Here is a 72,089-nt window from a genome sequence, read left to right as displayed (position 1 = left end):
TACTAGCTAATTTAACATTAAGAGAATTATTCCCTAACAAGCTTCATTTATTAACACAAAATGAGTGAAAATTAGGATGATAATTCCAAGCCTCTTGAAAATGAAATAACTTTCGATAAGAAGGGCGACATGCATGGAATTGAAGAAGAATAGGATTGTGATCCGAACCTAAGGATGGAGTTTTCCGTAAGCAAGCAAAAGGTAAGCAAGAGATCCAAGCTAGGGAAGCAAAGGTGTAGACACCTCATTTTTTCATTTTCCACCCAGAGGCTTCCTGTGACGATGATGAGCACACTCCAAGGCCTAGAATTGATGCCTCAAACTCTACAATTAACATGGTAGAAGAAGCGGGGGACATGTTCGATCCATCAATCCTTATACAATCTGTGAACAAAAATCCGTAAAATTTAGAATGGACCGAACAACTTTTCAAAATCTGGTCCAACATCATTAGAACAGAGTTCCTCGTAGATATCTTAAAACCTTTAGGGACATCCAATGTTTATATGATATACATCAATGACGGATCAGATTTTGATGTGGATATAGATAAACTCATGTCAAAAGGCATTGGAGGAAACTAATTTACCACACAAATTTATTTGGTATGTGAATATTAATCCAAGACCTTTAAGATTAATATTTCATAAACTATAAAATCATATTTTTCTTTCAACCTTATCTAGTTTGGTACATACAAGATATTAGATTTTAATTGGTGGAAAAATAAATTACTTAATCGATAAGAGAATTTAATTTTTGTGCAAAGGTTTCCACAATGCCACCAAAGAGGGCGCAATACAAATTCATTTAGTAGGGGGTTCATATTTTGTATGAGGAGAGAGAGTGTCCATGTGAGCCATATAGCTCATTATGTGAGAAAGCATGGGAATTAAGGAATCCCCACTCCAACATCGTGGGGATCTTTTTCCTTTAATTTTAGAATCCCCACTCCAACGTCGTGGGGATCTTTTTCCTTTAATTTTTATAATTAAAGAAAAATTATAATGGTTGAATCCTAAAAGTTTAAAGCTTCCTAAATAATGGTTGAATAAGTAATGCAATCTGAATAAAAATCATTGCCTATCATTTCAATAAAGAGCTTAGCAACATTTTGAGTTCTATGCACTTTACAAAAACCTTGAATAAGTATTTGGGCTTGGTAAAACTGCTCTTTGACCAATGCTTTATGCTGCTACACAATTTGACCACACAGATAAGATGCAGGAGAAAAGTTAGCCTCAAAACCAATTACATAACGTTCCTGGAGAAATGACCACCCCACCCCTGTTTTTGCTATCGTTTAGCTGGGCTGGACACTCCAGCTCCCGCCACTACAGGATAGGAGCCAAATCCCATTAATACTGCCACCAACAATATTTTTCTAATAGCTTAATGCTGAACAAAATTGTAACCATCCCCTTCCCTAGAAACTTTACTAGACTGACATAAACTTTTTACGTATTTTTGCATCTCAGGACAATACCCTCAAGACTTGCAGGAAGGATATAGTTGATTCAATGGTATCCTATAGAATAGGTTCATGAGGATGAACAATCATTTGAATGACTCCCAACTCTACCAGCTTCAACAATCATGAGCACAATAACATTACCTATCAAGACCCAAGAAAGTCAAAAGAAAGTGCTTTAGCAAATAAAAAAATGCATCTTAGAGTTTCTGTTTACACCTACTCTATCCCTTCTTTGTAACACATTATATGATCATCACTTGAAAGAACAACAATGAAGAGATGGAACTCCCTCTTCATCAACAATATAAAGTACATTGCCCGAATTAAAGGCAAGAATCCATAGTGCCCCAAAAGAAGTCTTACGAACATTGAGCACATTAGGGTCAGACCTGTGTTACTTATTACTTGAAGGAGTTGGGATTTCAGTAACTTTTGGATGAACATGCAAAAGCTTGCATAAAATTCTCCCCTAGGGAATGAATTTCTCCAGTGCCTATCTGAGAACCCATTTGGTTTGTCTACTACATCTGATAGCCGCTGCAAAAATTGAAGGTGGAGGAGGTGGCACAATCTTAGTATATATAAGGCAGTAAAAAAACCAAAGCAAGATCAAATGCTAGAGATGTTTCAGTTTTGACATAAAATAAAAAGTAAGAGTCAACAGTTTTTTTCATTCAAAATGAACAGTTAACTCCTCCCCTCTTACCATATGAGTTTTTCATATCTGGTAGATAGGTAGATAACTAGGATAATTGATTGTAATTAATTTTTTCTTATCTAACAGCATAATCTTAGGAGATAAATTGACATTGATTTGGGGTGATTGACCCTTGTAATTATGTATATAATTACCTACTTTTCATCAATGGAAAGACACATATCTTCATCCAATCTAAAATCTTTATGATTTGCATATCATATGCTTAACATGGTATCAGCCTAAGGATGATTCTGGTGTTTTTTCTCTTCATTTCACCAGGCGATCCAACAGCCACACCACCTTCTTCCTCCATCATTCCTATACCAGCCCATTCTCCATATTTTCTTCATTCTTCTGATCAACCAGGTACTGCCCTTGTTACTCCATTGCTGGATGGGGACAATTTTCCACCTAGCATCGTGCCATGCTAATGGCACTTGAGGCCAAAAATAAACTGCAATTTCTTGATGGCTCCTTGCCTAAGTCGTAACCCACCTCTGTCGATCTTTCTCATTGGATTCATTGCAATAGCATGGTGCGATCATGGATCATTCACTCCATCATTCCCACCGTCGCTCATAGCATCCTTTGGATTGATTCTACTCGTGATGCTTGGCTCGACTTGCATGATCGATTCTCTCAGAAGAATGCCCCTCGGATATTTGCAATCCGTCGTTCCATCTCCACCTTGCTTCAGGGGATGACTCGATTTCGGCTTATTACACCAAACTGAAGAGTCTCTGTGATGAGCTCTCTTCTTATTGGGCCCTGTCGGTATGCACTTGTGGGACTACTGTTATACTCCAAGGCTATTTTGAATCAGATCCTCTAATGGATTTTTTACAAGGACTTCATGACTCCTTTTCTGCTGTTCGCAGCCAGCTTCTCTTAATGGACCCCCTTCCATCTACTCCAAGCACTGATAATGTTGCCTGGGCAGCCAACTCTTTCAAAGGTCCCAACCAGCGATCTAGCCCATGTACCATTGTGATTTCTGCACCAAAGATGGGCATTTTGAGGCTCGTTGCTTCAAGAAACACAGGTACCCGGATGGACGGAACCCACGTTCCAAGCTTCCAAACACAAACCGTGGTAGCACCACTTCCCGTGGCACCCAACTGCCATACTTTTCTACCACAGCTTCCTCGGAACCGGCCTCCACTGCAGCACCTACTTTGACTGTTGATCAAATACAACAACTCTTAGGTTTACTCCATGTTGGTAATGCTCATCCTCTTGCATCTCTTGCAGGTAAATTTTGTTTAGCCTCTTCCTTTGGTTTGCCACTTTGGATAATTGATTCTGGGACAACCGACCATATTTCGTCTGATTTAACTATTTTTTCCAATATTTCTACTCCATCTCATACATTTACGTATCAGTTTGCCAAATGGTACTCAAACCCCGGTTGTTCACGTTGGTGATGGTTTTTTTTATCTCCTTCTTTGGTACTTAAGAATGCTCTTTATGTTCCCATATTTCGTTTCAATTTACTCTCCATTCCCAAACTTACTTCAACTGCTTCTTGTGAGGTCATTTTTTCTCATACTTGCTATCTTTTTTAGGACCTTCGCTCGAAGAGGACTATTGCAATGGGTAAACGACATGGCGATCTTTATTTCTTGGATATTTCACGCCGCTCTGTAGCCGCTGCCGATCATTTTTCTTTTGACCTTTGGCATTGCCGTCTCGGTCACCCGGGTTCTTCCACTATTTCTTTTTTGAAACATTTGGACTCTAACATTTCATTTCATAAAGATTGTTCTTGTACTATTTGTCTGTTGGCAAAACAAATTCATATACCTTTCCTAATAGCTCTATTTCTACACTCTCTTGTTTTGATATGATTCATCTTGATGTTTGGGGTTATCGCATACCTTCTTTATCTAGTGCTCTATATTTTTTTACTATAGTTGATGAATTTTCAAGAAGCATGTGGTTGTACCTCATGCAAACAAAGGATGAAGTCCCAACTTTAATTCAATCCTTTTTTGCAATGATTAAAACCTAATGTGGGATGTTCATTAAGATCATTCAATCTGATCAAGGCACCGAATTTTTTAACCACCAAAATTTTGGTTTCTTACAAAAATTGAGGGTTATTCATCAATCCAGTTGTGTTTCCACCCCACAACAGAATGGCATGGTGGAACATAAACACCGGCACCTCTTGACCGTTGCCCGTTCATTACGTTTTCAGGCCAACCTTCCTTTAAATTATTTTTTTTGGGGGGGGGGGGAATTGTGTACTCATAGCCACACACCTTATAAATTGTTTACCCACATTTGTGCTTCATGGCAAAACTCCTTATGAATTATTATATGGGAAACAACCATCTTTTTCACATCTTTGGGTGTTTGGCTGCCTCTGTTTTGCTAGAAATGCTTTTGTTCAACATAAGTCGGACAAACGGGCTTCACCTAGTCTTTTTCTTGGTTATCCATATGCGCAAAAGGGGTATCGGGTCTATGACTTAACCACGGGTAAGATTTCGATGTCTTGGGATGTCATTTTTCATGAAATTTTTTTTCCATTTCAAACCATATCGGAGTCACCACCAATACTTGTGTGCCCTCTATTCCCTGTTGACATTGCATGTGAAGATGAGGATAATTCTGATCCAACTCTAACTGTTTCCCCACCTCTCTCTACGGTTCCACCACCAGTTGAGGCCGATCCGATTCCTCTTGCACCCCCTACCCGCCCTCAAAGAAATCGAGTTACCCCAAGTTATTTAAAGGATTACCATTGTTCGCTTCTCCATTCTCAATTGCCCTCTTCGGCAATGGTCCAAGTGTAGACACCTTATTTTGTCTTTCCCCCCGGAGGTTTCCCGTAATGATGATGAGCACCCTCCAAGGCCTAGAGCCAGCGTATCTGTGAATGTAGAGTCAGTGTGTACTGCCCAAATTCATCGATCGATCACCCACTGTCCTTACCGGAGCCCAAACTTGAGCCTCCAAGCCCTCCAAGTACCATTGGAAGGCTAGCCCTGACCCAGACCCCTTGGAATCAGCCTGGTCCAACCCAAAACTTGGCCCTAAACAATTAAAACCATGCCCATCGACACCTAAACCTACCTTGACACTCAAAGGCCCCGAGTCGACACCGAACCTACCTAGCCTCGACATCAAGCCATGCCCTCCCACTATCGAACAGTGCATTTCTATTGTCTATCTCACTTCGCCATTCAGCCTATGGCACTCGACACCAGATCCATTTCCCTAGATGTCGAGTCCTGTTCATCGACAGCCACTCAATGTCGAGTGTACCCCCCTTTAATGTCCACTCAGACACTTTCATTGTCAAATAACTACTGCTCCAAGAAGCCCAAACCTTCCATATTTTGCTCTGATTGCAATTCGTTTTGTATCCCAACTTATTTTTGGTACTTTGGATCTCAATCTTGGCTCTCTTAAGCCCCAGGAAACACCCCCAAAGGCAACAAAACACTTGCCATTCATCCATCGTTCTTTACCTTGACTTTACACCTACCGTTGATGTAAAAACACCTCCGTTGAATGATCCGGATTAACCTAGCCATACCTACACGAATTTGGGAGTGCACACACCCCTCTACATCTATAAATACACCCCCTCTCACATTGAAGAGGGTTACACAACCCTTGCATAAGCTAGAGATTGTCCATATACACCTTGCTTGCTCCCCTTCTCAAGTTTCTGGAGTCCCTTGCCTTAGCCTTGACTTAGCCTTAGTTTGTTGTCTCTCCAACACTTAAACACCAAATCCACCATTGAAACCCCCCAATACCAAGACTTGAAAACACCAAACCGAAAGTTTTGGTGCTTGGTCACCGAAGCATTAAAGTACAATAGACAAGAAAAGCCACAACAAGCGATGAAACTTGCTCCTACGTACAAATCTCCTGAGTTACACAAGGGAAACCTCCACATCTCCGTTTTGATCTCTTTCAACTAGGTAGGTTTCTCTTTCTTCTTAATCTTATTCGATGTACTTTGCCTTTGCTTTTTTTTGTTTTGCATCTTCGGAGGAAAGTGGTTCCACCTCTCTAGGTGGCGATCACCTTACTCCCTGCTGTTCTTTTGTTTTGTATCATGTTATATCTCATGCATATATTTTCACATGATCCTTATCCCTATTCATATGTTCTCCATGCATATTTATTAAATTACCGTCTTTGTTCACATGCATTCATCGCATCATGCTTAACTTAGAGTCGATCATATTTAGATTTCTTTACTTTTACATTCCAGTATACTAACCCTTGCCTTACACCCGAACCTCCGGGTATGTATTCCCTTCGTTCCCCCCCCCCTTGTATCTTACTTTTCCATAATTTTACTTGCATTGTGTACTCTACCAAAGCATGTTATGCCATTCCATAATGCCTAACAATAGAAGACCGGCAAGTCTAGGAGGACTGGGGTGCTTAATACCTTCCCCGGACCGTAACTTGACCCGTACCCAAACCAACAGACCATTTGTCCCCAAAAGAGAATTTTATGAGAGCCATTACATTACAATCATGGGTCCTAGACCCTCCTCTAGGTGGCGACTCCAACATTCAATTCACTTCTCTCTTCTCCACAAAAGAAGGATGAGGTGGAGGACATGTGGCGATCCCCCACCATGCGGTCATTGTCCTCACACCAAGGTACATCTCGCCCTCTTCATAAATATTTATAATATACTCATTTTTCTTCAAATCATATTGCTTTTCTAACCTCTTTGGCTAGCACTACTGAACCTGTAACTTTTGCTAAGGCAATGAAATTCCCACAATGGTGTGACGCTATGCAAGCTGAAGTTGTGGCCTTTTTTGAGAACAAAACTTGGTCATTGGTTCCTTTACCTCTCAACAAAAGACCTATTGGCTCTAAATGGGTGTTCAAGATTAAGCGACGTTCTGATGGCTCCATAGAACGTTACAAGGCTCGTCTTATTGCTAAGGGTTACAATCAAGTGGAAGGCATTGACTACCATGACACCTTCGCCCCATTGGCAAAACTTGTTACTATTCACACTCTTACTGCCCTTGACGTTGTTCAAGGCTGGTTCCTCCATCAAATGGATGTGCACAATGCATTCTTGCATGGTGATCTTGATGAAGATGTTTATATGGCGCCTCCTCCCAGATATCGTTGCAAGGGGGAGAATCTGGTTTGCAAGCTTCACAAGTCACTATATAGTTTGAAACAGGCTTCCCATCAATGGTTTTCCAAATCTTCCAGAAATCTGCTTGACTTCAGATTCCACCAATCCCAAGCTGATCATTCCTTATTTATGCTACGATGGACCACTACCTCTGTTTATATTGTGCTCTATGTGGTCATCCTTACTTGGTCTGACTCCTCCTTGATTAATGAAGTCAAAGAATTTCTATTTCACCACTTTCATATCAAAGACCTTGGTCCATTGAATTATTTTTTGGGGATTGAGGTTGCTCGATCGGCCAAGGGCATATGCCTTTCTCAGTGCAAATACTCCTTGGATATTCGAACTGATTCTGGACTCACTGGAACCAGACCAGCCGAGACCCCAATGGAGAAAAACTTACGGCTCACGGATACCATTGGTGATTTACTACCTGACCCATCAATCTATCGTCGCCTTGTCGAGTGCTTGATTTATCTTATAGTCACTCGCCCTGACATTACTCACACGTTCAATATTCTCAGTCAGTTTATGTACCAGCCCCGCCAACCACATATGGATGCTGCCCATCGCTTATGTCGGTACTTGAAGGCTACTCCAGGGCAGGGCATATTTTGTTCTACAACATCATCTCTTCAACTCCAAGGTTATTGTGATTCTGACTGGGCCACTTGTCCGATTACCCGGAGATCCATGACTGGCTATTGTATTCTTCTTAGTTCTAGTCCTATTTCTTGGAAGTCCTATTTCTTGGAAGACCAAGAAACAATCTAGAGTTTCCCGCTGCTCTGCCAAAGCAGAGTACAGGGCCATGGCCATTGTGACATGTGAAGTCATTTGGCTATCCTATCTCTTAAAGGATTTGGGAATTACTTTGTCGTCACCCACACCTCTTTTTTGTGACAATCAAGCTGTCATCCATATTGCCTCAAATCCGTTTTTCATGAGATAATTAAGCACATCGAAATTGATTGCCATGTCGTCCGTGAAAAACTTCAGCAAGGGCTTCTTCAACCGACTAAGATTCCTAGCTCTGATCAGCTTGTTGATTTATTCACCAAGTCTCTTGGTCGCAAACAGTTTCATCATCTCAGTTCCAAGTTGGGTGTTTGTGACCTTCACACTCCAACTTGAGGGGGAGTCTTACCATATGAGTTTTTCATATCTTGTAGATATGTAGATGACTAGGATAATTGATTGTAATTAATTCTTTCTTATCTAACAACATAATCTTAGGAGACAAATTAACATTGAAGCTTGTTGATTTATTCACCAAGTCTCTTGGTCGCGAACAGTTTCATCATCTCAGTTCCAAGTTGGGTGTTTGTGACCTTCACACTCCAACTTGAGGGGGAGTCTTACCATATGAGTTTTTCATATCTTGTAGATATCAAATTAACATTGAAGCTTGTTGATTTATTCACCAAGTCTCTTGGTCGCGAACAGTTTCATCATCTCAGTTCCAAGTTGGGTGTTTGTGACCTTCACACTCCAACTTGAGGGGGAGTCTTACCATATGAGTTTTTCATATCTTGTAGATATGTAGATGACTAGGATAATTGATTGTAATTAATTCTTTCTTATCTAACAACATAATCTTAGGAGACAAATTAACATTGATTTGGGGTGATTGACCCTTGTAATTATGTATATAATTACCTACCTTTCATCAATGAAAAGACACATATCTTCATCCAATCTAAAATCTTTATGATTTGCATACCATATGCTTAACTCTCCCCTCCCCTTCCCACTTATTTTTCATAATCTCAGTTACTAAATGCTCAAAATGGAAATGAAGAAGTGCTCTAGAAGCTGTAGTTTTCATAAATCAAACTGAAAACTATGATCTTTACAATAGTATTTTCATATTAGAAGAGAATAATCAAATCATATCTCCTTTGTAATAGCAATCCCATTTGCTCAAGTAATAGTCAAAACTCAATTAAAGTTGAAAATACTTCCCAAAACTTCCATCTACATGAATATGTATGATTAGGGAATACATTAAATAGGAAGTCTACGACGATAAATGTAACACACTTAAATAAACAAAATATTCAAGAATAACAATTAAAATATTATCAGTAAAGAATCAGAGAACTAATTTGATATGCTAACTCAATTAACAGTTCAATCAGTTAACCAAGAAAACTGGCCAAAACAAGTTTGGTGGCATGATTTGGCACCAAAGGAATTATGATTTTAAATGCTGAGTTCCTGACCAATTATAGAACTATTTCTAAGATTGTATAGAGATCATTATCTTTCTTTAGAATCACTTCATTCCTTGAATCAATCTATATAGAGTGGAAGCATTTCAAATCGAAAGTAACTTCTGACTCTAAAGCTATAAACAATAGAAAAAAAAAAAAAAACAAAGAGAAGCACCGCCATCTTCCTTAGATCCAAAAAGGTTCTAATTTGTCCAAGCTTCTATGATAGGCCACCAAATGTCTCAATAATAAACCAACACAAAAGAAAACAATCAAATTACCTATCTAGAGATATAGGATGGTAAGTTAAAAAGGTGGCCCTGTATTTCATAGAGTCCATAAACTACTACAACAACCATGGAACAACAAAACAAATAGAAGATTTGAAGGAGAGAGAACTTAAATAACAAAAAGATCCAAAAGAAATTTTGTATGTTCTAGTCCATTGCTAGCATGTGGATCAGCTATAATATCATCCCATATATTTATAATTGGTTGATTCTTTGAATAGACCTAGTTACACTGCATTCGAGTCTGAAGCAATGTTTTTCTAAAGTAAGGGGCCTGGTTTGGAGCTTTGGTGCAAAGAGTCCTCTATGATCGTAGTTGAATGATGTATTCACCATTGCCCATTTCCATTCACTTCTGTGTGTGTGTGTGTGTGTGTTTTTTACTGCTACCAAAAACTACTTCTAAATACTATTGGGCAGGTCAAGGATTTAAAAAGTTGGGTGCAATGGTTAGATTAACCTCCGCCAATCCGGATCAGATGCCAAATTGGTCACCTATCACAACCATTTGTGGGAAGACCATAATTGTGTCCACAGATCATAGCCGATAAGATAGTCCACAGATTGTTAAACTTTTTACATAGATTACATTATTGTGTGGTGAGTTTTAACTGGGAATCATTTTAAACCACCTTGGGTTATATTGTTTAGAGTGAGAGAGACTATTCTTTGTTTCTGAAATCTATCTTTTTTAAAAGGTTTATTGTTTCTTCTCACTTGAGAAAGTGTTGTAAATTCCTTATGAGGAGTTGTCCCACTAGTGTTGTCATATTGGTGATATTGTTGTTGGATTGTGTCCATCAAACTTGGATAATTTGGAATAAATAAATTTAATTTTATTATTATTGTATGAATTTATTTACGGACTTATAAGTTTGTTCCATGCATGGGTCTTCACCCAAAACGATTCTTGACTAGGGATAGGTCTAGACATCCTATTTATATGATCGTTAGATTGTATGTCACTAGAAAAGTTGTTTACATGGCATAAATGTAAGTACACATAATATGTGTGTGTATAAAAAATAATTTGATATAAATTCTCACATGTGTTATTGTCTATCGTATTAAGGAGAGATGTGTACTGGTCGATCACTAGTGACCCTTTGACCTGAGAGATCCTTATCGCTACGATGTTACATTGTCGGTTTTGATACACTAATGGTGGTGTGTTGAATTCGTGATTACGCATCGTGTATGAAAGCGATCGATGCTCAATATGGAATTCCCTATCCTTGATTGGGGAATATCAAGTAGAGAGAATGCATGTGATTAATTAGACAAAAATCTAGATCCAGTGGCATTTTATAAATTGTTTATAAAATTTATTTTCTATTTATTAAACATATTAGTATATTATTTCAAATAATGTTTAACCGCGTCTTTGGTCGTCCGATTATGATCACATGATCTCTGATTAAAGACATGTACGATAGATTGGGGTTTGACAATATTTAATTACATTTTCTATAGTCCATCATGAGATATTGTTTAGTGGAGGGTTCTATATGCAAATTAAAAAAAATTGATTATGCATAACATTTAATTGGGCAATTAAAAATAGGTTGGTGATATTTTATTTATGGTCATTAATTTTATTTGATAAATATTAATTATAATTAAAGGGAGAATGTTCTCTGTGCCGCAACGCAACCTGCGCCCAGGCACATGGGCAGCCTGTGCAGGGGGGCAAGGTGGTCATTGCGCCCACCTCATGTGCCTGGGCGCAGGCTGCACTGCTGCACAGAGAACAGTGCCCCATAATAAAAATATCACAAAAGTCTCTTTTAGATTCTAACTTTTCCCTCTTTAGAAGCAAGTTGGAGTGCAAGTCAAACTTCTCATCACCAACAGTTTTCTATTCACTTTATAAAGTGAATAAAGGAATCCAACATGATTATATATAGTAGCACCGAGGGGAGGGAGCGAGCAATCTTGGTTGAACTTATCTTTCTCCACTCTCTCTCTCATCAAGTGTGATTGTGGTGTGGTGCTTTGAGGTTTTGAATCTCAAGTTGTTGATGATTGTTTGCTCTGTTTTGGAGATTCAAGAGTTGATCTTCTTCAAATCCCTTCGTTGCTCAAGTACGAAAGAACTATTTATTTGGAAGAGGAACTAAACTTGCAGTTCTCAATTAACCTATATTTTCCCATATTAATTTTTGTTTTGGGAAGAGATTTCAAACTTGAATGTCAAGATAAAATACTCAATCCAAATTCCATTGCGCATTCGGGTAATCAGGTTGGTGGTTAAATTCCAACAATTGTCAAGTTTTTTGTGTGAACTAGAAAACATAAGGGTCTGTAGTGAACTGTTAAAACTACTGTAAGAGTTTGACCACAAATTGAAAAATCAATTGAGATAGTGGAAATTCAATAGCCCATGGAACCTTGGTAGTGGATGTAAGGTGTTGCCTAAACCACTCTACAATCTCTATGTATTCTCTTTTACTTTAGGCTTGTTTTTGTATTGATTTCTATTTAAATTTCATGGGATCATAGTTTGAAATTATGGTGTTTAGTATGATTTTTACTCCTTATTTATGAAAAATTGAAATCAATTTCATTTGAAATAATAAAATAGTAGAGGATTTGTTTCAATATTGAAATTGAAATGACGCCAAGCGGGTTGCTCAGTTGGAAGGACCAATACCTCACAAATAAGAGGTCATGATTTCAACTCTCTTTGGGGCCCAATTATAAAAAGGGTTTTCTTTTGTAGCACTATGAAGAGTGAATGAATCCATTTCACTATCATTTTATTTACCCTTATAAATATTTTTATTGAGTAAAGTAGAGGGACAATTATGTAAATTCACTTTTAAAGAAACATCTACGATAGCTTCCTCTACCCTCCCTCTCTCCCTCCGACTACCGCTTCCCCTCAGGACAAAGGAATTCAACAGAGTGATGTGATCAGGATTCAGGGAACAAATAATGAAATGAGGGGAAGGAGAGTGACAGAATTAGGGGAGTAGTAACGGTGTGTCGAAAGTTGGAGCGGTAACTATTATATCTAGGGTGTCAATTTAGGACCAAAACCAAAAATCAGAACTGATCTGGACCGACAAGAACCGGAATCAGACCATTCAATAGCTTATTGGGACGAATCTGGTCCTAGTGATATACTATTGGTCCGAGCCGGTTCTTGTCCGGGTCTCCCAATGGTTCTAGAACCGATAGCCCATTAAGGACCCGGTAGCACCGGAGCCTTTAGAACCGGATGATATGTAAACAAATTAAATGATAAATTATATCTCTAAAATCCTAAAAGGCTTTAAACCCTAACCTATTAATAGTATTACATTGCTTGGGGGTTTTAACTTGCGCTCTCTTAGTGCTCTTTAAGTCATAAGTATATGAGTTGAGTTTCAAATGGAAATTATGAACTCTTAACAAGACCAATTGACACCCCTACCTATATCCCTCTCCTATTTATTCTCTATCTCCTCTCTACATCGTGACGTGTAAATGATGTCGTCCTAACCAGAAGTTGCAATGGCCAAAGACTAAACTGATGATCTCAGAAGCAACTGAGCCAAGCTCGAGCTCTCCAGTGCTCTTTGACCTCAGAAAAGAAAGCATTTGGTCAAGGGTTGGATACTTGGAACCTACAATGATTAAGCTCAGAATGATGCGAACTAACAAATGATAGAACACAATATTGGTCTAATACACTCTTTATGTTATACCCACACCCGAAACATACCCTTACACCCCGGGGTAATTTAGACCTTTATCAAAGGGTAATGCCTAGGTGTCAATGGTCAACATTAATGGCCTTAAACCTAATATTTTATTATGAGTGTTTCCTCGAAGTCTTGGAAGTACGGGTCAAAGCCCCGCAACTTTCCTTGAAGTTTGGGCCCTGGCAGCAGCACCAGAGTCACGAACGGACTCACTTGAACTGAATCCGCTCGAGGATCCGCCTGTGCTGTTACCTGCCCTTTTGATTTATTTTTCTGTGGGACCCACACCTCCGTGTCTCGGACACCATACTTAGACCCTTGGACTAAATGGACCCTCACCCTTACCATTAAATTATTATTTGGGCCATGAAAGTGGGCCCACAAGACTTAACTTAAAGAATTAATGAGTTTTATATTTTAACTCAAAACCAAACAAAGCCTAAGGACTAATAGGTCTTATGAGACTTAAGGCTAAACTAAACATGTCCTAATTAACTAACTAGACCTAATGGGTAAAGACATGGGCCAAACAAGACTTAAAGCCCAACTAAAACCTATTTAAACCTAGAGGCCACCAAGTGTTTGAGGGCACCTAACCAAACAGGCCCTAAGGCCCATTTCATTTATAAAAAACGATGCTTAGCTCAAAATCCCATTTCATTCTCATCTAGCCAAACCGTGGAGAGAAAGGAAGGAGAAAAGAAGAAGAAGAAGGAGAAGAAGGAAGGAAAGGAAGAGAAGAAGGAAGAGGGAGAAGGGAAGAACAAAGAAGGCTCACATAGCCTTGTGCTTGCTGCCTCCATTGAAGATAAGCCATCTCTCCTCCTCCATTTCTCTATTTATTAGTTTAGGTTTTGGATTTTGAGATTGGGAGTAGCTTGGGTTTCACTTGGGACTCAATTCTCTAATGTTGGGGCTTGTTCCTAGTCCCTTTGGGTGCCATTGCACACCCTTAATCCTCTCAATGGTGTACTATACAACCCAAGCCATGAAAACCTAGGGATTTCACCCAAAAACCTAAGTTTGGGTTGAGAAATTGGATATAGACCATAGATACCTTAATGCTTTGTGCCATTAGGATATTTGGGACCCTAATGAACCTTGAAAGTCATCCCTATAAGCCCTTAAAGCCATTGGGGGCCTTGGGAACAAATTTGGATGAAGTTCAGAGTTGAAAAACTCATTCCTGCTGTGAACGGACTCAGCGGCGGACTCACAATCGTGCATCCGCCCGTGGATCCATCCCTCTCAAGTGTGTCTCAGGGTTCGAACGGATGCTCAGGCGGACTCACACAAGTGGATCCATTCGTGAATCTGCCCACAATTTATAGCATGACCACTGCTCAGTATTTTGGTCATAGCTTTGTTTATACATATCGTATCGACACGATTCAAATTGCGTTGTAAAGTAGACTCAAAGGGATACATTTTATATGAAAGAACTGTGGACCCAATCCAAATAAAAGACCCTCAAAAGTGGGCTCAAACTTAGCTGATGTGTTTTGACAATAACTTTAGAACATAACTCTAATCCGGTAACCTCGCCCACATTGTGGCTGCTTGTGTAAGACTTGATAAATCTTATTGGGGGATTAATTATCACCTAAATTATCCCTAAATATATTAATTAATTGACCTATCGGTGTGCCAAGATCAACCCTTGATACCTTCAAAATCCCCCTTGTTGTCCTAAGGGACTTGTGACCTCAACTTAGAAATGGAAAATCCTAAGGAGAGACCAATCCATGGGATCTCCCAAGACCAATGAATGATATGAGACATTATGCCCTTAGGAAGGTTTAGGACACCTTCCCCTAGCTCATGAGACTGTTGGATCTCAAGAAGAAGGCTGGGAATCAGACTGACTTAAGGATTTCATATGTAGAATTACTTGTCTATAACACTTGAGGAAAACCTTAGAGTTGGATCCAATCCCTTGAATCCTATAAGTCCTATAAAAGGCTAGATGTTTAGGACCTCCAACGAAGGATTGGACTCACCTCCCCAACCCTAGGACCTCTATGGTTCCATGGATGAAGGGCTGAAGGTGAAAATCCTCTCAGATTTCAAAGGAATGTCGACGGATCCACGATCGGACTCACCTGGCTGCCTTCGTTCCTGCATTCGCCCCTGCTGTCTTGACCCAAACTTCAATTAAACTGTTGGGATCCTTCATGGGACCCACCTATATACTTCTAACACTGTTCTCACGCATCCTCAAACCTTGAAATTTGTATGGGAGTACATGAGCTAAAATAAACCTTATCGAACACACCGAACGACAAGCAAACGAACTGTGAGTAGGTTTTGGGTGATGTTTGGGCTTGTTATATATATATATAATTATATAGATCATATAATTGTGTTTATGCTTGCATTCATTCTTAACATGTTGCATCCTTGTATATAAACTATGTTGGATACGAATTGATGAAATGTGAATATGTTTACTTTATTTCATTATATTGGGTTACGGTGTCGGGTATGCCGGTGTCGGAACCCCCGAAATACTTATGATATTCATTGTTTACCATCCTGGTCTGTATGCGCCGTGCCGTGCTAGTATCCGGGTACTAGATGGAATGGGACGTTGATGCACCCGGAATACCTCTCTGGACGATAGGATTTGCATGTAGTATATCTGTGGCTAGGATTTATACTCCCTTATGCTATGACCCTTGCCAACAGGGATTTATGTGTTGGATAGTCTGAGCTCCTGATTTCTGTGGAGACGGAAGAGGCCAGGTCAGGGGTAGTGATGGCTATCGGGGTCTGCCACTGAGTGGTCTGATGGCTTCTACTGGCGTAGGTTCCCTCGTGATAATTGAGGTTTCACTGGGGCGACAGGTTAAGTGATCCTCGGTGTCTCCCGAGTTATCACAGTAGCATATACCATGACTTAGATTGTTTGTTAGGTGAAAAATCTATTAACATTTACATGCATCATGGACTATGTGTGAATTGTATGTTTGTGCATTCCCCATCCCCTCACTGGCCTCAGTGGAGCTTACCCCCGTTGCGCAACCCTTTTTAACTGTATGCAGGTGATCTATGATGGTGATCCTTTTGAGGTGAACTGATTGGAGCCCGTGATTTTGGACCTTGATGATAGCGTACAGTCATGGTCTGTGCTATTGGGGCACAACTATATCTTTTTATTTTGTTTATCATGAGTATTGTACATATTTGGTAGTATTTCTACTGTTTCAGTTTCTAGTAAATCTTTTGGGTCAAAATGAAAAACATTAAACTGTCTATCACGTAGACTTTGAATCCTTTGTATCTGTAACGCTTCCTCCCAATTTTAATATTTTGGAATGAAATATTCCTTTACTTTTTACATTCTAATATTACTGTAATTTAATATTAGTGTAAGACTGTGTGTTAGCCACTGCGTTGAGATCCTGGTAGTGGTTAGGATGTTGGTAAGCATCCTATCATACCCCATTTATAGTATTTTATCCTTTATTGGGATGGGGGTGTGATACTTTACTTTTCAATTAGAAAAAATAAAGAGATACAAGGAGAAGAGCGGGTCAGATGCACAAAATAGGGGACGGTAACTACGGGGAGAAAGAAAGGGAGAGGGAGGTAGATGCGGCGTCACCGGAACGAGACTCAGGCGCAATGAGAGGAGGAGATGTTGGAGCAGAGAGGGAGAGGGGAAATACAGATTATTCCCTACAAGATTTCATTAAGGGTGAGTTTACAAATTCAACCCTCCACCTCAATTCATCTAGATTATTCAAGAGGGCAAACAAAAATATAGTGAAGTGAACTCCTTCACTCTCTATAGTGACAAATAGAAAGAGCCAAAAAATAAATATTGAAATTGAAATCAATTTGAAGTTTATTCTAAGTTCCCCTTTAATGATCATGTTTTAATAACAAGGGTAAATGTACCATTTGACTTGTTAGCCTTGATGTTTTGATAATGGTCTGTTCTTTCTTTACTAATGGGACCTTACCTCCTGGGCTCAACCATACACTCGTCTGTTTGATCCCCAAGAAGGATTCTACTGCTTCGGTTGAAGACTTTCGGCCGATTAGCCTTTGTAATGTCTCATACAAAATAATCTCTAAATTAATGGCTAATCGTCTGAAGGGCCACCTAAACTCAATTATTTCACCCTTCCAAGCGGCCTTTGTGCCTAGTAGACAAATTATTGACAATGTTGTTATGGCACAGGAAATCTTTCACTTTCTTAATCAAACTAAAGGGAAGAAGAAATTTGCTGCTATTAAAATTGACATGTCTAAGGCTTACGATCGTATTGAATAGAGCCTGATAACTTCCCTGTTTAAATTTATGGGTTTTGGTGAGAAATGGGTTTCCTTGATTAACTATCTGATTTCTTCTACCAGTTTTTCTATTAAGCTGAATGGAAGTCCTTTCGACAACTTCAGAGCCTCGAGAGGAATCCGCTAGGGCTGCCCTCTTAGTCCCTATTTATTCCTTATTGCTATGGAAGCCCTTTCTAGATTACTAACCACTTACTATGATCTGAATTTGTTTCAAGGAATTAAGATATCCAGGTCAGCGCCTGAAATATCACATTTATTTTTTACTGATGATATCTTCATCTTTTGTCGTGCTGAGTAGGAAGACCCCTTGACTATCAAAGCCATACTGGATCTTTTTTTCGGTCTTTTTGGTCAAGAAATTAACTTGAAGAAGAGTGCAATTCACTTCAGTAGAAATGTTCCTACCTTTGAGAGGCGCGCCCTCTGCTCTCTTCTTGGTATTTTGGAGATGACCAAAGACGCTACATATCTGGGCACTAACCTGTTTCATTGCAGATCTAAAGTGAAAGATGTTAATGGGATAGTCACCCGGATGCAATACAAATTGGCTAAATGGAAATCTAACTGTCTACCTTTTGCAGGACGTGCAATATTGATACAATCAGCGTTAGCTGCAACTCCATCTTACCTCATGAACTGTTTTTTATTTCCTCTGAAAGTGTGTCGTCAAATTGATTCAATTTGTCATAATTTCTGGCTAGGTAGTCCTGAGGGTAGGAAAAAGAGAGCTTGTTACATTTCCTGGGATAAAATGTGCCTTCCCAAAGCCCTTGGGGGTCTGGGTTTTAGAAAAGCCGAACACCATAATAGAGCCCTCATTTTGAAATTAGGATGGAGGTTACTTATGGATACCTCGTCTGTCTGGTCCAGAGTTCTCAGAGGAAAGTATTTCCCCAAAAAAAATTTCTTTGACCCATCTACTAGGAAAAGGAAGGGATCTTGGGTCTGGAATAGCATTACCAATATCATTCCGGATCTTGAAAAATCTGTTATTAGGAAAGTAGGTAATGGCAAAACCACCTTCTTCTGGACAGACAGATGGATTCCTTCTCTCCCTGGAAACCTTTCGGCGCATTCCTTGATCCCCTTAAACATGGACATTTTCTCTCATCCTATTGAAAAATATAGGATGATAGATACTTGGAATGTCGAATCATTGAATCACTTACTACCTCCTCATATCATCTCGCAATTATCCTTACTCAATTTTTCTCATGTTGATGATGGTTGGTGGTATACACCTTCCAAATTGGGCCTTTTCAATACTAAATTGGCTGCCATTGGGCTGAGTTTTTCCAATAAACACAATAATCTGCTTAAAAATGCTTGGTGGAAAGTTTTTGGAAACTTAAAATCCATCCGAAATTTGAAATTTTCTTCTGGCGTGTGTTTGAATGCAAGACTCCCCATCAAGGTTGCTCTCTCAAAATGGCTTCCGATCGACCCTTCCTGCCCTCTTTGTGGAAATTGTGCCAAATCATACTGGCACTTATTCATATCTTGTGATTGGGTTAAGCATCTTTGGGTGGCGGGACCTCTGGACCTGAGAACTGAATTTCTGGCCTCTCCAAATCTTCAAGAAGTATGCCTTTCTATGTTCCTCAATACCAATCTCGATAAACAATCTTTAATCTGGTTTTTTAATGTGTTTATTATTACTTGCTACTTAATTTGGATTTCCCGAAACAATGCAGTGTTTGGTTCAGAAAGACCTAATCAGACCTGGATTATAAAGTTAATTTTGCGTTACTTATCTGACATGAAGCTGTCCCCCCCCCCCCCCCCACCATATTTCATCCTCTAATGTAAATAATGATCATGATATATGCATGTCAATTTCACGACTCCATGGCTTACCGAAACTAGACTTTCATGTCTTAATTTGTGCAGGCTACTACATACCAGGATTGAGTACTGCGGGATGGTCTTACATTTTTTTGACAGGAGGAAGGTTTACCTTTTTTGTTGCAGGTTTCCAGTTTGCTTCTTCAGAACTGGAACTGGTTCTACATAGTATTCGGATTGGGCTGGATCACGCATCAGTTTTGGGGTTGAAGATTCAAGAAGTATGGTGCTCCTACTCTATGATCACCGATGTTCTTCCATCTCCAACCAATTCAGCCTGGCCTTGGCAGCATATTAAAGACCTGCTTTATATTTCAGACTTATACAGTAACGTTAAGTTTTCAGATCGGGGGGAACCTTTTTGTATAGCTTTAGCTTCTAACTTGGCTCGTCATGCACATGCCAAGAATACTGTATATACCTCCTTATATTAATACATATTTTCTTGTTTATCACCAAAAAAAGAAAAAGGAAAAAAAAGAAATGAAAGCAAAATCACTCTATTAGGTATTTTGGTCACCACCACCATCGTTGCTACCACTGTCAACACCACCACCACTTTCTCAGCCCTGCCCCTGCCATCACCACCACCATCCACTAAAGAAATATACAGAATCTATTCTTAGAAATTGAACTACCAAATGGATTTTGTATTCTTGAAATATTATCAAAATAATTTCAATTTCTTAACAAAAAATCTATTTGTTAACTATTTTTTATGAAACAATCCGAAATTGAAATCAAAATCATACCAATTCAATTCTTATTCTTTTCCCCTATACATTCTTGAGTGAGGGTGTTCAAAAGCCCATTTGCTTCCGAGTCTATTTCTGTGTGCATTTTTTTAATATGTAAATTTATTTTCTTTGATATATTTTTTAATCCCAATTCACCCCCTTCTGGGAGATCTCTCGAATCCAACAATTGAATATTGCAAAAATCTAATTGCAATCACATTTTGCAATTTCATATGTAACCATGGCCTAATTCAGTGACATATATAGAACAGTGATGTGACAAATTTGATCATTGGATATTTAGCGAATGATCTAGCTTAGTCATTTCTCAAATTCTAATCTTAAATTCAATCATCCACTCTTCCATTTAATGCTATGCTATCCCGTGTATATGTACGCACCTCTTGTAGTCCGCAATTCTATTTTTGCCACATGGAAAACTTTGATCAAGTTAAAGCTCGATACAGCTAGAAACTCCCTTAAATACAAGGTTCAAGTATACATACTCAAATATGTGATTGGCTTGTATGAATTCTAATTCGAATCAAGTTAGAATCGGCCTAGAATCAACCGAAACCTTAGAATTGGAATTGAGAAGAAGCAAAGATTTCTCAAAATTTTAAGGTATTTTAGAATAATTGATTTTAAAGAACTTGGCTATCTTGCTATAATAATTAATAGAAATTTTTAATTGATTTACTTCTATTTTATTGACTAAAAATTAAAAACAATGGCAATTTAAAAGAGAGTTGTTGATATTGAGATCTTATTTGACCGATTTTGATTTGAATTTAGTGATTCAATCGATTCTGATTCCGATTCTGATTCCGATTTTGATTCCGATCCTGAGATATTTACTTCAAAATGAAACATCATAGTACGTATTATATAGCTGTATCCACCTCGATTTGGGAATTTAAAATAGGTTTGGGATAAATATCATATGAGTTTTGACTTATTATGGACACATCCGTCATTAAAAAAGAAGAAGTGGGCAAGTAGAAGATTAAAAAAAAATAAAAATCCACGTGGCAATTGAAGATCAAGTGGTCCCCAGCGTTAGAGAGAGAGAGGAAGAGAATAATGTAGAATGAGAACAAACACAACACAAAGCACAACAGGTAAAAGGAAAGCAAAAAAAAATAGCGTTAAGGATGAAAAAGCAACATTTTTTTTCAGCCAATAGAATGAGAGCACACGGATTGATGACATGGCAAAAGGATTTTCAAATCCCGCCCAAACATGGATTTCATTTCAATTTGTGATTGAATTTTAATTTTGGTTTTGCTTGCTTTCTCAAGTCTCACCCCCCTTCTTATCCCCCCAACACTCTTTCACGCCTTTTCCACATACACAACACCACACCAAACCAACACAACAACAGCAAAGCATATCTCTTACTTCCCTTTTCTCTGCGAAACCCTAACCCTAAAAAGGTAAGAAATAAACTCATTTTTTCACCGATTCTAACCGAGTTTCATTGGTTTTCGACCGATTCTCATCTGTTTCTCATCGATCCGATCGTTATTTTGCAGGATTCACCATGAAAGGAGCAAAACCGAAGGCCGAGACTAGAAAAGCTGACAACAAGTAAGTTTCGATAGTCCAATGGTTTCAAATTTTTTCTTGGGTATTTTTGTGTTAGATTGATAGATTGATTGATTTTTTGTATGAGAATCGGTTCGGATTATTTGCTTGCAGATGTGATAAGATCTATAATTGGATTTCTTTTTGTTTTTTTGGTTAGGCTCTCTGTAAAGAGGAAACCTGCCGGAGGTGATAGAGCCGGCAAAAAGCCAGCGAAGAAAGAGAAGGCAGTAAAGGACCCTAACAAACCCAAAAGGCCTGCAAGTGCCTTTTTTGTTTTCATGTAAAAAGTCTCCTTTTTTCCTATTTTTGTTGTCTTATGGATCTAAAATCTTTGTCGCTGTTGATAATTTTCGTTGTTGCTAATTTCGCCTTTCTTCCTTTTTTTTTCTATCTGTTTGGAAATGAAGGGAAGAGTTCAGGAAGCAGTTTAAGGAGAAACACCCTAACAACAAATCCGTCTCCGTTGTAAGTTCTCATATATCTCTAGATCCACTAAATTTTTGTTATTTTTTTCAATTTCTACCACTGTAGCCGATCTCTGATTCGATTCTGTAAATTTTTTTTTTTATTAAAATTTTGTACCAAAAAATATAGGTGGGCAAAGCCGGTGGAGATAAGTGGAAATCGTTGTCAGATGCTGTAAGTATTTCTGCATTCATTGTTAAAAAAAAAAGTGAAGAACAAAATTCTGATTTTAACTGTTTTTTTTTTGGTCTTTTGCCAGGAAAAGGCTCCTTATGTTGCGAAAGCCGAGAAAAGGAAGACAGAATACAACAAGAACATGGATGCCTATAATAAGAAACAGGTTTCCTTTTATCTCTCTTGATCTTCTTCTTAATCTGGTTAAGGATACCAGTGTTATTTATTTGTGGGTTTTTTTTAATTGGGGATAACCAGGCTGAAGGAGCAGATGCAGCTGATGATGATGAGGAATCATTTGATAAATCTAAGTCTGAAGTGAGCGAAGAGGAAGAAGATGATAGTGGAGAGGTTAGTTGCAGAATAAAGAAATCCATTGGGGGGGGGGGGAGGGATGATTTATTTATTAAATTTTCCAATGATTTTGTTGAATTTGTTTGTAATTTGATGTTTGATAGTTAATGATCTGCATTTGGTTGAATTTGCAGGAAGAAGAAGATAGCAGGAGGAGATAGGAGACAAGAAGATAGAAAGATTGGAACTTTTTAGTTGTGTAGGGTCTTCCATTTCTTGTTACCCTTCTTCAGTGGAAAATAGTTATCCCTTTCGTTTTTTGGTTTTTTTTCTTACTTTTTTTCTTATCATGAAAGAAAAGAACAAGTTTCTGGAACTTTCTAGAAACTGACAATCGATCTTTTGTACTTAAATCTTCATGTTCTAATGATTCTGTTAGGCCCTCCTTTTTGGGTTTGTGTACTCTTTCCATGTTTCTTTTTTTCATCTATAATCGTCTATGTTCGATGGTTCATATTCTTCTTCCCCTTTTTACATGATGGAACGCCATTAAAATCGACTTTCTGAAAGATTGAATTGCTAAGTGCTTGCAGAAAATAGAAAGCAGAAGTACATTAAAATTATATGGAAAGTGGAGGAGTTAGTCAGGAAGGTTGTTTTAAATATTGGGTTTGGACCTGAGTGGAGGTTTGGCCTACAATGTGATTAGAATTGTTTGGAATTGACTGACCTTTGTCAAAACATTATGATTTCATGGTTGAAAAGATGATGTCCTTGATAACTGTAGATTTTGAAAATGATTCCAAAATGCCTCCTGAGAATTGATATTAATCAGAAATCGGATTGGTTGACACTATGTTCCAATTCGGTTCCATGTATAAATATAGCTATATGCGTCAAGGCTAGTGGTTTCTTATCATTTGGTTAGTATGCTTGCACTTGGTAGTGGAGGCTTATGCTATTAGACATACCTTTGGCTTTTCCTATTTAATTTGGTTTGTACTAGGGAAGAGGAGTGGTGATTGAAATAAGTATGTAGATATAATTAAAGATATGTATGATCTTGTGGTGATTTATTGTAAGAATTGTTGGGGTTAAGGTAGTGAATTTCTATTCATAGTTGGGTTATGTCAAGGATCAGTTTTAAGTTTTTATTTGTTTGTGTGTATAATGAATGAGTTAATTAGGGATATTCAAGATGGGGTTTCTTGGTATATGATTTTTGTTGATAATATTATTTTGGTGGATGAGACATAAGTTGGAATTAATACTACACTGAAATTATGAAGATTAACATTGGATTCAAAAGGATTTAGGACAAGGTAGAATTAAGACAGATTATATGGAAGATAGATTATATGGTGCATAACTTTAGTAACTTCAAAATAGATAATGAGGGGCTGAGTTGATAAGATGGAGATTTTGTGAAGTGATCATTTTATGTATCTAAGATCCTTCATTAGTAAGGAAGGTGATGTAGAAGATGTTGTTTTATAAAGAATTGAAGTAGGATAGATGAAGAGTGTTGGGTCATAAAGCAGGGTCATATAGATGCCAAGTGTTGGGAAGATGAGGAAGTTGAGACGGATGAATGGTAAAATCAGGAAAGATAAATTAAGGATGTCTAAATTCAAGATAAGTTTTGAGGTAGTTGTTTGAGGTGGTATGACCATGTTCAATGGAAGCATTTGAATGATGGGATTTTTGAATTCATCATTGAAAATAAATTGATATGTAATCGGTTGATCAGTTTTGTTGCTTTATCGATTTTTGGTTATTGGGTTCGTATGATTACGATTTGTTTTGGTCCTGGGTTAAACTTGATTGCAGACCTGTGGTCTTATCAGTCTTTTTCAAGATCGTACCTAGTGTTGGATCTTTATCTCTTGCAATCCCTTGTCTGGTCTAGTTCCACTAGTTCCTTTAACAGGGGGTGCAATGACCATTCCACCCCTACCCGAATACTGCCCAAATGGGTTCACCCCTCTTATTAGATGCACTAGGAAATTGGACCGAACAGGAAATTGCAAGAGATAATTTTCCACCTAGAGATGAAGGATTGAACTATTGAAGTCCACCACCTGGCACTGGGGCAGTAAAATTTAAGACCTGGAACATGCATCCCTTGCATACCTCCATGAAAGAGATTGGTAGCCTAGGAGAGGCCAAAGACGACCAGATCACAAAGTTTCTCTTTGTTGGGGTAAAAGAATCTTAAGGACCACATTGGCAGCCTTGGTCCAATGCTCGACCTCTGACCGCACCATTTTCTGAACCTCTTCGATGCTTAACTTTTGCAATCCTATATTGGAGAGTGGAGATGCTCACTTCTACTGTGGCCTACACTTTGTCCTGGTGGTAATGGCAACGGTGGCCAGGAGTGTAAATGAATAGTCAAAATCTGTTTTCGTATTTGTGTTTGTATTCGTTTAGTACTATTCGAATCTATTTGAAAGCTAAATAGATACGGATATAATCTTAAGTGGATGATCCAACTTAATAGAGCAAAATCGAGGATTTTTATCCCAAAGTAATAGGGGTTTATCATTGAAATTGGGTTTAAGTTTATCATAAATCCAATGTTTTTGGTCTATGATAGAAACGATGATAGGTTCTTGGGTGAAACCTTTATTACAAACATAAGAATGAGAAGAAAGAGGCTATAGCTATCCGAAAAATTATATTTACATGTAAACGGATAAAATATTCGATCCGTATCCGTGTCCGTATCCTTTTAGTACTATCCGAATCCGTTTGATAGCTAATAGGATGTGGATGCGGATATAGCACTATCCAAGCCGAATTCGATCCGTTTACAACCCTAACGGTGGCATTGTTGAAATTTTTTTCCTGTCTCATTACCTATTCGGTACAATGGTTCAGTTGCTTTTATAGGAGGCAGAAATGACGTTTTAACTTCCCTCGAGCAATGTGTTTGGGCAGGGGGTTAGGTTGTCATTTTCCACCCCTATGAGAGGAATTGGGTCACTGAATCGAACAGGAAACAGGAGACGATAATGATCCAACACTATTGTGGTCAAAGAAAAGAGAAGAGGGTGCATTGGTGGAGAGAAATTCAGAATGACCAAATATGTTTGATATTAGGGATGTAAATGGATAATCAAAAATCCAAATCCGATCTGCATCCGTATTTGTTTAGGAACATTCATATCCGTTTAGAGATATCCGGAAGAAAATTCAAATATTCCGATAAAACCCCTTACGGAAAAAATTCCAAATACTTAATACTAAAAGCTTAAATAAATAATGATCTTGAAGATTTTTGAAGATTCAACCAGTTCTCAAATATGAGAACAAGGGAATAATGATCTAAGAGATGAATTGAGAAGAAATTGTATCGGCTAGGGGGAGGAAGGTCCGGGTTACACAAGACAGAGATGTAAACAAATGGTCTAAAATCGTAATTCGATCCGCATCCGAATCCGTTTAGAGATTTATCCGTATTTGGCTAGGAAATATCCAAATCCAATCCGTTTACATCCCTAATTGAAATAGGGATAAAAATCGATTTTAATCAGTTCGGTTCTGTGGACACTTCAATCTAATTATCAATTATGGTCCAATGTTTAGTCCAACCAGGCTAGAGGGCAAGAATTCATGTACTTGAACCCCATTTAGTTGAGGTAAGGCTGTTGTTGATGATCAGTCCAATCAGGCACCCGGTGGTCCATGTTGGACCGACCGAAATTCAATCAGCTCAACAGTCCGGTCTGATTTTTAACAACCCCTAGGATCCACCAATTCTGATTCCAATTCAATTTTTAAATCCGAGTTAGATTTGAATCAGATTCCGACGGGTGAAGCAGGGGTGGACTTATGGAACTACCACATTTCATGCATTAGGCATCCTTTTATACTTCATAATAATCAAGGGAGAGGGATGGGTATACTGGATTGCTAGTGGTATATTGTAAGCTAGCACCCTATGTGTGTCTCTCTACCCCCTTTGAAATGACTTCCTTCCCCCTCAAAAGGAGGAAGAGAGAGATAGACACATAGGGCGCTAGCTTATGGTATATCGCTAGCATACTACCTTTTCCCAATAATCAAACATGTTCTAACCATCTCTCCTTTTTCATAGTATGGCTTTCATAATGACTTAATAGTCAACTAAACACACGCTCCTGGCTCTGTTTAGTAGACTACATTTCTAATCAAGCCAATCTACTAGATCAGACTTGCTCAGATGTCACCCACCATACACCTAGATGGCCAAAGGGACTATAATGAAGGTTGCACAAATAAGAAAACAGAACATGGACAAATAACATAACAGAACACACCCATGAATTGATTAAGATTCCAACCAATTCTAACAAAAGATCTCTAACCATAAAATTGATTTTTCCCATCTCGAATGCCTGCCAAGAAGATTAATGTAGCTCCACCCATTGAAGCAAAAGGCTTCAAAAGAGCATTCTCACACTAAAATTTCTGACAAAGAAGAGACAATTATGGATTCAAAAGGCTGATCACAAGTGAACCATTCAAGAATTGCATGGGTACCTAGCACTTTTGTAGCAAGTCCACTAGTTGTGCATAAATCTGTTCTTTGATTGCATCCCTGTTGCTGGAGTTCAGTGTGAATAATGTTGCTCCTGGATGATTCTTCAACCTTGCAACTGTGCAAAGAGAGATGGTTCAAGTAACAATAGAATTAAATAGTTCTAAAATGAATACAAAAAGAAAAATTAGATCTTTGATTTGGGATAGATTTTCCAATAGGAACCTAGCTGATGAAGCAGGAAAGGAAAATGAATAAGAAACATACCTCCTGGTATGTCACGGCCAAACTTTGGTATTGGTACAGTTGCCAAGACTGGGATATTGGATTCTAGAACTTTTAGGACAGCAGGAAAGAACGATGAACTGAATAACTCCATTTTCCCCACTTCATCAATTATGAAGAGATCAGTATCTCCTTTGACCTGATAAGGCATGCAACAAGCAACTTATATAATTTCAATGGAAACTTAGCCTGGTGGATATCTCAGATGGTTCTAGCCTAAAACTAGAGTATTAATTACCAGAACTTTAGTTGACTTACAAGACATGAAATGCTATGTGTATACAGACTCCAATTTTGGCTTATCGATCAACTAAATCGCCAACCATGATTGAACAGTTGAGATAGATGGGTAACAGCCACATATAAGGTGGTAGGGTTTCAATGAGGATGACGAACCTCTCGTTCATCACTTATTTTCTGGGCAATAATTAATTCCATTCAACCAAACCATCAAAAGTTTAAGAAACAGCCAACCTGCAATTCAGGCAGTGCCAGTGATTCAAAGGATGCTACATCTACTCTGTACCTTCCCACATTGGGCCATCTGAGAGCCTCTGGGCTGCCATTGTGAAACATGCTTTAGATTGTGATGGCACAAAGTTGATAGACTTACTAAAACATGAGAAAATTTGAGAATTAAAGCACTATACGGTCTTCAAGACAAAGAGGAAATCTGGCAGCAGACTAAAGATCAACATCACATTTCCTGGCATTCTAAGATAATGCTACAGTACTATTTATTAAATTTTCTAGCTTGTAATTCTGAATAGAAATATTAAGGCATCCAAATACTTCTTTCACATTTGACTGCATTCATCAGCAAAAACAATTACTTGTGGATTAAGTGAACTCATTTGCATATGTTCAAAATGATTTGATTGCCAGTATCAACTCACCTTCATAGTTACTTTCATTCATTTTTTCCCCCAAAAGCTCCCATATTTGAGAGCCAATCAATTGCAGCTGGAAATAGAATAATGCCAGACACCTTTCAAATGAGAGGAGTACGGTGACTGGTACGTTGATAAGGGTAGAATGGTACACAAAACAGTTAAGGGTTGGGTATGCCGCTTTCGGTAAGCTAGTGGCATGCACCAATCATAGGGCTGGACATAGGAGAGCAAATTAATCCATGCTGGGCACCTTGGCGTGGTAGAGTCTTTTTCAAATCCCAAGCGCATCTTCTGGTATAGTTTTTAATTGGACAATATGATTTCCTCCCAAGAAATAGTGGAACTAAGTTTGCATTGGATGCAAACGATAAGATCATCTGGTATCATCCAAAAAATATCTGAGTTCATAGAAGCATCAAGCACCATAAAATAAGGTCAGCATAAGGTGTAGAATAGATAGGAATGAAAAATTATCAACCAAAGGAAAAACAGAATAATTATGGAAACTTTATTGTTTTCATGAAAATTGCTCATATTTCTTTTTTCATAAACAAAACATGTCTTAAAGTGAAAAAGAGAGGCACAGAAATTGGTGGCCATGATATACTATTGAAATCCTTGAATAATGGCTTGTCAATGAGACAGTGGCCATGCCTTTATTTATAATCTTAGAATCTTACAAATACGAAAGACTTGCTTAACACTCAACTAGTAAATTTAACATGTGCATAATGAACCTAGACACTATAGGTACAAGGACGATATTACCCCTGAACCCATATTACAACACTCCCCCTCAAGTTGGTGCATACATATCAAACATGCCCAACTTGCTAACAATAGAACAAAATAATTTACTATCAATTCCCTTAGTAAGAATATCAGCCACTTGATCACTAGACTGCACAAACGGAATACAAATGACTCCTTGCTCCAGCTTCTCCTTGATAAAATGCCGATCAATCTCAACATGTTTGGTGCGGTCATGTTGGATTGGATTATGAGCAATGCTGATTGCAGATTTGCTGTCACAATAGAGTCTCATGGGAAGATTGATTGACATTCTAAGATCTTGAAGAAGCCCCTTGAGCCAGAGAAGTTCGCAGATGCCTTGTGCCATGGCTCTAAACTCAGCTTCTGCACTTGACCGAGCTACCACTGCCTGCTTCTTGCTTCTCCAAGTAGTTAAGTTACCTCCAACATAGGTGCAATATCCAGAAGTGGACCTTCTATCATCAGGACTGCTTGCCCAATCTGCATCAGTATAAGCTTCCACTCGGAGATGACTATGTGAGGAATATAGAACTCCCTTACCATGGGAGGACTTCAGGTATCTTAGAATCCGGTATGCTGCTTCCAAGTGAGAAGAGTGAGGATCATGCATAAACTGGCTGACTACACTCACTGCAAATGCAATATCTAGTTGGGTATGGGATAAATATATCAATCTCCCAACCAATCTCATAACTTTCCTTATCCACAGGGTCACCTCCCTCACTTTTCAAATGTGTGTTGGGTTCCAGAGGTGTATCGGCAGGTTTACACCCAAGCATCCTAGTGTCACTCAATAAATCAAGAGTATACTTTCTCTGGGAAAGAGATATACCTTTGGCTGAGTAGGCAACCTCTATTCCCAAGAAATATCGCAATCTGCCCAAGTCTTTGACCTCAAACTCAGTACCCAAGTAGGTCTTCAACTTTTGAATTTCTTATGTATTACTTCCGGTAATCACTATATCATCTACAAAGACAATCAACATGGTGATATGCTATCCCACTCTTTTAACAAACAGTGTGTGGTTAGCATTGCTCTGCTTATATCATGGAACTAACTAAACCAGGCCCTGGGAGACTGCTTTAAGCCGTACAATGCCTTCTTCAACTTACACACCTTTCCCTTGGTGTCTGGTGAGGCAAATCCAGGAGGTATCTCCATATAGACATCTTCCAACTCTCCATGTAGGAAGGCATTCTTCACATCAAGTTGTTGAAGATCCCAACCTTGATTCACAGCACAAGAAATGATGACTCTCACTGTACTATTTATTAAATTTTCTAGCTTGTAATTCTGAATAGGAATATTAAGGCATCCAAATACATCTTTCACATTTGACTGCATTCATCAGCAAAAACAACTGCTTGTGGATTAAGTGAACTCATTTGCATGTGTTCAAAATGATTTGATTGCCAGTATCAACTCACCTTCATAGTTACTTTCATTCATTTTCCCCCCAAAAGCTCCCATATTTGAGAGCCAATCAATTGCAGCTGGAAATCGAATAATACCAGACACCTTTCAAATGAGAGCTGAGTACGGTGACTAGTAGGTTGATAAGGGTAGAAGGGTACACAAAATGGTTAAGGGTTGGGTATGCCGCCAGCTTTCGGGAAGCTAGTGGTATGCACCAATCATAGGGCTGGACACAGGAGAGCAAGTTAACCCATGCTGGGCACCCTGGCGTGGTGGAGTCTTTTTCAAATCCCAAGAGCATCTTCTGTTAAGTTTTTAATTGGACCATATGATTTCCTCCCAAGATATAGTGGAACTAAGTTTGCATTGGAAGCAAACGGTAAGATCATTTGGCAAGTCATAAAATAAGGTCAGCATAAGGTGTAGAAAAGACAGGAATGAAAAAGGATCAACCAAAGGAAAAACAGAATAATTATGTAAACTTTATTGTTTTCATGAAAACTGTCCTCTATTTCTTTTTTCATAAATAAAACATGTCTTAAAGTAAAAAAGAGAGGCAGAGAAATTGGTGTCATGATATACCATGCCAGAGCAGTCTTGGATATAGCATGGTTTGTGATCAGTAGTTACTGTGACTTGTCATCGCTACAACTCCTACAAGGACATCCTTGTCATGGCAACATTTTTAGCCAAATTAACACTGTTTAATGGGTAGGAACAAGAATAATTTTGGACTAATAACAACAATGCCTTCCTTGCTTTAGTACTAATACATCAGGAAGAAAGATAGCAAGAAAGATACATTCAAAATATATATCAGTTTAAGCAAAATCATTGACAGCAGCATCTCCACATAGCATCGGTGAGGCTATTTCTTTGCCACAGTGTTCACTGCCAGAAAACACAGCACAACCAAAGCCACTTGCCAACTTAATAGCCTCTTCATCAGAACTGAATTTCATTATTAGCATGATTGGTCCAAAGGCCTGTAGGTCACTCGAGATTATTAGATTACACTAAGAGCTCGACCAGGAAACCACAAAAAGCTTTTTTATGATTATAGTGGTACCTCTTATTGTAGCAATCTGTTCAATCCTTCAGTAACATTGAGTAGTTATGTTCTAAAAAGTCATTTATGTAAAGTATTAAAACATATACTTCATTTAAGCACACAAACATAGTTGCCAAGGCGGCAAAGCGACCTAAGGCGCTGGAGGGGTGTCTAAGCGCTTAGGCGGCAAGGCGCCCGCCTAGGCGACCAAGGCACCCCCAAGTGTTATTTTTTATTTCTCCCTTTTCTAACATTATTTAGTATGCTACAATATTTTAGTATGCTACAATATATACCTTATATCATAAAAAATCAACATTAAGCCTCCTCAAGTCATCAAAAATCAACATTAAGTCACATCAAGTCATCAAAAATCAATATTAAGCCACATCAAGTCATCAAAAATCAACATAGAACTAGAAGACAACAGAATTGAAGAAGCATGCTATTGGAAGTTTGAAAGAATCAAACATACATTTGGTTTATACTAGTCTCACATTTGGTTTATACTGTTCTTAGAAAATATAATCTTACCTATAAGTAATTAAAATGTTCTCGATTTAGAGAAATGTTCTTGTTCTCTAAGAAGTTTGACTAGTCAGATGATTTTATGTTTACATGAGACTTTTAGTATTAGGCAGAGCACAAAACCAGCTTTCTGACAAATCCAAAATTGCTTAAATCTGATTTATATTGAAGAAGTTATGTTCCGGTCAAACCTTATTCAGTATGCGCGAATGCTGTCAAAATCACTCTAAATGAAAATAGTTGTTTAGATATCAAAACAAATGAATATTTTACCGCACTTTTATCTTTTAGCAATGTTTTACCATATTAAAATTTATAGAATTTTTAGATTTGAGAAAAACCCCAGCATTAGAAAGTTGAAAATTTTACCTACCATTGAAAATCCAGCTTTTGTTCTTGAACTGAGGGGTTAACTTTTTTATCCTTTTGGAATTTGATTTTTTAACTATTTTTATTGGATTCAAATAGGGGGGTATTTGCTTATTTATGAATAATATCTTAAGTAAAAATATACAACATTTACTTAAATAATATTTGGCATAAATAAGGCCCAATACCGGGTTCGATACCAATAAAAACCAGTGCAAGGTGCCTTGCAATAAGGCGAAGGTCGCCTAGGCCCCAACAAAACTGCCTGGACGCCTAGGCGGCGCCTTGACAACTATGTACACAAAACTGTAATATCCTCCTAAGAAAATCCAGAAGTAGAGAGAGAGAGTAATCAGGCTCTAACTACTTCTTTTTCTAACCTAAAATCAGGCACTTTAATTTCAAGAGGATTTCACTTTAAGACATTAGAAACCATATTAATTGCTTCCCATACACACAGAGCTCTAGCACCAAACTTAAAATTTCTTTACAATTTTAGGTAACTTCAACTTTGCTGCACATCCAGAATTACAGATGAAAGTGAAACACACTTTTGGTTTTAAAATTTTCAGGCACATACCAAATTTTAATCCCTTCCAAATAATGCAATTGCAATAGCAACTGCAAATTATGCATATTACAATACAGATTTTTTGTTCGATAAAGTACAATAGAGAGATGAAGGACTTGAGTGAAAATTTAGTTTTCAAACATCGGTTAACTTCCCCATCATTGACCCATGTTATCCTACAAATCTTACATTTGACATAACATTTTGCAAGCATGTTGAAATTGAAGCAGAACCAAAAACAGTATTAATAAGCTCAAAGTCTAGAATAATCCTCCACAACCCTCCACAACAGCCCATTGTAAAGAACTTAATGGGTAAATCCACGAGAAATAACTAAAACAGTTGTAAAAAACAGATAAGAAGGATTGACTAACCTAGCTGGTGTACAATTTAGCCTTTATTTAAAGGGTCAACCAGAGGGAGGAGGAAAGGAAAGAGCCTCGAATTTTCACCTAAGAGGGTAAAAGGAAAACAATACATTGGTTTAGACGATTTGGAACAGATAATTTGCTAGTTCCCACCACTCTTTTGAGTCATACAAGATGAGTTCCATATAATGGAAGATCTAGATCCAGAGATGCTTCCACTAATTGACATGCAAAAAAGATCCAATAATACATTTTTTCCCATCTGAAAAATATAATTAGATCTGGTACTGTCCTATAACTTTAAGTTGTGGATCGACTCTTGTCTCCTTTTATTGTTTATTCCTTTCCAAACCCAACTCCAAAATGAGCCTCTTCTAACTTTTCACTCCTACATGGCTATCACTTATCCATAACAAATGGAATTGGACGATTTTCATGCTTATAATAAAAAAAAAATAGTCTCTCCTGATCCATCCACCGATCTTCACAAACAAATTGATCTGAACGAAATATTACTCATAGAATATCACAACTTTAGAGACACTGAAGCAATATCAGTACTCAGAAGTGGGAACACCAAATTCATAAAACCAATAAACAAAACACAAGATCTAAAATCCCAAAGAACCCAATCATAGATAATTGAAAATTATCTTAAAAAATAGAAATTATGATCAAAGCTTAGAACGCTAAATACATTTAACCCAATCAACAAACACAAACTTCCAAATGTTCAAACAACCCAAAATCAGATAATCAGAAATTTAGAAAAAAACGAATCAAGTGGCTCTAACCAAGAGACGGAAACGAACCAGCAATAGCGAAAAGGAGGGTGGAGTCGTTGATGAGTACAACTTGATAAAGATCTCCCTGACTCTGCTTGCAGGCTACTCGGTCAAATGATTCTGTGGTTCAAGTCCAGGCATGGTGGATGACAACGACGATGAGGGCAAAGTAGATGTACAGAAGAAAGAGGTTGCATAAGAGACTCTAACTCTAAATGGACAAAGTGATGGAATAGAAGATGGTGAGGATGTTGACGCCACTATCACCACACCAAATGCCCTACTACAACCATGACCCATCCATATAGACCCATCCATATGGGTCATGGTTGTAGTAGGGCATTTGGTGTGGTGATTGTGGCGTCAACATCCTCTCCATCTTCTATTCCATCACTTTGTCCATTAAGAGTTAGACTCTCTTATGCAACCTCTTTCTTTTGTGCATCTACTTTGCCCTCATTGCCGTTGTCATCCACCATGCCTGGACTGGAGCCACAAAATCATTTGACGGAGTGGCCTGCAAGTAGAGTCAGGAAGACCTTTATCAAGTTCTTTGAAGCGAAGGATCATGTCTACTGGAAGTCAAGCCCTGTTATGAATTTGGTATGTGCCTGAAAATTTTAAAACCAGGTGTGTGTTTTACTTTCATCTGCAATTCTGGATGTGCAGCAAAGTTGAAGTTACCTAAAGCTGTAAAGAAATTTTAAGTTTGATACTTGAGCTCTGTGTACGGGAAGCGATTAAAATGGTTTCTAACGTCTTAAAGTGAAATTCTCTTGAAGTTAAAGTGCCTGATTTTAGGTTAGAAAAAGAAGTAGTTAGAGCCTGATTACTCTCTCTCTCTCTCTTCAATTTTTAAATTTTTTTAATAAATCCCACCAAAGACTTAACTATGTTTGTCATTCTTTTTGATTTTTTTAATATTCAATCATCTCTCTCTCTCTCTCACACACACACAGAGGTGAGTGTGCATTATTGGGAGCTCTTTATTCTTGAATTACATGGCCATGACGTACTTACTTAATGCTTTAATTACATTTTTCTTTTCTTTATTCTTTAATTATGGAAACACAAAGTTTCCATAATTATTCTGTTTTGTCCTCAGGTTGATCTTTTTTCACTCCTGTCTTTTCTACACCTTATGCTGACCATATTTTATGGTGCTTGATGCTTCTGTGAACTCAGATTTTTATGGATGACTTGCCAGATCATCTTATCTGGATGCAAACTTAGTTCCACTATTTCTTGAGAGAAAATCATATTGTCCAATTAAAAACTTTAACAAAAGACGCTCTTGGGATTTGTGAAACCTCAACTTATAAGATCCCCCCCTCTCTCTCTCTCTGCCCCCACATTAGCAATTAAACATTTTGTTTGTTACATATTTTTTTTTTCCGCCATCAATCAAATGGCCACACGTGCAAGTTTACTTATATATATATATATATATATATCTTGGGATTTGGTTTTGGTTGGGGGGTTGGGATGGGGGAATGGCTCAATGAATAGCACTCCACATGACAATACATGATTGAATGTTCCTCACCCCATAATTCATTATATTAATTGCATTTGGCACTTAAAAAGCATATTTCTTTGGAATTATTGTTTTGGTCACTGATTAGAGAGCTTTCCAACAAAAAAAAAGGGTTTTCTTTTTTGATAAATAAAAGAAGGGAGAGGGTTTCCACGCTGCTAGTGTGGGGAAGAATCTGCACGTCACACCAATGGGTGTCCTGAAAAAAAGGTATCATCCAATGGGGCCTACATTTTCAGAGCAGGAGAGAGAAAATAACAAAAAAAATTATATGAGAGGGAATTGCACACTGGTATCGTGACAATCTTTTTCCCATAAAAGAATTTGACTGAAAGGAAACCTAAAATGGCCTATTATAACATACGGGGCCAAGACAGGAGAAATATAAGAACTTCTCTCTTCCAAAAGATTAAAAAAACACACCTGGTCCAAACTAAGCTAGAAGTAAGACTTTGATGTTGAACACAGCGAGCCTTCAAATCAACAGTTCCAATTTGATAACTGTAACTCTAGATCTAATAGTTAAACTGTTTTGCGCAAGTGATGTATCCTTAAATCAGTAAGTATTCAAAGAACCATCACAATTGATCACTTACTTTAGCTGTGTCCAAGAGCCACTGGCTAACCAGAACCTTGACAAAGATTATAGTTGCTCACCAAGTAACTCTACTAACAGTTCAAAATTTCAAGTGCGACATCAATCAATTAGCCAAGTCCTTGACTCAATATGAGGATAAGCATAATAAAAATGATGTACTTCAAAAACTCCTCATCAATGAAATGACAAAAATCTGCCCCACCCACTCTCTCTCTCTCTCTCTTTTGATAGGTAGTGAGTAATTTTATTAATAAAAAAGAAGATGATACAAGATATAGAGTACAAAAAGAAGAAGAGGCTAGAAGCCTACTTCTCATCATGAAACAGCTAAATACAAAAACACCAGGGGACCAAGCCCCAAACGATAAAGGATCAATGCTGAACAAGATAGGCATCCAAATACAAACATTGTCTACCCAGCCCCTCTCTAGCTAACTTTTCAGCAAATGAGTTGGCAGTCCTCAATCCCCAAGAAAAAGAGAAGCCACCTTGCTTTGCAAGGGACTTGGCCCTTTTGATGAGATGGAGATAACATCAAGACCCCTACACGAACATTCAGCCAAGAAATAACCAAACATGAGTCCCCTTCCTCTATGACAATATCCCAACCATTAGCCTAAGCAGTCTCAAGGCCTTTGATAATTGCCTTTAGCTCTGCCATGATAAATCTGCAATACCAATGGGCCCAGAAAAGGCCAAGAGCACCAGGCCCTCATGATCATTTAAAACTCCTCCAATACTTTCCAGACCAGGATTACCAAGAGAGCTTCCATCTCTAAAAACGATTTACTGTTAACTTGAAGCAACCTCCAAATCATATTCATTTCAAATATTTCTTGTCTTCTGGCTAAATACCCAACATCCTTTCAAAGGCTTAGACAATCTCCAAGTATACTCAGCCTTATCTCAACTAAATGGAGTTGGCTTCATGGATCTTCTTTCTCCAATCAGCTCTATTTAAAGACATGTTCATTACTAGTCCTAAGCCATGCATGTCTTTCTTCACCATTTCTCCAAGGGTCATTTTAGGCCTTTCCCTGGCTCTTTTAGCTCCTTTAACCTGAATCATATCACTGCTCCCAACTGGAGCACTCAAAGGCCTCTTCTGATGGGGTTCTAAGTCACTTAAGGAATTAGGGATTAGAAAACAATAGGAAATTCCAGAATCGCAGTGATTAGAAACCCAAAATGGAAAACCAAAATTTAGTAGCTTCCCAAAATAGCAACTTTGATTTAGAAACTAAGAGAGTAGCAAGTCAGAATTGGAAACTGGATTTTAGAAACTTCCAAAAAGTGCAATTAAGTTCAGGAATAGTAGCTGAGGTAGAAATAGCTAGCATAACCAAAACCAGATTTAGAAAGAAGTTTTGGACAGAATTAGCAACTGATTCAACAAAGTTGAAATAGGTAATGAAACAGCAATGACAGAAAATAGTAAATAGTAACAACCCAGCAAACAATAACTAATGGAAATAGAAACTGAGACAGGAGATCAGATTAGTAACTAAAGTTAAATAGTCACAGGATAACAGTATAGAGAAACTAACTTTCACAGGTCAGAGAAAGGTTCAGGAGACAGATATCAAAGAGAGCAGATTAGCAGGCAGATTTCAGAGATCGATGGCTGAGTCGAACCAGAAGCTGCTTGATCCGTTGAACTTCAGATGCAACAGAAAAGTTACAAGTCCAGATCAATGGTAATGTTCTGGTTTACAAAGATATGAAAACAGATTACCAGTTGAATCAGAAAGAAACCAGCAAAGTTATGTCCAGCAGGATATTGATTTAAGCAAGTAAATAAACTCAGAGAAGAGTAAAACTTACCAGCTGCAGGGTTGGCAAAATAGAGAACTAACCTTGGTTACATGGTGGAGAAAGAAAAGAAGAAAAGAAGAAAAGAAGAAAAGAAAAAAGATAAAGGAGAGAAAAGTATACGTTCTTGGATTCACTACCAAAGGCCTCGATTGGAATCACCACCAAGCAACTTGTTGAATCTCCACAAGAAGGCTGGAACTGAATCACCACAGTACCAAGTTCTAAATCATCAGAAAACATTTGGGCAAAAGCCATCTTCATTTACTCATAAAATCGTTGGAGGCTGTGAGGCCATTACATGCTTATATATTGTTGTTGTAAACTAACGCAGAACAGAAATAAAGTACTAGAAATTAAAAACTAGACCCCAATCTCATGTACCTAGAGTTTACCCATTATAACAGCCAAATAAAACACTCTTTTACAACTAATAACCCAAAAGTAAAGTGCCCAAAGCCCTTATAACTCATTGGGGCCTTGAAATTAAGCCTATGCAGACCCCAAACAAGCTGGGTGACTCAGATCTGAACCAAAACTTGAGCCATAGGTTCAGTTGAACCAGAAAACTGAACAAAACCCAAAACAATAGGCTCTTTTTCTTCTCTTCTTGCTGGAATTTTTGCACCATTGTACATGACCATGCCACCTAAAACGATATTCAATCCAATTACCATTTATTGGAGCTACTCCAGAATTAACCCTAATTTGTTCATTCCATTATCTTTTCAAGCTTTACCACTCATCCATCTCAAGAACCTCATTTCAGCCACACTAAGTTTGCTTATATGTTGTTTCTTCATTGCCCAACATTCAGCTCCATACATCATTGTTAGCCGTATAACTGTCCCATACAATTTTCTTTTGAATTTTAAAAGAATACATTAATCATACTGTTAACAAAACTGGAATTGAGAGAATGGTTAGAATAATCGATCTGATTATTCAGCCCTCATATTTATAACTTGTATAAAATAACAGAATTACATAAATAGCCCCATATAGCCGATTATATTAGCTATAGGGAAATAACAACAGAAAAAATACCAAAACTATCCTTATAGAATCGGGTAACACATCTCAACATTCCCCCTCAAGTTGGGGCATAGATATCACACATGCCCAACTTGACTAGACTAGGATAAAATAACTTCCCACTCAACCCTTTGCTGAAGACATTAGCTAGTTGATCTCCAGACTTCACAAAAGAGATACAAATCTGCCCACTTTCTAACTTCTCCTTGATGTAGTGTTTGTCAATCTCCACATGCTGGGTACGGTCATGCTGTACTGGATTGTGGGCAATGCTAATCGCTGCTTTGTTGTCGCAGTACAACATCATCGGAAGATGAACAGAACCACAGATATCTAGGAGTAAACTCTGAAGCCACAATAACTCACATATGCCCTGGGCCATGGCACGGAATTCAGCTTCAGCACTTGATCTTGCCACAACATTTTGTTTTTTACTCCGCCATGTTACCAGGTTTCCTCCAACAAAGGTACAATAGCCGGAGGTTAATTTCCTGTCTGGATTACCACCCCAATCAGCATCTGTATACGCCTCAATGCGAAGATGGTCATGAGGAGACAAAAGGATCCCTTTTCCTGGAGCTGATTTCAAGTAATGGAGAATACGGAGAATAGCAGCCATATGAGTGGAATAGGGATCATGCATGAACTGACTTACTAGGCTCACAGCAATGGCAATATCTGGTCTGGTGTGGGAGAGGTAAATCAGTTTTCCCACCAATCGTTGATATCTGTCCTTATCAACAGGTTCACCATCCTTCTCTTGTAAACGGGTATTAGCTTCCAAAGGAGTGTCACAAGGATGACAGCTAAGCAAACTAGTTTCTGATAGTAAATCTAGAACATACTTTCTTTGGGAGAGAAAAATGCCCTTTGGAGAACGGCAACTTCAATCCCAAGAAAATATCTTAGCTGTCCTAGATCTTTTATGTCAAATTCCCGTCCCAAGAAAGCCTTCAGGTGAGAAACTTCATCTGCATCATTACCAGTCACAACTATGTCATCAACATAAACTATAAGAAGAGTGACCTTCTCTCCCTTTCGCTTGATGAACAGAGTGTGATCAGCATTACTCTGTTTGTATCCATAGGAGACCATGGCTTTACGAAACCTACCAAACCATGCCCGTGGTGATTGCTTCAATCCATATAGTGCCCGCTTTAGTCTACAAATTTTCCCATGATTCTTGTTAGAGGAAAAATCGGGAGGAACTTCCATATAAACCTCCTCTTCCAGCTCTCCATGTAGGAATGCATTTTTTACATCCACTTGCTGTAGATCCCAACCAAGATTGACAGCACAAGACAGTAAAACTCTGACAGTGTTCAACTTTGCAACAGAGGCAAATTTTTCCTGGTAGTCGATCCCATAAGTCTGAGTGAAGCCTTTGGCCACAAGCCTGGCTTTATATCTATCCACTGTTCCATCTGGCTTTTGCTTGACAACAAATACCCATTTGCACCCGACTGGTCCCTTACCCGAAGGAAGAACAACTAGCTCCCATGTCTCATTTTTAAGTAAGGCTGTCATTTCTTCCATCATGGTTGCTTTCCACTTTGGATCTGCAATCACCTCCTACCAATTCTGAGGAATAGAAACAGAGGAAAGAGAAGAAACAAATGCATGATAGGAAGGAGATAAAGCATCATAGGAAACAACATTGGAGATGGGGTGTTGGGTGCATGACCTAACGCCTTTACGGACAGCGATAGGTAAATCAAGAGAAGGATCCTTACCAGGTGATGTAGCAGGGTCTGAATCTGGATCAGGTGCAGACGATTGTAGAGGTGGTATGGTGGTGGTGGCAGTCTCAACCTGTCTTGTGCCCTCCCGGATATATACTTTATCAATAGGGATTTGACTAACTGGTCTATGCCCCCCTGATGAGGAACCACTGTAGGAGCTGAAGTTACAAAGGGCTCCCCCTGAATAGGAGCTGGAAGAATAGCAGACACGTCTTTAAAAACCTGATCCTGCTCCCCCTAAGGAGGTGTTTGGGAATAGTATGGCAAGGATTCATGGAAGACAATATCCATGGAGACAAAAGTACAGCAAGTAGGAGGATGATAACACTTGTATCCTTTTTGGGTTGCAGAATAGCCCAGAAAAATACACCGAATGCTCCGTGGATCAAATTTCCCATGAGGATGATGATTGCGGACATAGCAGACACAACCAAAAACTTTGGGGGGAACCACAAAGGATGACGAACCCTGAAGGAGAGCAACGGGGGAATGACCATCAAGGACACGGGTAGGCACACGATTGATGAGGTAAGCAGCGTTAAGAATGGCATCACTCCAGTATTGGGAAGGGACTTGCCGTGCAAACATAATGGCCCTAGCTACCTCAAGGAGATGTCGATTTTTCCTCTCAACAACCCCATTCTGGGCAGGTGTGTCAACACAGCTGGTTTGATGGACAATACCATGGGCAGCCAAATAATGTTGGAACTGACCCTCCATGTATTCTCTGCCATTATCACTGCGTAAAATGCGCAATGTGGCATTGAATTGGGTCTGAACCATACGATGAAACAACTGAAAACAGCGGAAGACCTCACTTTTATGGCTCATCAGGTAAACCCAAGTGGTACGAGTATAACAACCTATAAAGGAGACAAACCATCTATGACCAGAAATGGAATTACAACGGGCAGGGCCCCACACATCAGAATGAACCAAAGCAAATGGAAACTCACTTCTTTTATTTAATGAAGAATAACTGGAACGAGTATGTTTGGCCAAGACACAAGCCTCACATAAAAACTCATTCCTATTACAATTTTTGAGTAAGTCCAGAAACAAAAAAGCTAAGGTACTAATGGATGGGTGACCAAGCCGACAGTGCCAGAGATGAAGGTTAGGTGACGAAGTTGACTGTAAATGATGAGCTGTAGAGGAAGCCAAATGCAAAGGAGAAGGTTGACCTGTGTCAAGGACGTAGAGACCACCTTGCATCTTACCAGCCCCAATCGTGTGCCCCATCTCCAGATCCTATACAACACAATGAGAAGAGAACAATGTCAGTTTGCAGTTCAGATCTCTAGTAAGACTACTAATAGAGATAAGGTTGGTAGAAAATGAAGGAACATGCAAAACAGATTTTAATGAAAGGGTAGGAGAGCAGCGTATGGAACCCTTCCCATTAATAGGAGAAAGGGAACCATTAGCTACTCGAACACTGTCTTGGCCAGAAGATGGAGAATAAAGATGAAACACATGGGAGGAGCCAGTCATATGGTCAGTAGTACCGGAATCAATAATCCAAGGATTGGATACAGCCGATGCACACAGACTATTGACTGGAATACCTGAGGCAAAATGACAACCAGGATTGGCAGCAGGTGCAGGTGGCGTAGTAGGAGCAACGGAAGAGGCCTGAAGCATGCGACGGAAAGCTAGGAGCTCATCCTGAGTAAGCCCAAAGTCAGATGAAGGGGCAGCAGCGGCAGCAGTAGCAGAATCAGCAATATGAGCCTTGGGTTTGAACTTCCCACGGCCTTTCTTTTCTTCAAAATCAGCAGGCTTCCCATAGAGCTTCCAACATTGAGCTTTAGTATGATAGAGCTTGTGGCAGTGCTCACACTTGACTGGGCCTTTATGGGCACCAGTACCACCATCATTAGTGGTAGAAGAAGAAACATTAAAAGCAACTTGCAAGGCAGATCGATCAACAATAGAGGAATGCAACATGGCAGCCCTACGAGATTCCTCATTATGAACCATGGCAAAGGCTTGCTCCAGGGTGGGAAATGGAGATTGGCCAAGCACCTGAACTCGAATAGGATCAAACTCCATATTTAGGCCTGCCAAAAAATCATAGACATGTATTTTGTCGACGTGTTTGCGATAGACAGCCAGATCAGTAGCAGTAGAGGGCTGATAGTCCAAGTAGTGGTCCAATTGCTGCCATAAGTTCTTGAGGGCAACATAGTACTTGGAGCCAGAGAGTTCCTGTTGGGCAGTCCCATTGGCCTTTTTTCGAATCTCATAGACCTGTGCATCATTCCCAGTGCGACCATAAGTCTCTTTAGCACCATTCCAAATAGCCTGGGCTGTTTCCAGAAGAAGAAAATTATCGAATATATCCCCTTGCATAGAATGAATCAGGTAGGACATCACCATTGCATCATTAGATAACCACTTGTTGAGTGGAGCACCTTCTTCTTCAGGTTTTGGAGTTGTCCCGAGAAGATAGCCAGTAAGGCCATGGGCAGCTATTGTCAGATAGGTAGACCGAGACCACTTCAAGTAGTTGGAGCCATCAAGCTTGATGGGGGGAGCAAGAGGCAGTAAATCAGTCCGGGGCTGTCCATCAATGCCAGAGGAGGCTGAAGAAGAATCAAAACTAGTCATGGTAGCAGGGAACCACAGTCTTCAATAAGCAGCAACCTTCAACAAAAAACCCAAAAAAAATCCCTGGAATCGATATAGGGAGAAATCGATTGCAAGAGAAAGGGGTTGTAAGGAAGCCAAAAAATCCCAGATATGGAGGCTGGGAATGATGTTGAATGAATGCAGTAATGGTACCAAGCAGAGGCAGCAACAACCAGCAGCCCAACCCTAATATCGATTAGTGTCAGGGTTTTGAAAAAAACCCTGAGAAGAGAGATCGATAAAGGGGGGGGGTCTTCAAACAGGTTGATGAAGAGAATGGATGCCGAGAGGACTATCAGAAGAAGATTCTCCAAGGGAAGAAGCAGCCGGCCAAACCACTTGTAGAGGCCTGATCTTCAGAAAAAAGGCAAAATCTTCAAACCGCAGACAGTCCTGCAACTTCCATCGATCTGAAAAAATGGTGGCATATTTGGAGGTAGTTGGGGCAGCAGCTAGATCATTGTGATCACCCCCTTAATGCTGCCCTGATGGGAGAAGAAGAACCAAAAGAAGAAGAGGAGAGAAGCTTGAGAGAGAGAGAGATGGAAGGGAGGAAATTCGAATGAGGGGAAGGAGGTGGGTTTTGAAAAACTCGATCAGAGGTTATTTGGCTCTGATACCATGTTAACAAAACTGGAATTGAGAGAATGGCTAGAATAATCGATGTGATTATTCAGCCCTCATATTTATAACTTGTATAAAATAACAAAATTGCATAAATAGCCCCATATAGCCGACTATATTAGCTATAGGGAAATAACAACAGAAAAAATACCAAAACTACCCTTATAGAATCGGGTAACACATCTCAACACATACAACATTCCAAATGCACCTCTCGACTTTTTTCACACTTGCTCTAATTCTTTGTGCAACATCTTCCTCTATTTCTCCTCTATATATTATTGAACCTAGGTACCTAAAATTATCACAAACCTTTTGATTCAATCCTATTGTTGCTAAAGTTATTCCCCATATACTCTTTTTGTTCTACTTGTCAAAAAACCTTTTGATTCCAAGGTAGATCTCCAAAATTCCAATTGGGCATTTATCTCTGCTTTGTTTCATCCACCAAGACTATATTTCATCAGAAAAAAGCATACACAAAGGGGCTTGATCTTGAATGTCTCTTGTCAACTCATTTCTGATTAGCGCAAATATATATGGGCACAAAGCTGATACTTGATATAATCCAATTGATATTGAGAATTCACTATCTTACCCTCCCACAGTTCTTACACTAGTCACTACACCATTAAACATATCTTAAATTATGTCCACATATTTACTCCAAACATTTTCCTTCTCTAACACCCGCCAAATTAATTCTCTAGAGACTCTATCATAAGCTTTTTTTAAGTCAATAAATAACATATGGAGATCTTTCTTATATTCTCTAAATCTTTCTATTGGTCTCTAAAGCAAATAAATAGCTTCCATTGTTTATCTTCCTGGCATAAAACTAAATTAGTTATCCAAAATATTAGTTTCTTATCTTAGGCGGTTTCAATTACTCTCTCCCATAATTTTATAGTATGGCTCATAATTTTATTCCTCTATAATTATTACAGCTCTGAATATCACCTTTATTTTTATAAGTTGGTACCTCAATGCTTCTCCTCCATTCAATTGGCATTTTTCTGGTGCTCATAATCTTATTACACAATTTTTTTAGCCAAGTTATTCCATTAAATCCTAAGCTCTTCTAGACCTCTACTGGAATACCATCTGGACCTACAGCTTCACCGACTTTCATGTTATTTAAAGCTTCCTTCACTTTAGACATCTTAATTTTCTGTATATATCTAAGATTTTTTTGTTTCTTAATGGTTATTATTACCTTCAAAAACTTCAATTACTCGTATTGTTTTCAATCTCTCCTCGCCATTTATTAAACCATTATCATTCTCACGTTAATCCATCTAATATTGTTGAAATCTCTACTCTTCCTTTCCCTCACTTTAGCTGTTTACAGATATCTTTTTCCCTCTCCACTGTGCCTAAATTGTTATAAACATTCTCCCATACCATCAAATGATATTTACAATTGTCCTCCTTTTGTCCCAATGGCTAATTAAAGCCTATCAACCATTAACAAACCCATGTCAGCACCATCATTGCAGATATACAAATAGTTGCACTACTAGAACATTTTTCCAACAGATGAATCCTACAAACTGTATCCAACAATTTGGCCCTCCATTTGACAACTTTACTGTTATCTACCAAGCCACTAAAGTTTTCTTTTTCAACCAACCATAGTAAATGGCCACTACAAAATACATCACTTTGAAGCTATTTTGAAAACTTTTGTAGGATTAAATAATCAGTGATGAGAATTTGTAGTTTACGCACAAGTAAACAATATAGCTTCACTCTACGGTGACACCAGAAGACCATTTTATACTTTCTGCAATTGTTCATAGCTAATAACACAGAGCAATTGTAGTCTATTCTTCTGTACAGATGTAGTTCTACACAGAGATGTCAACATATAGTAACGTAAATGGGTATCAGTATAAGATAAATCTGAACTATCACAAGACTCAACACTCAGCAGCAGAGGTGAAATGCTGCAAGACACATGCACAAAACTTTTCAGGCGTGCAGTTTATTCTTGAACTGGCTATAGAAGGTAGTATCGTGCCAATTCCCCATAAAAAGTACATCTCCTCTTTCCATTTCTGGTAAGAATTTATTAATGAACAAAAAAAGAGAGGAAAAACCCACTCATACAATACAAACCCAGCAAGTAGATTCTGAGGACAGGAACACACAAAAGCCCAAAGCACACCAAGAACAGCAGTCAAAAGACTCTTAACCTTACCATCTTATCCTAAGATGGATGACCAGAACCATAGTTGTCAAGCTGTTGCCTAGGGTCCAGGCCCTTTCTTGGGTCCAAGGCGATAGCACACCTTGTTGACATTTTACGAGTTTACGTTGATTTATATTTATTGCTTTATTTTTCAATGAATCTTTTTATGTTATATCCTATACTTTGTTTATTATATGTATATTCTCTCATATTAGGTCATTAGTGACATAATTAAATCATATTGCATTGATATGGTTCTATGTGGCATATAAGCTATATAGGGTCATGTACTACACACCTAGGGCACAGAGGTGGGAGCCGTGCACTGGGTACGCCTTAAATAATAATCATGGCTATATTACATAGACTGCACACCTAGGGTGCCTAGGCAATGTTTAGAGGCGGGGGCCTTGTCGCCTAGGTACCCCTCCAATGCCTTGGGTATTCGCCTTCACAACTATGACCGGAACAGGTTATTTCACCATCATTACCACACAATAAATAGTTTTGGAAGACCTTCCTTTTCCCTATGAATTAGGTTTGGAATTGAATGATTGGGTTAGAAATTGCCTGATTTGGATCCTGTCAGGTGTTGAATGTGCTGTCATTTGGGTCATCCCCACCCTTGAGCTACACATGGAATGGCTTAATCTCACTTGGACAGCACATCCTGGAACCCGGATTTGTACAAAATTTTAAGGGTAAGCATTGGTCTGATACAAGGCAAGCTTTCATTTCACTACCCTCAATTCTTTTGTTTCACCCCCATTGTTCTCCATAGATGAAAACTAAATTGAATGTGTAGCATAATGCAACAGATAGACAGATACCATGCTCACAAGGAACTTGCCACATTAGAACTGGTCAAGGGGTAACTAGTAAGACATATAATACCACTTGAATGAGGTGATACCTCCAATTCACAGAGCACAAAGGTAACTGACCATTAACTTCAGCATTTTCTGTAGGACAATAACCAAACAATAAAGCAAGATGGAAACTGATTGGGAGAACCTTTTAAGAACATTTAGAAATTTGTTGGTGCACACGGCCAGATCCATGAGCAGGTGTGTCTTTGCTCATGGCCTACTGATGCAGAATGATCACCAAATAGGGCTTATTTCTTTAGAAATAGGCCTAGGGTTGGGTTATATACATGTTGGGCCTTTGTTCCCAAGGGTTTTTTATGTATTAGGCCACTTTAATGAGCCTAAACTAGGGGCATATAGGTTGCATACGGGATTAGCCCAATACTTAGTTATTTTTATGTTATTAGATTGAACCGGTTTAGATTTGGTTGCATCCAATTGGTTCAATGGGTCTAATTTAAGTGAAATGTTCCTATTGGCTAATAGGTTCTTATATCCTATTGGCTAGTATGGAATCTTCACTTAAATTAATTGTTCTAAGTTAGATTCTTTTATTTTAAGTTAGTAAGGGTAGTTAAGTCATTACATTGTTTTAAGTAATTAATTAGACTTAAACCTCTCCCTTCCACGTTTTTGTGAAGGAGAGGTATTTAATTTGTAGTAGGAATTGGCCTATGGCCTTATTATAAATATAAGAGATCGTGGGAGGCTCCCCACAATTGAAATTTGAATTAAAAGACTGTTTTCTGTTGCTGGCCGATTGTTGTTGTTCGGCTCCTTTGAGTGTTTGCATCCTTGTGGGTACATCAAGGTGGAAGGGTGGGTGGAATCCTGCGACTCCTTACGCCGTGACGGCCGGGAGGGTCTCTCTTGAAGGTGATTTCATCCTTCATCCCTTAACTTGCTGCCGGTGGAATCCTATAGTAAGTTGAGATTTAAATTTCTGTTTTTAGTTTCCTTCCCTCCCCATTCGATCTCTCTTGTTTTTCTATTTGAATTTCCAAAACCCTAGATCATCTAGGCATTATCCAGCCATCATCCTACCTCTGTTTTCACCAAAATCGAGCACAGCCTTCCCATACCATCTCCCCACTCGACCAGACTTGCTGCCCATTCTGTCCAGCCAAACCCTAAAATCCCTCTTATCCTTTAAAACCTAAAAACCCTAATTTTCTGCTGGGACATATTCAGCCATCGAAAACCTCCTGCTGCAGCCGAACCTTCCCCTAGTCCCTCTAACACTCGACCTTAAGCCCTGCCCCTGAATCCCATCGTAAACCCTAGTTTTGGCTATTTTCCTAATTTAAAAACCCGAAACCCTAACCCTAATTCTGTAGAATTTTGAAACCTAACCAAATCCAGATATTTTTATACCATAATGACCCTCTAAACCTGCAGATTAAAACCCTATAAACCCCATTCCCAAATTCTCATCCTAAACCCTAATTTTGCCCTAAAACAGCCCCTAATCAGCCTAAACAGCAGGCTTAACCGAGAGCTTGATTCTACCTAGCTCCTAGTAGGATTATTTCCTATTCTAGGACTACATTATTTTGGTATCGAGCCATGGCTGAACATGGCAATCCAGTCTTTGCCACAACCACTCGACCCTATGGCGCAATAGTAGAGATGTTTCAGAAATTTCTTGCTGACCGAGGCGTTGTTTGAAGACTTTAGAGCTACAGAGAGGACTATCACTGCAAGGTTGCACTGATTGAGCAACGACGGGTTACTCCTCATAGGGGCATCAACATTCCCCTAGATGAGGACGGATATCGAGTCCATCCCAAGATCACCAACCTCATAGAAGGCATAAGGAAGACAGGGGGATAGGCACAAGGATTACAAAGAAGACATGTATAGATAATACAAATTTACATTGCCAAAGGAAATTGAGAGAGAACAAGTTGAAGATAAAGTGAAGTGGCGGTGAAGTGTGATGAAAAGAAAGAGACAACACCTATAGCTTCAAAGATGGACGATCGACATGTAGAAGACCCTACTAAAGTGGTCAATGACGAAAGAAATCAAAGAAGACAAAGTGGAAACAGCGAGAAGATGAAGAGGTGGTTGAGAACACTCCACGGGGAAGGCAATGACCTTTAAGATCTTGTTCTTGAAGAGGTGAAGCTTGTGTCTCATGCATTAGATGAGAAGGTTGCTAACGTTGAAGGCTCTATGGGCGAAACATTGTGATTGCCGTTGATTGAGAAGCGAACACATAGAGTTTGTTCGCCACCATGGTTCTTGAAGAAAAGCTCCACGCCTTGGAGATTTTATCACCAACGTTCTGCTTCAGGGTCTGTTTGGGGATGGTCAAAGTTAGCTTTGGTCAAATGTTGATTCCCCCTCATCACTACAAAATTCGAGGGCGAATTTTTTCAAGTTAGGGGAGAGTTGATGCGGAATGATCACCAAATAGGGCTTATTTCTTTAGAAATAGGCCTAGGGTTGGAGTTATATACATGTTGGGCATTTGTTCCCAAGGGTTTTTTATGTATTAGGCCACTTTAATGAGCATAAACTAGGGGCATATAGGTTGCATACGGGATTAGCCTAATACTTAGTTATTTTTATGTTTTTAGATTGAACCGGTTTAGATTTAGTTGCATCCAATTGGTTCAATGGGTCTAATTTAAGTGAAATGTTCCTATTGGCTAATAGGTTCTTATATCCTATTGGCTAGTATGGAATCTTCACTTAAATTAATTATTCTAAGTTAGATTCTTTTATTTTAAGTTAGTAAAGGTAGTTAAGTCATTACACTGTTTTAAGTAATTAATTAGACTTAAACCTCTCCCTTCCACGTTTTTGTGAAGGAGAGGTATTTAATTTGTAGTAGGAATTGGCCTATGGCCTTATTATAAATATAAGAGATCGTGGGAGGCTCCCCACAATTGAAATTTGAATTAAAAGACTGTTTTACTATTCTTGGCATTCTGTTGTTGTTCGGCTCCTTTGAGTGTTTGCATCCTTGTGGGTACATCAAGGTGGAAGGGTGGGTGGAATCCTGCGACTCCTTACGCCGTGACGGTGGGAGGGTCTCTCTTGAAGGTGATTTCATCCTTCATCCCTTAACTTGCTGCGGTGGAATCCTATAGTAAGTTGAGATTTAAATTTCTGTTTTTAGTTTCCTTCCCTCCCCCATTCGATCCCTCTTGTTTTTCTATTTGAATTTCCAAAACCCTAGATCATCTAGGCATTATCCAGCCATCATCCTACCTCTGTTTTTCACCAAAATCGAGCACAGCCTTCCCATACCATCTCCCCACTCAACCGGACTTGCTGCCCATTACTGTCCAGCCAAACCTAAAATCCCTCTTATCCTTTAAACCCTAAAAAACCCTAATTTTCTGCTTGGGACATATTCAGCCATCGAAAAACCTCCTGCTTGCAGCGAACCTTCCCCTAGTCCCTCTAACACTCGACCTTAAGCCCTGCCAATCCTACTGTAAACCCTAGTTTTGGCTATTTTCCTAATTTAAAAAACCCGAAACCCTAACCCTAAATCTGTAGAATTTTGAAACCTAACCAAATCCAGATATTTTTATACCATAATGACCCTCTAAACCTGCAGATTAAAACCCTATAAATCCCATTCCCAAATTCCCATCCTAAACCCTAATTTTGCCCTAAAACAGCCCCTAATCAGCCCTAAACAGCAGGCTTAACCAGAGCTTGATTCTACCTGGCTCCTATTAGGATTATTTCCTATTCTAGGACTACATTACCTACCCACCAAACTGTGCAATCCTCTGTGAATTTTATGATGCCATGGTTCTTATAGTGGCATACATTTTCATATATTATGAGCTAGAACACTTGTTGGAAGGCTTGACAGGTATGGTCACTAGTTCTCTTTCTTATCTTCATTTTTCCAGCCATAAGTTGGAGAAATGTGAACCATTTGTTGCACCAGTTGGTGATTCAGAGAAAAGAACTTAAACTTGATATCTATGCAGTTAAATAAAACGTAGTGTGAAAATCCATCTGCAATTTTTTTGTCCACCATATGAACTAACAAACACGTGCAACAAGTCACATTTTTTTTGGGAGGGGGGGTGGGAGCGAAATAGAAAACAGCTGAATAAGATATGAAGAATATAAAAAATAGGATATAATTAAAGAAAAGAAGAAGAAAGAAGAAGAAAAGGCAAACCTTGAATTGGTTGTAGAAGCAAGAGGACCCCTTCGACCATCTAATGTCACTACTTCAAACCCAACCCTTTCGGTCCCTTGTCTAATCTCACCTATTCCATAACCATCCTATACATATATCAAAGAACCCACATTGCAATACTCGATACAGTGCGAAAAGGCAAGGAAGAACAAGAAAGAACCATGGAATACAAACTAATAAGAGATGGTGCAGTGTTTGATAACAACCAAACGAACAAATATACAAATAAAAGGAAAACATAAAAAGAAAGTAAACAAAACACAATCGAAATTCGGAAGAAAGAAGAAAAAGAAAGAGAACTTACTAGTGTAGAAACCCTGAATCTTGAAGTTAGGATTTAAGGTTCGGAGGCTCTCCAACACTCTCATCACCAAAGTGGTCTTCCCGACACCCTACGGAACAAATAAACAAACAAACAAAGAAGAGAGAGTTCGTCAATCAAAATCCTGGAAAAGACGGAGTTTTGGGTGTCGACACAGACAGTGGAGATGGTTGGAGACTTGGAGGTTGTTAATCGTCACTTACAGGAGGGCCCGTAACGAGTAAGCATTTCCCTGGAGCTGCCATTCCCTTTCTCTCTCACAGACACGCACACACGCTCTTTCGCACCCACCCTCTCTTGTCTCGTCTATGCCCTGTCTGTGTACTTCGCAAGATGCAAACAAACAAATGGTCCCTTATATCACCTACAATTCTGACATCCTCCCATTCCCTACAACTCCTCACATGGGAGTGAAATGACCACTTATCCACTGCCTTGGAGACACTCCCATGTGAGGGATTGTAGGGGAATTGGAGGGTGTCAAAATGGTAGGAGATAAAAATTCTTATGATAAGTGAGATCACCATAGTTGTCACGGTGTTTAGGCCATCCAAGGCGTTTGAGAGGGTCCCAAATCAAGATGCCACCAACTAGACAACTAGACGATCAAGGCGCCTGTTTTAGGCGATGCCTTGACAACTAGAGGTGAAACATGGTCGGGTTGGGTCAAGTTTTATAAAACCCTAGCCTAGCCCTGAGTCCTCTTAGTTAAACCCAAGCTCAACCCAGCCTTAGGTTGGGCTGAGATATATAAGCCTAAGCCCAATCTTGTCAGGCTCAATCCAGCCCGACCATGATTGACCCTAATCGGGTTGGGCTAGGCCGGGTTGGCCCTATTTTTTGCCATTTACTTCGTCCTATGTATTAAAAAAAATGAGAGATACATGTTATTGGGTATTGGTTTATTTCATACTCAATTGACTATTTGATTTTTCTTTGGATTAAAAAACTTAGTCCAATCTTAAAATTGTAGATGTTTTCGTTCAATACATAATTAATTAGCCTTTTTTTGGTAAACCAATAGACAATTAGATATTAAACAAAAATTGCAAAATGTAAACAAAAAATTATAAAGCATAACTTAATACATGGTCGGGTGGGGCTAGGCTTAGCTTGAGGCCTCAACCCTGGCCCAATCCGACCCTAACCCAGGGCCTAAAAAATTCAACTCTAACCTGCCCTCAGGGTTGAAAATCCAGCCCAAGCCCTATTCGAGCTTAGGGTAGGCCAGGGCAGGCTTGGGCCGACAGGGCCAAACTTACACCCCTATTGACAACTATGCATATCACTATGATCGTCCAACTAGATTTGTTTCAGCGCATGGCACGTCAATAGGATGCAAGCGGAGCAGCAGAGAGCTAAAGTTGCGAACCGGATGATGCATTTTGTTTGTTTTGGTCAAGAGGCCCAAAAATCACAATTCAGATCCTCTATAGCGCGCTGCCCGTAGCGGCCATAGAGGCCCAGCTGCAGACACACCACCGCACGCAATGTCCGCCTTACCCCTGCTCGGGCAAGGTGCTCGGGCAGGGGTAAGGCGGACAACATTGTGCAAGGCGGTGTGTCTGGGCTGCTATGGCCACTATGGGTAGCGTGCCGTAGACGATCACAATCCCAGAAATCAGGATTTAGGACTTAAGGAGCGTTCATTACCCGGAAAAAAAAAAAAAGAGGCAGAGAAGATCAAGCCAAACCTTGAACCATAATAAAAGCCACGGTGGTTTATTGAGACTAAGGGTATTAATCGGTTTGGTTTCGGTGTAAACGGTTTGGTTCGATTCAGTGCAAGTTTTCAAGGTAAAACCGAAACCTAATCGATTGATAAATAGTTTCACATGTTGAAACCGAAATCATTTATAAACATTTTTAGTTTAATAGGTTTTATACTTTTTTAAATTTTTTTTTATTCAAACGGCTACTTTCCATTACATGTCATTTAATTTTTTATTGAAATGGAAGTATGAATTGAATTCTTATATGTTTTCTTTAAATAATTGTTTATTTATACAATTACATATTTACTAATTATTTATTGTTACCATAAATGCTCAATTATTGTCATTACATATGGCTAATATTTGTTTCGGTTTAAATGGTTTAGTTCGATTTAAACTGTTTAACTAAATGATCTCAATTTTAAAATCGAACCATTTATTAAACGGTTTCACGGTTTCTGAGTAAACGGCTCAGTTCGATTTCGTTTGATTTTGACTGCCTTAATTGGGAGTTTAACTTACCATAACAGGAACATTCATCTTGGATCAGACTCCCCTTATGGAAAGGAAACCGCCCACATGGAAACCTTACTTATCAGGACTTTTTGCATATATCTCCTACCATCTAGGACTCCCATTGGGATTCACCTTCCTTCCCAAGATCATTCATTGGAAATCGAATTACTTCACCAACTATTTTATAAATAGGGACATAAAGTACGAGGTAAAACACATTCAATCACTCTCTCTCAAGTTATTGTTCTTTCAGCATCCATGTTGTTGTTCTGAGTTCTGACTTAAGAATCGGTGAGTCCCCATCAGAGTCCCCTCTAGTCCTCTCCGCTGTTTACCTCTTGGTCTACTGTATGCAGGTCTCCCCATCAAGACAGATTTCAGCAGCAACACTACCCACTCATTCTTTCCGTTAATAAAAATACACTGATTTGGGTTTGGGTTTACAAAACTACTCAAAATAGTATTTCTCCCTCAACTAAAGACCTTTTTATATAGTTTTACCCCCACCCCCTCTTCTCCTATCATGTTTCTCCCATGAGACTACCTGCTCTTACCCCTTCTTTTTTTTCTTCTTGCAGTCACTCCACCTGCAATGCCACTGTGCTCACACTCTTCCACCCCCTGCTGCACCCCAACCCAACCCACCCGCCCCTACCTCCTACTTCTAACTGAATGGCTATTGCTGAAACATTAGAGTGACAGACCACTAAAGTGAAGGAGGGACTTGTAATTTATACCAGTTTCTCCATCATTTATCTCTTGCTTTCCATAAATATAACCAAAGGAAGAAAATAATTTTAGAGAAAAGAAGGGACTTGTAATACATGCCATCAATGTATTGATATGCATCCCTTTTGTAAATTCTAGTTTTTGAAAGCTTTATTTTTTAGATTTCTTTTTGACAAAAAGATGTCAAAATATTGTGTAGCTTTGTTTTTTTTTCTTCCTTTTTTAGTATGTATTTTTCCAATGAGAGTAAATTCCAGATATTTCATATGTGTGAAATGTGTAACACAATTACAACTTTTGATAATGATAAAATAAAGAACTTTGGGGAATAAGATAAATGGCAATTATAAAAAGGTGTCAAGTTTAGACCCGTCCCTATCTTTCAATTGACATGTGGGTACCAGAGTTAGATTTATCATCTATCCACAAAATTTCAGCCTTATCTGTATCATCATCAGACAAATATTTAAGTGACGAGGTACAATAGTAGCCACTCATTTAGAATCCTCGACAAGCACACGGTAAACACGTGCAACATCAGAGTGGTGGACTACTAACGTGCAACACAAATGCATGGAGGACTCTATGCTCAGCCACTCAGAAACATAGCGAAAGAATCTTTTCTACCCTCTAACAAATCACACTGCGCTCTTCTTAAATCACCATTCGATCGAGATTTTAGCCTTAGATTTAGATCTAATGGCTCCTTTGATTCTAGAAGCACATCATATTAAATCTCAGGAGAATACAACCCAAGAGTATTCATATTTTCCCCTTCATTTAGACAAATGGTCGAATAGTTAAAGGGTTCTGTGACACTTAGCCAAAATTTTGAGGGACCAAATCATGTGGAGGTTGTGGTCATCCTACCCTCGGTTGTGTGTCTGAATTTTTTTCGTGTACGGTTCCCTGACCAGTTTGGTTCCTTAGTTCCTCTCACAAGAGGAGGGTAGACCCCACCTGGGCAGACTGTTCGGTCAGGTGCTCCGGGTGGGTCTCACCCCCCTCTTGTGCGAGGAACTAGGGAACAGCACCAGTCAGGGAACCGTAGACGATAACGACTCCTATGTGTCCATAGTTGTGTGGCCCTCATCCAAGACATGCGTGTGTGTTCCCCCACACGGCCCTGCCATGTTATGTTACACGACCCATGTGACCCACCTGGGGCAGTCTTTGACTGTTGAGTATCTCCTGCTACCTCCATCTCATGCATGCTATGCCAACATAGCATGCCATGCATCATCTCATTACCTACTATGCCAATGCCGGAGCCATGAATGCCACATCACCTACTATGCAATGTCACCATGCATAGCATCTACATGTCATCGACATAAAACATCATCATCTACCATGCACACTTCGCATCATCACAACACTCATGCATGCATCAATCTTCATGGTCTGTACATGCATCATAACCAAGACCATGTGCATGCCTCCATGCATACTGTCATGCTTCCATGTAGTTAACACATCACACACTTCAAATACATCCCAACTACATGCCATTCCCTGATGTATCATACTACCATAATGAATCTAACAGATTGATTGTACATCTATCAACATGCCACACACATGCTATACACATCCAAACGCATCCCAGATATGTTTTTTCACATCACTAGAGTCTGTACACATGTCACATCACATATTCATTGACACATCAACTTCCATACCAGAACCATATCAATGGCTGCACCCACATGTTATACACCCCATCTGTCATGTTCACATCTCATCTATCATGTCAAGCACTATTTGATATATCTGAACCTCTACACTGACCACTTCACAACTATCTACACCATCACATGAGAGACAAAGAGACAACGAGAAGAAGAACAACATATAAAAGTACTCTAAGTCCGTTTCTCTTTATTCTGGCCATGGAAGTCCTATCTCGCCTACTCTCAGTTTACCGGGATCTGGATTTATTTCGAGGAGTTAAAATTTCTGGGACCAGCCCTGAGATCTCACACCTCCTATTTGTGGATGACATTTTCATCTTTTGCCGTGCTACCCAGGAAGATTTGATTTCGGTTAAGGTAGTGTTGGATCTTTTCGCTGACTTGTCGGGACAAGAGATAAATTGTGCCAAAAGTGGGATACACTTTAGCAAAAATGTTTCAGCTTCTACTTGGGCTATCTTGTCCTCTGTGCTAGGAATCAAGGAGATGTTGAGCAAGTCTGTTTACTTGGGAACTAATCTTTTTCATGATAGATCTAAATCAAGGGAGTTGGAGGGGTTGATCTTGCGTCTACAAGGTAAGCTTGCTTTATGGAAATCTAAATCCTTATCATTTGCTGGGCAGGAGGTCTTGATTAAGTCAGTCTTGGCTTCTACGCCTACCTACTTGATGCAATGCTTTCGTTTTCCAAATAAAATTTGTCGTAAGATCGACTCTATCTACCTCCAATTCTGGTTAGGGAATTGTGGAACCAAGAAAAAACACTGCCTCATTTCTTGGGAGAAGCTGTGTCGCCCTAAGGCTTCTGTGGGGTTGGGTTTTAGAAAGGCTAATCTTCATAATCAGGCTTTGCTTTCCAAACTTGGCTTGAGATTACTTAATGAACCTTCTTCTTTGTGGGCCAGGGTCTTAAAGGCTAAATATTTTCCCAAAACTAGTTTTTTTGACCCTAGAACTACTGCCAAGAAGGGTTCTTGGACCTGGAATAGCATCACACAGGTAACTCCTATTCTGCAAAGCATGCTGTGTAGGCGTATTGGAGATGGACGCACTACTTCTTTCTGGTATGATAAATGGATCCCTTCCCTTTCTACTAATCTTGCTGGCTTCACACCTAAACCCATTTCCACGAACTCTAAATTATTGAATGTTTGCCATTTTAAAGAAGGATCTACCTGGAATTTTGCACTCATCAATCCTTATATCCCACAAAGTATTGCTCCTCTTATCCAATCTGTTACTTTCTCTAGCTCTAATGATCAATGGTACTGTCTGAAATCTACTTCAGGAATTTTCACCACTAAACTTGCTGTAAGGCATTTACTTTCAAGCTCTAGTGCATGCTCTGATAATTCGGTTAGCTGGTGGAAATTTATTTGGAAACTTTCAATTCATCCTAAATTTAAAGTTTTCTTTTGGCATTTGCTCAATGCAGGACTCCTTACCAAGGATATTCTATCAAAATGGAGCCAGGTTGAGTCGATGTGTGCTTTCTGTGGAAATGGTGTTGAATCCCCATGGCACTTTTTCCTTTCTTGTGATTGGGTCAAACGGATCTGGGCAGCTGAACCATTGGGGCTAAGGACTGAATTTCTGGCTTTTGATACTATCCTCCATTTCTGTCGGTTCTTTCTTTTACAACTCTGAACTGATAAAGCTTTGACGATGTGGTTTTTTAGTACTTTCATTATTACTTGCTATTTCATATGGTCTTGTTGAAACAAGTTAATAGTTGAGTCCTTACAACCCAATCCCTCAAGGATACTAAAGGTTGTTTCACAATGGCTGGCTAACTTGAATTTAAACGCTTTCAAATCTAATTTCATGCCTATTGGTTGTATCCCTGACATTAGCATCCCTCTCAACCTACCAGTTTTTGCTTTGCCTCGTTATGATTTTCCTATCTTGATCCGTGTAGGATTCAGTTCACCTGAACTGACAGGAGCTGGGTGGGCCTACCTTTTTTTGGTTGATGGCAAGTTTAGATTTTTTGATGCAGGGAAGTTGCTATGTACAGTGGATGTAGATACTTGTGTTCTTGCAATCCTTAAGGGTCTCAACCTTGCTGCCTGTATTGGGTTGAAGATTAAGGAAATTTGGTGTGATAACCAGTGGATCACTGAATCTCTTCCATCTCCAACCAAATGCCAATGGCCATGGCACTTAATTCCCAAGATGCTACGGATTTCAGATCTAGCCCAAAATGTATATTTTCGTCTTATCACTTGTAAGTTTAGTGCGGCTGTAGTTAAAAACTTAGCTCGCAATGCTTGTATGGACACTCCTTTTCTCTAGTGTTTATATTTCTCTTTGGTTTCATAAAAAAAAAAAACATATAAAAGTACTAGAGAGAGAGAGAGAGAGAGAGAGGAACAACTTCGGTTTCTTCTCTAACAACAAGCTCAATCTTCTTTTAGGGTTCCTCTGACTTTCAATACAACCCCGACACTCAAATATGATTTGTATTTTATTTAAGAGATTTGAATTCATAATTAGGTTGTATTGTATATTTAGATGAAGCTAGAAAAAAAAGAAATCATATCTGTATTAGTCTTGTATGTATATTTACAATATATAAGAAAACCTTCCCCACGACATCAAAGCGTAATTTTCCTCTCACATGGATTTTTTATTTTTTTCTCTCTCTTGATCTGAATATGAGGATCCGATGTGAATGACACCTTTTTCAAGACAACTATTGGTGTGATACGCAAATTCCTCGCCCACGCTAGTTAGATTTAACACATGGTTTTATGCTACATGATTTTACACATGTAACCATCTTCCTTGATCTGTATACTACATTATTTTAAATGGGGGGGTGGTCAATGGTATAGATTTAATGATTCTGATCCTACAATTGATAAAAATATGGCTGAAGGGATTCTTTCTTCCTCATGAGCGAAGGAAAACTTTTGCCTTCATTTCAGTACACTAGTATTTTTTTCTTTTCCATACACTTCAAGTCATAACTAAAAAAGAATAGGGAAGTAGTTTTCTGTCCGGGAGTGTGGCCTACGCCAGCACTCCCATGTGTCTATCTCTCTCCTCCTCACAACAAGGGGGTAAAAGTGTCTTTTCATATGGGGAGGAGAGAGATAGACTCAGGAGAGTGCTGGTGTAGGGCCACACTCCCAGACAGAGAACTTTCTCCCAAAAGAATAATACCCCATTACACCTTATCTTTCATGCTAAAGCAAAGATGAAAAAGAAAAGGGAATAACTAAACACTTTGTACTTAAATGAGATATTGAAGATAGCTGGGTCTGGCCCCTGCAAAAAATGGTAGCTTTTCGGTTAAATTAGCTTATCACACCATCTTTAGGGCTACTTTCTCTCAGCCTTCCTCTTCCTCTTCTTCTGACCCGTTCTGGAAGTGGCTTTGGAGTCTTAAGCTCCTCCCTAAAATCAAGATGTTTTTATGGCGTGCTAGCTCGGATGCCCTTGCAGTGAATGACCTCATTTTTCAGAGATCCTTGGTGCAGTCTCCCTTTTATCCTTTTTGTAATAACGTTGGGGAGTCCATTGTTCACACTTTCTTTCATTGCCCTTTTGCCTCCACAGTGTGGTGGTTTTCGCCTCTTAGAGTTGATACCCAACTCTTTAATGGAACAAGTTTTAGGGATTGGGTTTCGTTTTTAGGCATGATAGGGCAAAACTATCAAAACATAGGCGATTTTACTTTGCATTGGACCTCTATTTGTTGGGAGATTTGGAAAGCTAGAAATAGATTCATTTTCAAGTTTATTCAACTTGATCTTCATACACTAATGTCTTCCTTTTATCTGTTTTTGGATGAAAGTACGATTAGTCTACAAACATCCCCTGCACCAAGCTCTATACCCTCGACAGGGGTGGCGCCCCCATTATGGCCTCATTTGCCCTATTGTTGCGCTATTACTGATGGAGCCTGGACCGCTAGCTCTTGCAAAGGTAGACGTGGTGTTATATTGTTGGATGATTCTGGATCGTTTTTAGTGGCCCGCTGCAAAGCTTCGATTGGTAGTTCTGCTGCATCCCTTGAAACTGAGGCTGTCCATGATGTTGTCCTCCTTGCTAGCAGGCTACACCTACCTAGACTATAGATTCTTTCGGATTGTCTATTGGTTGTCCTTTCTCTTCAGAGGCTGCCGTCTACTTTGGACTGGGTAGTGTAGATTGTGGTTGATGATATTCTGTCTCTATGTAGTAGTTTTTCTTTTATTTCTTTTTTGCATGTTTCACGAGACCGTGTCAGAGGAGCTCATCTTCTTGCAAAAGGAGCTTCTAGGTTTAGCTTGTCTCGACTCTGGTGGTCCTTGCCACCCCCCATCCTTGTACACATTTCTACTTGCCAGAGTTTCTCTGTTGCCGATTTTTCTTAATAAAATTTTCTGTTCTTGGCCAAAAAAAAAAAAAAGATACAAGCAATTTCCAGCAAAGATTTCTACCCTACTCAGATGAAACAACTAATCATAAATTTTGGTTCTTGATTTAATCCAATATAAGTGGTTAAAAATCCATATCACCTCCCATGTTTTCTATAAAATTGCCCATATTCCAACCCAAAATATGGAATTATTAAATGCATGAAAAGATGCAGTGTATCACCGGAAAGGAAGGATAATTAATGTGTAGATTTAATTCAAAAAGGAAAGATATTTGTAGATTTAATCTAGAAAAGGAATACAAAAAGAAAGATCATTTATGTGTAGATTTAATTTAGAAAATTATTAATTATGATTTCCAGCTAGTAAGGATGTATATCCCACTTATATAAAACTCCATTTTGAGATAGCAATAAACTAAGGAGGACCATAGAAATCTGTAGGTCAAGGTTTAATAATCACTCCCTTCTCTTCCATCTATTCCTGCGACAGTGAAATAGTGGCGTTGGGTGATGTAGAGGGAATATCAACACAATTCCTGGATTCCCTGGACCGTCGGAAGGTAACCGGGTTTGGTAGAAAGTACTAAATTTTCCAAGGGCTAACTTTTGGAAGGCATAACTTTGCCCATATTAGTCCAATTCATTATTATAATATATTTTAAAAATTGGAGACAAGGATCTACATGTAAACCGGATAAATCCCAATTCAGCCAAGGCGTCTTTCTGTAATTTCCTTCGTTTTCAAGGTTGTCCGGGGTTTCGAAGTTTTGGCGCCGATTTTTGAATTTTGAAATTGTGCGTCACTTTTTTGAATTTTGAAATTGAGTGCCAATTTTTAAAATTTGAATTTTGGGCGCAATTTTTGAATTTCTAATTATAATTTGACCTATTATTATATAAGGACTCTTTGGAACTTGTAAATCTTCATCTTGAAATCTATTAGAATCAGCCACTTCGTCTTTGTTTTCTTATCTTGTAGATTCGAAGATCTTTTGCGCTAGAACAATATCTAGCCCCCATTCTTCTACTGCGTCATTGTGGGGTGTGCTTGTCTTATGGAAGAGCGCTCTCTATTCCTCATCCTACACATTGTACAAGAGAGACTAGTACAAGGTAGCTCTCTATCTCTCCTCCCTCCCTTTTTATGTGCATATATGCGACAATGCCAAAAGTTTTTGCTACTACAGTGAGAAGAAGTCGTAAGGGTACGCCCGAGTATTGATAGATAGATCACAAGATTATCTTTGTCAATCTATAGAATTAAGACATTACCCCCTCCTAGGGTTTAAAAATCCAGAATGGTGATCTAGATTGGTTTTGGCAGATTTAAGATATGTGAAAATTCGTTTGGAATCAGTCAAAACATGCTCTAACCAAAATTAAGACAATATCCCCTCCCAGGGTTTAAAAATCCAGAATGGTGATCTAGATCGGTTTTGGCCGATTTAAGATCTGTGAAAAATCGTTTGGAATCAGCCAAAATTGTATTTCAATATTGTTATTATTATATGGATTGGGTTTTCCATCAGTCACGATGAATGAGAATCAATTCATCGTGGTGACTTCAGATGAATGCGGGGTACCGGAAGGATATTTAGAAAACATACTAAAATCCTATAAGGGTTTGTACACCCTAGGATGATGTGGTGAACATTCTAGCATGTTGGAGGAAAACTTTCTCTTTATTATAAATTGTTGAATTCTCTTATACATTCCAAGGACCAAAAAAAAAAAAAAAAAAAATCTCGGCCTGGTCAATTTTTTTTTTTAATTTATTTTGTTTAAAACTTCCCCATTACCAAATTGCTAACTACAAATGGCATTGTGCAGGTAAAGAGTTTTGACTCAAATTTTTATAGGATGTGGCGAGGGATTGCATCATTCATTTCTTTAACCTTTATAGCAATAACTTACCAAGCTACTCCTAGAGGTAAGAATACTTTAATTCAGTAATGAAAAATATGTTATGCCCAATAGAAGGATAAACTTTTTATCTTCTCTCTGCATGATCAAATGATCATTTTTAAGTTTTAGTTTGGAAGCTAATTAGGGGTTAAATAGTTGAAATTGACATCCTACATATATCTTGTTTTTGTCTACTATTAATTAGTTGAGAAAAGTTCCTCCAAGCAAACAAACAACTGATTATCTATATGTGAATGAGTGATATGATAATTATGATGGTTGGATATCCAAAGAGTGGCATCCATTGACAATGTATCAAATTTTAGAATCTAATTCAAACAAGAGAAAATATTATTGTTATCAAAGTTGGTGAAAAAAAATTAGGGTTTTTTTTTTCACGTACTCCCCCCTAAGGTTTGACGTAATTATGAAAAAATTTCTCAATTTTGAAAAATTCTTAACAGTTAACAGATACCCCCATTTCTTTAGTCTAGGTCTAATAGTGTTAAAATCAAGGGGTGAACTAACAAAAATACCCTTACAAGAAAAATAAAAAAAAAATTTACAACTCATCTTCCCCAAATCGATTTGGAAAAGATGAGTTGCAGGTATGAACACCATTGCGTTCTTGATGTTTTGGGCCTAGATTCCAATAATTTTGCAAGGCAAAAAAATGTGCAGCCTTAGGTTTGGGGTTATGAACCCACCGGTTTAGACACGAATCTGCATCAAGATTAGCTAATCAGAATTCTGGTTCTGGCCCGTAGGACTAAAACCGATCAGAACCTGGCTCATATTCTCAACTTGCCAAACCACTTCCAGTGGCCGGGGGCAGAGAAACTCAAAATAGAAACCAAGGCATCGGGCAAGAAGCCCCTCATTATTTGTACTGGCTCTGAAGATGGATTCCAAGTGAAGGCTATGGCCGATTCTTTACTGGAAAAGTGGCTCCAAAACTACTGCAAGTGGGTTCCTAATCTATTATCCCATCTTTCTATTCAATTTTTCTAACTCAAATTTCTACTCCATTATCCCACCTTTCTATTCAATTTGACCTACTTAAACAAACCAGATTTTCCCATTCTTCTGCTACCTGTTTTAGAGGCAACACCCCACCTGGGCCCATCTCCACTAGTCACTTGGAGCAGCTGCAAACGGCCGTGCGGTGAGCTCATCGGGTCAACTCACGGCCGAGGAGCTTACTGCCAGGCGAGACCTTTCGGACCCGACCTCCTAGGCCGAGGTGACGGCCAAGGTCGACCCATCAGGCCGCCCTCCTAAGCCCGACCTCGGGAGCGAGCCCTCCTCCTCTGACGAAGCCGCCATAACGCCCCATCTCCACAGGCCACGTCGGCACATCCCGAGAATCACGGGATAAGGATCAAGCCACGATCCCGGCAACACGAATCGCACTCTACATGGACTCTTACCTTAATAAGAGTCCGACCGAAAATAGCTCTCCACTCCGCTCTACGCGAGAGAACCTTCCGAAAGAAGGACTCCTACCATACTAGGACTCTCCCAACCGCCTCATCTCCTCCTCACTCTATAAATACCCGGTGTATGGAGCACCATTCCTCATCTTGCTTTTACTACGTAGTTACTGTTTGTTGCATTGGAGACTGACTTGAGCATCGGAAGTCCTAGGCGGAGCCACATCGGCTCTCTTGTGCTCATCGCTTGGTTTTTGCGGTGCTCATCCGTGGGCGACCGGGACATCGAAGGTTTCCACCCGCAACATTTCCCTAAAACTTCTCATGCTAGTTTCCGGTTTGGTATTTTCTGGAATTCTGATTTACGGTAGCTAGAATTTTAGTTTCAGATATGCTGTCGTGATTCCTATTGTCAATAACAATAGTTTGTGCAGGACAGATTCTTTGATTGTTTTCTGAGATACTTTGCAGACCTGTTCTACAAGGTTAGGCTTAATCTCAATCTAATTTGTGTTGTTCTAAATACCCTAGTTTGAGACATCAAATTTCTCCTTTTCTTCTGTGATCCTGTTCAAGCTAATCTCCTACTGGAGTTTCTTGTTCGGGATTAGTCTTCATTATTTGCAATCAGAGACATGGATTCTCTAAGCCGTGGGGAGAGAACAATTGTTTGCAAAATTGTTGGAATCTAGACCCAAAATTACATGGTGAACCCAACGGTGTTCATACTTGTAACTCATCTTCCCCAAATCGTTTGGGGAAGATGAGTTGTCGGTATTTTTTTACTTAGAAGGGCATTTTTGTCAATTCACCCTTTGTTTTTAACACTGTTAGACTTAGACTAACAGAATGGAGGAATGTGTTAACTGTTAAGAACCTTAGGAAGGCACACAACATTTTTGAAAAGTGAAGTATTTTTTCATAATTACGTCAAAACTCAGGGGATATGTGAAAAAAACCCAAAAAATTATAATTTTATTTATTTTTTCTTTAGTATAACAAACTTCCTTTTTCAACGAGGGTAAAATCCTATTTTTTCACATATGTACTTGAAAAGCATACAAAACAATGATCATTCTTGAAAATGATATAATTGTAAATTGTTTTTAATTTATTTTAAAAACTAATTTTTACCGGATTTAAAGAAATTTTGGGAATAAGATAAGGGGGTAATCAAAAGAAGTTACAACTTATCAATTCACCGGTTTAGTTACAACTAGATGCACCCTTCAATCAAACAGCCTCCCATGATATATTGAATTGTATCCCTATATTTTTCCATACACCTACATTTTACCGTGGCAACTATTATGCTTCATGATATTCAAATAACCACTTTGGAAATTCTTCTCCAATAAGCTTTCCACTTGGAGAACCCTCTCCATAATTAATTTTAGGGGGAGTAACCCTTGTGCGTGTGGGGACCAATGAGATTGCGAGCAAAAACATCGTTTTCTTCTTTCATAGGGGACGGGATGGTCATTTCGCTCCATGTGTTTGGGCGTGGGCGATATACTCTCTCGCAAAAAACTTTTCTCCTTAATTTTACTTTCTTAAGACAATATAAGGATGAATTTTTGTTGTCTCACCGTTATTATTATTATTTTTTGGGTGTGTGTGTGTGTTAATTTTAGAAATAAGAACTTGATTTGTTATTATTGTTATGAAACATGATATGCAGGTGCAAGAGAAGCAGGAAACAAGATCAACATAGGGGTATGCTATGGGATGGATGGGAATAATCTACCATATGCACCCCAAGTGGTGAGTCTCTATAAAAAATACGGAATTGAAAAGATAAGATTGTTCGACCCAAAACCTGAAGTCCTTACTGCATTGATGGGTTCTAAAATCCAAGGCACCTTAGGGGTACCAAATAAACAAATTCGCAAGCTTGCCGATAGTGAAGAAGCTTCTCAAACTTGGTTGGCAACAAATATTTTTCCCTACTTTGGAGACATTGAGTTCAATTATATTGTTGTTGGGAATAAGGCCTTTCCAGGCGAGTTTGGCCCTTACGTAGTACCAGCCATATTGAACATCAGAAATGTGCTACATGCACATGGCCTAAATAACATTGAGGTCACCACTGTCATCGACACCACCGCCGTACTCGCCATTTCATACCCACCCTCCGCCGCTGTCTTCACCGCTGAAGCCGATATCAGCATGTCTTACCTTCTACAATCCCAATCCGAGGTTGGTGCACACATCATGCTCAATGTGTACCCCTACTTCACTTATGCAGCTGACCCAACTAATGTTCGCCTAGACTATGTCCAGTTCACTGCTAAGGGTCCAGTGGTTCATGATGGAAATTTGAGCTATTGGAATCTATATGATGCCATGGTGGATGCTTTCATTTGGGCTATGGAGAAAAAGGGATTCCCAAATGTGCCCATTATTATTGGTGAGACTGGTTGGCCGTCGGCAGGGAACGGGAACCTTACAACACCGGAACTAGCTTGGATTTATAATAAGAATTTCATTAAACATGTTATGAATTCTACTGGAACCCCAAAGAGGCCTAAAACATATAATGATGCCCATATATTTGCAATGTTCAATGAGAACCTCAAACCGGCTGGTGCAGAGCAACATTTTGGACTTTTCTATCCCGACATGAAGCCTATCTATCCCATTTTCCCATAGTACTGTTACTACTAGTACTAGTACTCTTCCCCCTACCCCTTTATCATTACTGAACCTAAAAAACGAATAATAAAATGTTTTGTTCCTTCATCTGTGTTGCATTGAGTTAATAATGGCAGGTTCAGCTTAGTTGGGCCAGAAAATGATACAGTCCCAACCCAACTAGAACTGAAACCAAGTTAGGACGAGACCAGCCTATCTGCTACACCCCCTTGCCCTCCTCCTCCCTCCCTCCCCCTCCTCCCTCCTCCCATCCCAACACACACAAGCACAACACCTTCCAACTCACTCACACGGCTACACCCCATCCAACAGTTACACTCGAGGTTAAGGTTGATCTTAAGCTGATTGAAGATTTCCAACTCACTCTCCTTTGGTTTAGAGGGGTTTTGGTACACGGGGTGGGAGAATCGTATTGGTTTTCCCAAAAAATAATTGGGAAAGTGAGGCGTTTGGTTAGATGGGGTGGGGAATTTTCCAGACAATCCTTGCAAGTCAGGTTTACCTTGTTTGTTGATGTGTTATATCCACCCCATCCTCTTCAAAGCCCCACCAAATTTGTAGTACTCTTCCACTATTCATTAAATTCGTAGGTCTCTGTCTCTACTCCTCCTGTCTCTCTTGGTCTCAATTCTATCATTCATTGTGAAAACTCTAGCTCTCATCTCCAATGATGATGATGCTGCTGCTGCTGCTTCCTAGAAAAACAAAACAGGGAAGAGAGAATGAGAGGAAGAGAATAAAACCACACATAGACAAAACAAAAGCCATTAAGAATGAACCAATCTCCTGGACCAAAAATCAATCACAAACTACAATAAAAAGTAACATATACTATTCACCAAAAAAAAAAAAAAAAAAAAAAAAAAGGTAACATATGCCGGCAAATACCAACGAAAGATCGTCATCTTCGTCAACTCTTACTTCAAACGGTGCCTCCAAACTTGACTACAATAAGCGCAATCTTAGAACTAAATTATTGAGGATAAGGATCGGTTACAACAACCTAATCGTTATCTTATTCCTTAGCTCATTCAAATTATTTTGAATCTTCTATACATGTGGCAAATCAATTGGGATTATTTGAACTAGCCTCTAACAGTCCACTGTAAATCAAATTCTTTTGCACCTATATATACATTACATCTCAATGAATACAAACATGTCCGTAAATAACAAATTCAATATTCAAATTTGATTAGATCTTTTATGGTATCAGAGCCTTCTAAAGGCTAACGTCTTCTCCTCCTTTTCTCGTCTCATGCATTTAAGATGGTAGACTCTTCTACTACCGCCTCCGCCTCTCCATTGATTCCTACCCCCACCCACACTACCACTCCTCTCTCATCCACCTTTAATCACCCTATTACTATCAAGCTAGACCGCTCAAACTATCTTCTCTAACGCTCTCAAATCCTATCTTTTCTACGTGGCCATCGTCTAGAAGGATATGTTGATGGTACCATTACTCTCCTCACTCACTGCGTTAGTCTTGTCTCAAGTAATTTGTGCCGACTTGTCACATAACATCTGGATATCCTTGGAGCATTTTTCGCCTCTACTTCCCGTGTAAGAATTCATAGATTTTGTATATTTGTTATTCCTTAAGATTTTAGTATACTTTACCAAGAGAAATGATAGTTTTATTGATGAGACAATAGTACTGTGAGGAATAATAAACTACGGAACAATACACAACAGTAAAGGACAACATAGTTCAGTAAAGCACAATATAGAAGAGGGAAGAAAAAGATCAAGACCAGGCAACCCTGCTATGCGGAGGACCCTGTGAGATACTTAAGACCAGCCAACCCCAAGTTAGAAGAAGACCCTGTGAGACAAAGGAAGTAAAGTAATATACACCCCCATTGAGGTGAAAGCTCCTATGAGGTAGGAATCAAGACCAGACACCCCCATTGAGATGGAAGTTTCTATGAGGTAGAGACCAAGACCAGGCAACCCATTGAGATGGAAGCTCCTGTGAAGTAGAGACCAAGACCAGGTAGCTCCATTGATATGAAAGCTCCTGTGAGGTAGAAACCAAGACTAGGCAACCTAATTGACATGGAAGCTCCTGTGAGATAGAAACCAAGACTAGCCAACGCAATTGACATGGAAGCTACTATGAGGTAGAAACCAAGACCAGACACCCCGATTGAAATGGAAACTCCTGCGAGGTAGGAACCAAGATTAGGCACCCCCATTGAGATGAAAGCTCCAATGAGGTAGAGACCAAGACGAGGCAACCCTATTGATATGGAAGCTCCTGTGAGGTAGAGACCAAGACCAGGCAACCCCATTGACATGGAAGCTCCTGTAAGGTAGAGACCAAGACCAGGCAACCCCATTGAGATGGAAGTTCCTCAAAGCAAGACCAGGCAATGCCATTGAGATGGAAGCTCTTATGGGGCCAAAAATGAAAATAAAAGAGAAGGTAAAGCAAGAAACCAAGACGAGACAATCCCATTTAAATGGGAGATCCTGTGAGGTCAAGTAAAGAATAGTAATGTCATATAAAGGGATGACATATGTGAAGTTGACAAACAACTAGACATAGTAATTTACAAATCACAACAAAGAAATACCTGACATATATTGTTTTTTTTTTATCATTTATGAGCATCTTGTATAACAATTCTTTTATATGATCAGATTAAGTATGTTAAATTATGAATTTTATTTACAACATGTGCATTCATAGAATAGCATGATTTCATAAATTCATGAGCATGGTATGAATGGTATTCCTTCTCATTGAGTTAGCTGCTCACCTTATAACTAAAAATGTTTTTACAGAGCATACGCACATGGAGTGAAATGTGTGGACCGCACCCGGAGATCCAAGGGAAAAGTTGTCCAAACTTCCCAGTAGATATATTAGAGGCTAGTTTATAAGGATTATTTTGATGCACATAGTTATTTTGGGATGTACTTTTGATGGATAGATATTTAGGTTTTTTCAAATGCCCCCCTCAAATTGCCCATATGTACAAATGCACCCCTAAAAGTTTACTAATTCCAAATGCACCCCTACTTTCCAAACTTTGTAACATCTAGTCTTGGCCATTAGTTTGGGATGTTAGACATTAGTTTCAAGGAATCTAATGATCAAAATGCCCTTATGATAAAACCCACCAAAATTAAAGAGTAAAGTGACCAAATTGCCCTCATCTTCCCTAAATCATTTAGGGTTTGAAATTGAAAATTGAACCCTAAACGATTCAAGGGATAAGCACCTTCATCTCATATCCCCAATGTACACAACGCTATGCAAATGTCTTAAGGAAACCTTTGGAATTTACAGTTGGACCAGTTGCCTATAGAGTTGCATTGCCACCAGCATTATCCAATGTACACAACATTTTCCATATGTCAATGCTTAAGAAGTATCTGCCATACCCCTCCCATGTGTTGATTTATGATCCGCTACAGTTGCAGTATGGTCCTATCCTATGAGGAAGCACCAGTTCAGATCTTATATTGTAAGGATCACGTTCTCAAGAATTGCACCATCTCCTATGTAAAGGTGCTCTATAGGAACCATTTAGTCCAAGAGGTGTCATGGGAACGCGATGAGGACATGAGGTCCATATACCCCCAGCTCTTTGAAATAGGTATGTTTAAATTTCGAGGAAAAATTTATTTAAGGGGGGGGGGGGATGTGATATCCTGTACCAAATTATACTTATAAAGTACTTTTTGGCACTGCCAGGTGTTGGCCGGTTCAGATTTTGGTGAAGCCCGGAGATGGGTACGTTTACTTGAAGGTAAGACCTTAGGAACTTTAACATTTTTTTATACTAGTAAACTCACACATGTAAATGCACATGTGCTCACTTGCACATGAAAAATGCTTCTTAAAAATGAACAAATACTTGATTTGAAAATGATCTAATACGTGGAACAAACAGTGAAGAAATAACTGTAAAAACAAGGGGAAAAACAATATAAATCGGTTTTCAGGACCTGCATCCTTAAATAGAGAACAAAACAAGGAAATTTAAAAAAAAAAAAAATCCATGGCTTTGTACACATAAAGCTGAGAGAGAGAGAGAGAGAGAGAGAGAGAGAGAGAGAGAGAGAGTCCATACCATCCAAAGATACTGAGGCTTCAAAAAGGCTGACTTGCTAATAGAGTTATTTCAATTAAGGAACCACAATGAAGGAGCCAAACAGAAACAAAAAGACAAACTGTTGTGCTTCCAAGCAACCTGACCCTGTCAACAAAGTTTCATATTGGAATAGTCAGGTATTCAGGAGCCATTTAAGATTGGGTCAGGGCTCTCAACTCAACCCAAACAGGGATGAAATAAAAGTTCTATTCTCTAGAGCATATTTGTTTGACCATGGATTACTCAATTACAAATAGTCTAGCCAAGTGGGCATCAAGATTTGAAGTCATTAAAAAGAAACTTGCATTTTCGTGGTCTCTAAAATTTTTTCTGCTTCATCAGATTCTCCGATGCTAGATCAAACTGTCCCCTATGATTCATCTTGTTAGAAATCAAAACTAACTAACCAGCAGAAGATAGACGAAGAAGAAGAAGACGAGAATAGAGGAAGAGAAGCACACTGCCGAGAGAAGAAAATAGCAGCCTGCAATAGAAGAAGATAACTTCTATCGCAGGCCTTAGGTTCTATTAATAATAAGGTCAAACTAATTAAGGTAAGCTGGTTAGGCATTTATTAGAAACTTACCCCTAAGCCCTCACCTATTACATCTTAACAAATAAAGACTTAAAAGATAGAAAATTACTTAGAACCCCAAAGACCAAAAATAGCAATGATAAAACTACCCCTAATTCTCAACACTCCCTCTCAAGCTGGAGCATATAGGTCTCCCATGCTCAGCTTGTCACAACAGGTGAGAAAATAAGGAGCAAACAAAGATTTGGTGAAGACATTGGCTAGCTGATTTGAAGACGAAACAAACGGAGTCTCAACTAGCTTTTTCAAGATGGCATCGCGAACAAAGTGACAGTCCACCTCAATATGTTCGGTCCGCTCATGGTAAACAAGGTTACTAGTAATATATATAGCTGCCTA

At 39.0% G+C, this 72,089-nt stretch overlaps 3 protein-coding genes across 3 annotated transcripts; 2 read left to right on the top strand and 1 right to left on the bottom strand.

Annotated features, from left to right (window-relative positions):
• Positions 1–21,686: 21,686 nt before the first annotated feature.
• On the top strand, positions 21,687–23,182 carry LOC122660825 (HMG1/2-like protein). Its single transcript, XM_043856069.1, has 8 exons — positions 21,687–21,830; positions 21,930–21,984; positions 22,142–22,264; positions 22,392–22,449; positions 22,579–22,623; positions 22,709–22,789; positions 22,882–22,974; positions 23,112–23,182. Exons 2-8 carry the CDS (start codon positions 21,938–21,940, stop codon positions 23,136–23,138), a joined length of 474 nt encoding a protein of 157 aa, XP_043712004.1. The 5' UTR covers positions 21,687–21,830; positions 21,930–21,937; the 3' UTR covers positions 23,139–23,182.
• A 4,106-nt stretch (positions 23,183–27,288) lies between these two features.
• Positions 27,289–52,354, bottom strand: LOC122660776 (cancer-related nucleoside-triphosphatase homolog). The gene is made up of 6 exons (XM_043856009.1): positions 52,234–52,354; positions 52,013–52,100; positions 51,688–51,778; positions 28,202–28,286; positions 27,710–27,866; positions 27,289–27,560 (listed from the first exon to the last, which is right to left on the bottom strand). The coding sequence occupies exons 1-6, from the start codon at positions 52,273–52,275 to the stop codon at positions 27,445–27,447; spliced, it is 579 nt and encodes a 192-aa protein (XP_043711944.1). The 5' UTR covers positions 52,276–52,354; the 3' UTR covers positions 27,289–27,444.
• Positions 52,355–58,508: 6,154 nt separating this feature from the next.
• LOC122662854 (probable glucan endo-1,3-beta-glucosidase BG4) lies at positions 58,509–67,066 on the top strand. Its single transcript, XM_043858561.1, has 2 exons — positions 58,509–58,911; positions 66,073–67,066. Exons 1-2 carry the CDS (start codon positions 58,509–58,511, stop codon positions 67,041–67,043), a joined length of 1,374 nt encoding a protein of 457 aa, XP_043714496.1. The 3' UTR covers positions 67,044–67,066.
• The last annotated feature ends 5,023 nt before the right edge of the window (positions 67,067–72,089 follow it).

Source organism: Telopea speciosissima, chromosome 5, assembly GCF_018873765.1.
Source record: "Telopea speciosissima isolate NSW1024214 ecotype Mountain lineage chromosome 5, Tspe_v1, whole genome shotgun sequence".
Lineage (NCBI taxonomy): Eukaryota > Viridiplantae > Streptophyta > Magnoliopsida > Proteales > Proteaceae > Telopea > Telopea speciosissima.
Note: the sequence above shows the minus strand (reverse complement) of the source record. Positions and strands in the feature narration are given on the sequence as shown.

What these genes read in the sequence shown, in the direction of transcription:
- LOC122660825 (XM_043856069.1), top strand. Translation starts at nt 21,938, where the DNA reads ATGAAAGGAGCAAAACCGAAGGCCGAGACTAGAAAAGCTGACAACAA. An exon ending in GGAAATCGTTGTCAGATGCT is followed by an intron (nt 22,624 to 22,708) that starts GTAAGTATTTCT and finishes GTCTTTTGCCAG; the next exon opens with GAAAAGGCTCCTTATGTTGC. An exon ending in AAGAAGATGATAGTGGAGAG is followed by an intron (nt 22,975 to 23,111) that starts GTTAGTTGCAGA and finishes TTGAATTTGCAG; the next exon opens with GAAGAAGAAGATAGCAGGAG.
- LOC122660776 (XM_043856009.1), bottom strand. Translation starts at nt 52,275, where the DNA reads ATGGCAGCTCCAGGGAAATGCTTACTCGTTACGGGCCCTCCT. An exon ending in TACTCGTTACGGGCCCTCCT is followed by an intron (nt 52,101 to 52,233) that starts GTAAGTGACGAT and finishes TTTGTTCCGTAG; the next exon opens with GGTGTCGGGAAGACCACTTT. An exon ending in GATTCAGGGTTTCTACACTA is followed by an intron (nt 51,779 to 52,012) that starts GTAAGTTCTCTT and finishes GTTATGGAATAG; the next exon opens with GTGAGATTAGACAAGGGACC.
- LOC122662854 (XM_043858561.1), top strand. Translation starts at nt 58,509, where the DNA reads ATGCCTATTGGTTGTATCCCTGACATTAGCATCCCTCTCAACCTACCA. An exon ending in ATATTTTCGTCTTATCACTT is followed by an intron (nt 58,912 to 66,072) that starts GTAAGTTTAGTG and finishes CATGATATGCAG; the next exon opens with GTGCAAGAGAAGCAGGAAAC.